At 42.7% G+C, this 72089-nt stretch overlaps 1 protein-coding gene across 1 annotated transcript; it reads right to left on the bottom strand.

The window, feature by feature from the left end:
* Positions 1 to 714: 714 nt before the first annotated feature.
* On the bottom strand, positions 715 to 13373 carry LOC137426256 (uncharacterized). Its single transcript, XM_068114927.2, has 6 exons — positions 13264 to 13373; positions 3450 to 4045; positions 2854 to 3009; positions 2596 to 2731; positions 1885 to 1970; positions 715 to 1709 (listed from the first exon to the last, which is right to left on the bottom strand). The coding sequence occupies exons 1-6, from the start codon at positions 13316 to 13318 to the stop codon at positions 1698 to 1700; spliced, it is 1041 nt and encodes a 346-aa protein (XP_067971028.1). The 5' UTR covers positions 13319 to 13373; the 3' UTR covers positions 715 to 1697.
* Positions 13374 to 72089: the final 58716 nt, after the last annotated feature.

Consider the following 72089-nt stretch of genomic DNA (forward strand, 5'->3'; position numbering starts at 1 on the left):
CCGGCCTTGCTCCCCCAGCCCTCTCTGGGCTCTGTCCCCCAAATATTCCTGCCGGTCGCACAAGATCTGCCAGCAACCCTCTTATGGTTAAACTGCCAAAATCAAGACTCTGTTCACCTTCACTCCTTCATTCCCCTTTTATCCCACCTCTGGAACAAACTCCCCTCACTCTTCAATCCCACTCCTCCCTCCAGGTCTTTAAAACAGCTGTTCACCACCATCTCTTATCTTCCCCCATCCAAAACCTTGATCTCTTCTACCCCCGTTAATTCACCCCAAATCCACTTTTTTTTTTTGGAAATCCCGACTTCTTTCTTTCCTGGAAGTTCTAGCAATGTCCATGTGTTTTGTACCTTTCGCACCTCACCTCCCCTTCCTGTGCCTCCTCCCCCCAAGCCCTTGCCCTCCCACAGATCTTCCATTGTCCCTGTTCTCTGCTGTTGTACTTGTGTGCTTCCTTCTCTCTCCCCATCTTGTCTCTCACTCCCTTTATGTTTTATGTGTCTGTTTGTCCTTTTTTGTGATTGATGTTAGCTCTTTCACGAGCCTCGGTGTTGTATACAAAAAACCCCCCCAAAAAACAACTGAATTTTAATGTTACCCAATGACACATTTGCATTGCTGAATCAGCAAGCAATGACATTTTTATGATTGCAAATCAACCCCACTTTGTCATGCTCTACACTCCCCCTTACCAAATAAAAACGCTGCTGTATCTTCATCAGTATACTTTATTTATAAATCAAAAATAATATACTGTACATCATATATTGCACATCAAGAGGTTGCTTCTTTGATGGCTTCAAGAACTGTTCAAGTCATGAGCACTAATAACTTGTGCTGGCAACATTTGGTTAAAAAAATTACAAAAAATAAAAGCACAAAGTTGCAGCATATTCTTAACCACAGCACCATCACTTTCACAACGTAGTTACATCTTCTACAGATGTCCTTTGAATAAAATGCATCCGTATCAATAACTGTTGAAAGCCACAATTTTGTAACAAGTCATTATGCCATATCAAACATCTTTCTTTACAAGTATTCATTTATCCATTTTCCCAAACAATCTTTCCATCTGAGCTAAAGCATTTCTCCTGCTTTGGTCAAGCTAAGAATTCTAATAATGACAAAAAAAAAAAAATTAATAAAAAAATAATAAAACTACTTATCTTCCAGCAAAAGTGATAAATTTTAATGGCACGTTTAAAACAAGGGATACGCTAGACAGTTACCTTACCTGAAACACGTACTGTACCATTAAGTCCGACACAATAGTAAATAATCTTTGGTGTAATAGCGGTTTCAGCATTCATCCATTTTCCTGCATAACGGTTCAAGATTCTCAAACTGTGCACTACCATATAAAGTCTCAATAGCACTACCTCATGTGTCCTTTCAAATACTCGAAGCATGGTACAATATTTTTTTCCTGCCTTTTCTGTCCAAAAAAAGAAAAGAAAATAACTTTTGTTCTTGCAGTGATGTTAAAATACGCATCCAAAGCTCTAAAATGTGACAAAAAGAAACCGTTTCAATGTACAAATGAGGCAACAAGCACAATGGATGACCATTATAGCCAATCAGGAACTCCGTAAAACAGACTCGGTGACCTCTTGCCAATTTCTATTGGTTGTCACAGAAGAAGCAAAAACATCCTGATCAACAGAGATGCCAAATCAAGCGAATGGATGTGTTCAAAACTGAAACTGCAACAAAATGTGGAATGGGTTGGAACAAATAGAAGGATAGGGGGGAGCGGTGAGAAAGTGCATAAAACTTCACTTTGCCATTAAGGAGCAAATAAGCAAAACACGGATAGGTAAAATAATCTTTCAGAGAAGTTTCATCTGTAATATGTTCCACAATATTGAGCATCCTCACCTTTAAGCGTGATTTGCTCAGGCAAAGCCGGGAGCCCGGTGATTTTTGAAAGGCCCTGTTCAAAGAGCTGCTTCGTGAATACAAGCCTGAAACAGAATCCATTGCACGCTGTTTATGTATGACTGCTACTTGTGGCTCAATCCACCTTTAGTAATAGTGGCAAAGCTATAGTAATGGTGTTCTTTGAATGTCCTTATAATACATATAAAAATACATTGATGGCAGTAATGTCTTTGTCCTGCTTAGGATTTATGTACATCCACCAATTTACCTTCGATCATTGTAAAATACTCACATTGAGCCCGTCGCTTCGCTCATGGTAGTGGTTATGACACCACCAAAAAGGCTAGCGCTAGACGCAATGTCGTAATGACATCCCAGATGTAATGCCATCTTACTAAACCACCATCTTACTAAATCCGACATCCTGATGCCGAGCATCTGGCATTCATCCCGTCACCTACAGACGCCAGATATTCAGATATATGGGTTATGGCATTCAACTGCCATCTGCGAAGCGACGGGACAGGTTGAGTGCTGGATGCCAGAATGACAGACACATCTATAGAGGCCTAGCCGAGCACTAAAGGTTAACACCGTAATGATGTCCCGGACATAAGGATGTCCCAACAAAAAGAGCATGACAGACAGAGGGACGGCCAATCAACGGCCATCTGCCAATCAGATGAAAGACAGTCAACCGATCCTTACCTTTGAGGCCATTTTTCTTTTCCATGGTGTGCACCTCGGTCTCAGAATGGGAGCGATAACGACATGTCGCTGTGCTCCTTGCTTGCAGATGATCAACCTTGGGGACAGGACAGCTGCATTGTGCCATCATTGCAACCTGTAAAACCAAGCAAGAGTTCTTGAGAAATCACCTCAAATTAGAGGCCCAATATTAAATATATCTCTATTCACACCAGAATGACCTCGGTGCACAGTGTGGCATTTTGTCAGTGATCTCACTTGCTGGCTTTGTGAGGCATGCAGCTGGGCTTTAAGATTGTGCATCTCATGTCGCAGCCTCTTGTTACCATCCTGCAGCTCTCCCAGTCTTTCCATCAGGCGGCACAGCTGATCCAAGTGTTCCATGCCTGAGCCGAGATGGTTCCCAGCCTTGATCTAGAGAGATCCAGATGCATGTTACCACTCGGTTTATAATAGGCCAATATAAAACTTTAATATAATTAGAAAGACCAATATAAAACTTTAACTCTGAAATACAAATAAACCAATGTTGATTTTGGTTAATTAATTTTAACCATTATTGATCAAATCCTGACAATTGAGCCATAAGTTAAAGCATTAAGTCATTGCTAACTTTAAGTTAAACTTAAAGAAAGTTAAACATTGCTAACTAACATTAAGAGAAAGATCATTGCTAACCCATTGAAAATTAATTTAAAGAAGTTTCCACCCCATAGTCAAAATATGCCTGACTGGGATGCATATGAGGATGGACGGATGCGTATGAGGAGGACGGATGCATATGAGGATGGACGGATGCGTACGGAGCACACAGAATATTACTGTTCTATTGGAGCAATGAACGGCGAATGCACCTGTTTGCGTTGCATCTGCTTTTGTGCAAAATCATCCCATTTTCTTTCCAGATCACACCAATCCTGCTGGGTTTTTTGCAATGACAGCTTTTTGCTGCTTACTCCACCTATAGCTTGGTGCTGCTTCTCATCGGAGTCTTCTCCTTCCCCTGCTACATCCTGCTTATCATAATCAGCAGGGGAAGTCAATGTTCTTCTGTCCTCTGGTTCTGGTGTTTCTGGTGTCATTTTTGCAGGGCTGTTCGTTTGAGAGGTTGACGAGTCTCCACCAACATCTCCATCAAGCGCATCAGCCACGTCAGAGGCTGGAGGTTCCAGAGCCACGTGGTGCTCCTGCGTGTCGGACATGCCTTCTGATGGCTCGAGTACTGACAGAGCACACTCGAGGTTCGGCAATTCCAATCCAGAGTCCTGAGATCTGCGCTTGATCAAGCTGTGAACAAGGGCCTCATTGGCCTCCATTATATCAGGGAGGCACGATTTAGATGTTTCAACATTGCTGGCAGCTTGCTGGGCATAATTCATTTGTTCACATCCATTTTCTAATGAACAAATCTTGGTTAGAACCACCTCCATGTTAGCACATCCTCGAGAACCTGAAGGAACATGACATGTTGCAACAAATGATCAATCACCAAAGTGAGGTTATAAACTTAAATTTGTATTCGATTCTTCAATACAGAATACAACATTAACATGCAGGTACAGGAAAGGCCCACGACCTTCAGAGGAAGGAAGGGAGACACAGAAACAAACTTCATTCAGCATCCATTGTCAATCATGAAATCTTCAAAATGTTTATTCATCTTATTGTCGATCACAATGTTACGACAGAAGACCCTAGCATTGGTTGAGCACCCACTATGCCGAGACAGGCTTTTAAAAATGTTTAAAATTTATTTATGAACTCCATCACATTTTTAAATAATGGATCAAATAAGCTTTTTCATCCCATGGGGTTATGGAAGAAAGGGAAGAGTGGGAAAAGATAGGAAAAGAGGCATCTTCTTCGTTTACCAGGACAATAATACCTCCGGGGATGTGTATTACCCAGAATTCTTAGCTTTAGTCTTTGATATACATTCATTCAAGACATCTGGTCTTTTTGCCTTCAGGGTTTATCAAGAAGACAAAACTGAGCTTACAATGCAAGGGTGGCTTTGATAATAGCAATCGCTGCCTGCATAAGTAAATGTGTGGATCACCGCAGCAGGAAGTCACCTACCATTGGCTGACTGCACAAGCAAATTGGCAGGTAGCTGATCAGCCATTGGCTGGCGAATGATAAGTGCAAATATATTTGAGAGCTTGATGTGAAAATCCTATGGTCTTGATGTTGGGAAGAGAACTAGGAGAGGATCGTCAAGCTTGTAAACAAGTCTGCTAAGATGGGCCTGCAACAAGTCAGCAGCAATGCCAGGTCCTGGTGCATCCTCATAGTTAGTGCAGCGACCTTGTGACAGTGTGACTACTTGCTGTTTAAGGTCTGTGCTCACCTGTGGAACAGTGTGAGTGCTGCATGATTGGGAGCCAGCGCAAACACGGTGCAGAGAACAGATCGAGGACAGCACACACAAGTGCATGCTGTTACGAGCTTGTGCTAACCTGCAGGACGGCCTGAGCAACACATGAGTGAGAGAACACTTTTATGGGCCCATGCTTGCTCGTGAGTCATACGAGAACAGTGCGAGCACTGCACAGGGACGACACAAAGACAACACGTGCTGTTACGTACTTGTGCCAATTCGTGGAACAGCACAAGCATGTTGTTATTGGCCGGGGAGCACTGCCCATGAGAATGCCGTTACGGGTTTTGGCAGTCGAAGGAAGGCGAGTGCTTATGCAGGTGGGTCAGAGGGGGAGTGGAGGAGTCACACCGGGCAATGCTTTCATGAATTCCGGGAGCACGACACTACCGATTGGCCGGGAACCCTTGTGGCGGGAAGCAGACCCAGTCAACCCACTTGGCTCCGTCCAGGAGGGGCAGACATATGGGACATTTCCTCTTCACCTTCTTCAGCCTCACCATTGTACATAGTAATTTGGGAAAAGAAAGCTCGCTTTGCCTCGGTGTTACACCTATGAGTAAAAGGCAAGACACTACAAAAGCTTGCCCAGAGAACTCATGAAATGCTGTTTGACAACACATAACATGTAGACAACCATGACGCAGGTTTTTCAGGAGTTATTGGATGGAAACAGGAAATGTATGGAATTGATGAGGGAAGGCATCAAAATTGAGCATTTTTTCATGCGTGATTTGTAGATGCTTCTTAGAGGAAATGGAAATGAGTGTTAAAGAACAAAGAGGAATATGAAAGAGGCAACCAGCAGCCAACATATTTGTATCAGCTTTCCGTGAAGCCATCCTTTGACTAATCATATTCACAGTACTCTATTATGTAATACCGCACAAACAAGTAGCATGGAACCCCTCCTCGGATAAAATACAGGATAGGAACTCGAACGGCACTCGGTAGAGCACACACCTCCGCCAGGCTGAGCAGTTTATGTTTTGTATCCCACTGATGGACCAGATCTGCATCCGGATCTGAATCAAAATCGAATCGGCTTGTTCTCGTCACCTAACGAACTCATCCACCACGTTTTGTCATAAATCGTCCACAACTTTTTGAGATCTCGTGCTATATCTTGCTTTCAGTCCCATCACTCAATGGTGAAGAATCACTTTCAAAGTTGTAGTACCCGGATCCAAATCTTCACCAAAATCGAATCAATTCGTCCTCGTTACACACCCAACCTGCCCACCAAATGTCGTCCGAATCGATCCATAGCTTTTTGAGATATCCTGCTCACGGTCAGACAGACAGATGTACAGGGGTGAAAATATAACCTACGTCGGTGGCGGAGGTAAAAGTAGAGATATTTAAAATTTACACTTTAGAAGCCACAACAATATTAATCGCAATCGTTATTCATAAGCAGGCTGGATTTATACTTTACAAAATGGATATTTTGCCAAGGCCGGGGAGATTTATTTCCACACTAGTTTGCCAAGAAGCAGAAATCCACACAAAAGTACTTTTTAAGCTTAACGGTTTTTAAAGCTTAACGGTTTTTTGAGCTTAACGCCAATTCCAGCAAATGAAATACTGATAAATGAAGATGTAAATATGCACGCAGTTCACTGACAAAGTTAACTTTTTAAGGGAGCGGAGTCTTTCATTTACCAAACGGCTCTTATTTGGCTCAGGTGCAATGGCTGAGTGACGTCAGAGTAAGAACAATCATATAGTTACAACTTACAACCATTGTGACGTCATTGGCAAATGTTTCCTTGTTTACATTGGTGGAACGTCTGAAGCTACATCGTTCAATCATAGGCTAACAAACTTTAATTCTGAATCAGGGATGCCATGTGACTCTGGCCACGGTTCACCCTGATTAGTAGTTACCTTGGATTGCATTATTTAATGAGCCAGAGTACATTGATGTAGCTGAGATGAAAAGAACGACAAATGATTCATTAAAAGTACAGAGCGTTATTCATAGACAATACTTCGTACTTGTCTTACGGGTGATTTAAATGACCTATTAGGCCTAAATGACGTCCTATTAGGTTATATAAGCTGACAGAATGGCCTAGAGATGTCCGTACTTATATCTGAGCTGTCTAGCATGGGTTTGAATCCCGACCCAGCTGTAAACTGCCATCCTGGTGTATCGCAGGTATGGTGAGGCATCAATGTGTGTCGTTCCTCGGATGGACGTTAAGCTGGGTGTTCCGTCTGCGAGCATTAGTTGATGGACGTTAAAGATGCAAGTTGTCCTTTGCGAAGAGTAGGCGAGCTATCACCGGTATCCTGAAGAAATTACAAATTTCTGCACTGACTGACTGCTGGGAAGGCAATGGCAAACCCCCAGGACAACCTGTGCCAATAAACTTCTTCCGTAACATCAGTGCTCTGTAACAGAGTATAGCATATAGTCTGTTCCAGTCTGATAGTCATATCTAGTCTGATCTAGTCTCATGATAGTGATAGACATAGTCTGATCATGAGTATAGTCTGATCCCAGATCAGATATTCCAAGCTAAATAAATCGATGGTTTATCATATTCAGGGTAGAAAGAATCGAGCGGTTACGAATAAAATCACCCCACCCATGCATACGTAATAAATATATGGCCTCAGCATTGTTACCCTCGCCAAAGGAGAGGGTATTGCATTTGACTCCGTTATTTACTTGTGAAAATCGAAGATTTTTTCAAGTATATTGGTTTGTCTTGTGCGTTATTCTGTCTGTCTGTCTTTCTGTTTGTATGTCAATCTCCTACAGGTCGCAATTTTAAACCGATCTTTACAAAACTTCACCAAATGATAGAGTTGGTCATAAGAAATAAGCCTATTGAATTTGAGGTTAAAAGGTTAACATAGCCCAATGGTCAACCACTTTGCCAAATTTCTAAAATCCTCAATTTTCATCCGATTGACTTGAAATTTTAAGAGAATTTGCACATATGGTCACTGAATTCAACCACCAATTATTTGTAAGGTCATCATAGGCCAACAACTTATATTAGGGTTTTCACAAGTATCGTGCACGACATATTTCTTGTTTGTTTGTTTGTTTGTCCACACAGAATAAATATGATTTTCTCTGCAACCGTTGGTCCGATTAACACGAAAATTTTCACCATAGGTGCAACTCTTCCTGTTTTAAAAAAATGATAATTATGACGTCATAGCTCACGTGGTATGGGCAACATCTTGGAAAAACCGAAAAACTTTGTATCTCTATATCTCTGAAAGTGTGGCATTTAAAAAAATTCAGACAAGCCTCATTTTACAGAAGTCTCCATGGGGAATAACATGTTATGATGTCATAGGTTCCTCCATTATGACGTCCTAATTCAACAAGTACAAAACTTCATCCGATCAAGATGAAATTTCTTGTGTCATCTATGGATAAATTGGTGGAGAAAAAATGATGACGTCATCGGTCACGTGGTTCGGCTGCCATATTTGTTTAACACGACATCCTTAAAAACCACTAAAAACGCATATTGGCGAGGGTCTGCAATATCTGATTGCTCTTTCTTGTTCAATATGGAATTTGAGTAAACCGAAATGAGATTCCAACTTCCTCCCTTACCTCTCCCCACCCGCACTTCCCCTTTACCCTGCAAGAAACCACAGTACATGTCTGTCACTCAATCTCCACGAGAGAGAATCTTCTTCATATGCAGCTCAACACTGCGGGGTCGCATCATTGGCTGAGGGCGTGGCTGTGACGCTGATACAATGCCCTCTGTCGTTTAGGACTGGTATATGGAATTTGTTCAATGTGCCGGCGATAGCTTGCCTACTCTTCACAAAGGACTCCGTGGGATCTTCAACGTCTACCAATAATGCTGGCAGACAGATGCCCATTTAACATCCATCTGAGGCACGGAACACACATTGATGAATAACCCTACAGGGATGACAGTTTATAGCGGAGTCTGGATTTGAAGCCAAGCTAGACAGCTTAGAGACGAGTGCATACCTCTCGGCCATCTAGTCAGCCACTAAAGAGATCAATTAGCATGTAAAGGCCAAAAACATACAGTATATATATATTCATTTATTTATATATATATATAAAAAAAAAAAATACATGCATCTACAAGGTGGCATTAAAGTCCCTTTATGCCTCCCCCAGCAAAGCATCCGTTCTTAAACGGTTTTAATTATTTATACCTGTACAGATTGTATTGTGCAGTACTCACAATAATTAATCAGTCATTGTATCTGGATGAGCTCCATCATACAGATACAATCACTCATTAATTATTGTAAGTACTGTACTGCATGCATAATAAAACCGGTATTATCAAAAGAGTTTAACAACCAATGCTTAACACTGGGGGAGTGGGGGAGGGCAAAGCGACTTTTAGGCCACCCTGCGCGTATATATGCGTAATAATCACCACCAATCATAAACAATCACCACCAATTACCAATATTACCAATAACGACAAATCACCAACAATCACTAACAATCACCACCAATCACTACCAATCACAAACCATTACCACCAATCACTAACAGTCACTAACAATCACTAACAATCACCAACAATCACCACCAATCACTAACAGTCACTAACAATCACCACAAATCACCAACATTCACTGACAATCACCACCAATCACTAAGAATCACTAAGAATCACCACGAATCACCAACAATCACAAACGATTACCACCAATTATCATCAATCACCAACATTCACCATCACCACCAATCACTATCACTAACAATCACCACCAATCACAACCAATCACCACCAATCACCAACAATCACTAACAATCACCACGAATCACCAACAATCGCCACCAATCATCAACAATCATCACCAATCACCACCAATCACTAACAATCCCTAACAATCACCAACAATCACCAGCAATCACAAACGATTACCACCAATTTCCACCAATCACCAACTTTCACCATCACCACCAATCACTAACAATCACCAACAATCACCAACAATCGCCACCAATCACCAACGATTACCACCAATTACCACCAATCACTAACAATCCCTAACAATCACCACCAATCACTACCAATCACCAACAATCACGAACAATCACCACCAATCACAAACGATTACCACCAATTACCAATCACCAACTTTCACCATCACCACCAATCACCACCAATTACCAACATTTACCATCACCACCAATCCCTAACAATCACCACCAATCACCAACAATCACAAACGATTAACACCAATTACCAATCACCAACTTTCACCATCACCACCAATCACTAACAATCACCAACAATCGCCAACAATCACCAACAATCATCACCAATCACCAACGATTACCACCAATTACCAACATTCACCATCACCACTCATCACTAACAATCCCTAACAAGCACCACCAATCACTACCAATCACCAAAAATCACCAACAATCACCAGCAATCACAAACGATTACCACCAACTTTCACCATCACCACCAATCACTAACAATCACCAACAATCACCAACAATCACCAACAATCACCAACAATCACCAACAATCACCAACATTCACAATCACCACCAATCATAAACAATCACCACCAATTACCAATATTACCAATAACGACAAATCACCAACAATCACTAACAATCACCACCAATCACAAACCATTACCACCAATCACTAACAGTCACTAACAATCACTAACAATCACCAACAATCACCACCAATCACTAACAGTCACCACAAATCACCAACATTCACTGACAATCACCACCAATCACTAAGAATCACTAAGAATCACCACGAATCACCAACAATCACAAACGATTACCACCAATTATCATCAATCACCAACATTCACCATCACCACCAATCACTATCACTAACAATCACCACCAATCACAACCAATCACCACCAATCACCAACAATCACCACGAATCACCAACAATCGCCACCAATCATCAACAATCACCACCAATTACCATCACCACCAATCACTAACAATCCCTAACAATCACCAACAATCACCAGCAATCACAAACGATTACCACCAATTTCCACCAATCACCAACTTTCACCATCACCACCAATCACTAACAATCACCAACAATCACCAACAATCGCCACCAATCACCAACGATTACCACCAATTACCACCAATTACCACCAATTACCACCAATCACTAACAATCCCTAACAATCACCACCAATCACTACCAATCACGAACAATCACCACCAATCACAAACGATTACCACCAATTACCAATCACCAACTTTCACCATCACCACCAATCACCACCAATCACCACCAATTACCACCAATTACCAACATTTACCATCACCACCAATCCCTAACAATCACCACCAATCACTACCAATCACCAACAATCACAAACGATTAACACCAATTACCAATCACCAACTTTCACCATCACCACCAATCACTAACAATCACCAACAATCGCCAACAATCACCAACAATCACCAACAATCGTCACCAATCACCAACGATTACCACCAATTACCAACATTCACCATCACCACTCATCACTAACAATCCTTAACAAGCACCACCTATCACGACCAATCACCAAAAATCACCAACAATCACCAGCAATCACAAACGATTACCACCAACTTTCACCATCACCACCAATCACTAACAATCACCAACAATCACCAACAATCACCAACAATCACCAACAATCACCAACAATCCCCAACATTCACAATCACCACCAATCACCAACGATTACCAACATTCACCATCACCACCAATCCCTAACAATCACCACCAATCACTACCAATCACGAACAATCACAAACGATTAACACCAATTACCAATCACCAACTTTCACCATCACCACTAATCACCACGAATCACCAACAATCACCAACAATCGCCACCAATCACCACCAATTACCACCAATCACCAACGATTACCAACATTCACCATCACCACCAATCCCTAACAATCACCACCAATCACCACCAATCACTACTAATCAACAACAATCACTACCAATCACTAACAATCACAAACGATTAACACCAATTACCAATCACCAACTTTCACCATCACCACTAATCACCACGAATCACCAACAATCACCAACAATCACCAACAATCGCCACCAATCACCAACGATTACCACCAATTACCAACATTCACCATCACCACCAATCACCACCAATCACTAACAATCACCACCAATCACTACTAATCAACAACAATCACTACCAATCACTACCAATCACTAACAATCACCACCAATCACCACCATTCACCACCATGATGCGACACATCTCACCCAATTAACCACCAAACGACTAAAAGCAATCAAATGCATCAATTCTCAATCAATTACAAACTCAAGAACAAACTCTTAAAGTGCTTAATGAAAGTCCAGGTTTGCCTCGAGGAATGCACACCTGCATTTGAGCTGCCGAGCCTGGGTTCGAATCCAGACCCAGCTACAAACGTTTATCCCAGTGTTTTACAGGTAGATTCATCAATGTGTGTGCCGTCCCTCGGATGGATGTTAAGCCAGGTGTCATGTCTGTTGGTTTTAGTTGGTGGATCTTAAAGACCCCACGGTGTCCTTCTCGAAGAGTAGGCAAGCTATCGCCTGCACCATGAACAAATTCCAACCCTCTGCGCTGACAGTGATATTATGCAGCAGCACTGCATCAGCAGCACACCTAGCCATGTTCCCAGCAATGAAGCAAAACAACAGCCACGTGCAACACACGAAATAATGAGTGTTCAATAAAGCGATCAGAACAAAGCTTGAATCCCCACATGTGTAATTTACATGAACTAAGTCAGGATAAATCCCGCACCAGAACTTTAAAATAACAAACCAGCACCAGGTACCCTGGAGGGGCGGGGCGAGGGGCGGAGCATGGAAGTGTAGGCGGGGCCAAGATAGGTCCGAACTCCGAAAACCTCGAGGATCATCACCGCGAAATGAAGATATAATTTAACTTTATTGCAAACTTTATCTCACGCCAATTGATGAATAGAGCAACTTGTAGTGCACCATATATATTCGGACATGACACTTCGACTCATGGGATAACAAAAGGTGCACAAGCCTCATTTAGTGCGTATTTCGTACTGCGCTGCAAAATACGGACAGTCACCTGCTTGATGCAAAGGTCGCACGAGTAAAGCATACCTGCGAAGCTGCACAAGCTATAAAACGCTTAAAATATTTAAACACCAGTTCGCAATTGATCTCTAGCTTTTTATATAAAGTAAAGTACAAGCGCAATATGTATCTCATAAAGCACCAGGCTCGTGGTGCATTTACCTTTCCAAGGTGAGGTTGGGTCGAACAGGCTGCGCCTCCTCGTAAACATCTCCATGGTCCAACTTGCAGAGAGCTCTGATCCACCACCACGGAATGAGCATCCAGCCTCAAGTATCGATGATAGCTCAAGCAATCTCCGCCCTTTTATAGACACGCCCCGTCTGAGACACGCCCCTTCTTAGACACGCCCTACATCGTGCTGGGCGGCTGGTGGACAATGGTGGCTCAGCGAAGCGAGATAATGCATGACGGACTGAACTCGAACCAGGGTCCTTCAGATCTCGAGTTATATCCGTCGTTCTTAAGCAACGAGACTTTGCAAGTAGTTTACTTTTTTTTTTTAATGGCCGAGGTTACCGTTACCTTGGTTTAACATCCGTCTGGAGTCTTCATAATGTGACGTTGTAGCCTGTTTATTACGTCATCAGCATTTGTGAAACGTCAAAAGGGAGCACCAAGAGCCCGAGGCCGTTCATAAACGATGTGGATTTAAATTTTAAACAGGTCATCAGGCTCGTCACGTGACTCCAAGCACGATTCATCGTGGTGATGACGACATCAAGGTGAATCCCTGTAATCAGGTAGTAAGTAGTACGATGTAGCACGTGAGATTAAAGTAATGACAAAGTTGTTATTTTGAATCCTCCCGCGTCACGCACAGTCACATAAAGTCACAATCAATATCCTAAGATTGTAAATAATGAGTCATTTTCACAAAGTCTTTTCACTCTTTAGGAACATTTCCCTTCCCCAAAGACTCCTTTCCAGGTGTCCGAAGGTGTTCCAGCAGGAGTTCAAACTCGCTTATTGGGGTCCGACCTCTAGCCATTGTTAGGTAGCCATAGGTGGACCAAATGGGGTTTCTGGGTTGAATTCCATAGGGAGGTCAATAATAAATCAAGGGAGGTAGTTTAACACTCTGCAGGTATTTCGTGAGGCCTCATATGGAACTAGAATGGCACTCAGTAGAGAGCGTACGTACCTCCACCTGGTTGGCCATGTCACTCAATGGTGAAGAATCACTTTAAAAATTAAATAATTCTCATATCCGAATCCATATTCAGATCTTCACCAAAATTGAATCGATTCTTCCTTGTCACACACACAACCTGTCCAACAAGTTTCGTCCAAGTCCATCCATAACTATTTGAGATATCCTGCTACGTATAGTTTTTGGCCCGATCTCCCAATGGTGAAGAATCGCTTAAAAAATTAAATAATTCTCATCCGAATCCATATTCAGATCTTTACCAATATTGAATCGATTATTCCTTGTCACACACACAACCTGTCCAACAAGTTTCGTCCAAATCCATCCACAACTTTTTTTTAGATATCCTGGTATGTATGGTTTTTGGCCTTATCTCCCAATGGTGAAGAATCACTTAAAAAAATTAAATAACTCTCATATTCGAATCCATATTCAGATCTTCACCAAAATTGAATCGATTATTCCTTGTCACACACACAACCTGTCCAACAAGTTTCGTCCAAATCCATCCACAACTTTTTTTTAGATATCCTGGTATGTATGGTTTTTGGCCCTATCTCCCAATGGTGAAGAATCACTTAAAAAAATTAAATAACTCTCATATTCGAATCCATATTCAGATCTTCACCAAAATTGAATCGATTATTCCTTGTCACACACACAACCTGTCCAACAAGTTTCGTCCAAATCCATCCACAACTTTTTTTTAGATATCCTGGTATGTATGGTTTTTGGCCCTATCTCCCAATGGTGAAGAATCACTTAAAAAAATTAAATAACTCTCATATTCGAATCCATATTCAGATCTTCACCAAAATTGAATCGATTATTCCTTGTCACACACACAACCTGTCCAACAAGTTTCGTCCAAATCCATCCACAACTTTTTGAGATATCCTGCTATACATCGTTTTTGGCCCGATCTCTCAATGGTGAAGAATCATTAAATAAATTCTCCCAGTCGAATCCAAATGCGGATCTTCACCAAAATCGAATCATTTCGTTTTTGTGACATATGCTACATCTCTACCAAATTTCGTCCGAATCCGTCCACAACTCTTTGAGATATTTTGTTCACAAACGGACAGACAGGGGTGAAAACATAACCTCCATCCACCTTTGGTGTCGGAGGTAATAATGTTCCGTTTCGGTCACTACACCTGAGGATGGACATCGCTGGCTGCGATAGAGGGGGTTCAGCGCACGGTTACTCCATTGAATCTGGAGCTAGACTGAGATTTATTTTTATTAGCATCGCAGCGCAAGGGTCGAGCGCAAAAATCCAACAGGGATCCCCTGGGTGGAAAAGCAAAGAAAGATGAGAAAATATCAGGATGGGGAATTTTGGGGATTCCGCACATGATTGGCCCACAGTAATATGAAGAGCGGGTGAGGGGCCGCAGGGAAACTTTGCAGATAAACATGGAGTGTTCCAGATGGCACCGGCAGTGCCTCGGTAGGGCCTCCTGGAATGCCGGGCTCGGTGTGGCTCCAGTGGTGAACTGGAAAACAAGGAAACCCGACATTATGCACCAGATCATGAGACAGCCTCCCAAAGGTGCTAACACCCGGGTTATGGCCTCGAGCGTTCTGGCGGCAATCCTCTGGGAACACCGACTCCAACGTACCCTCCCGCAGGGAATACAGATCCAGGGACACACCTGCGCAGGTGGTGATATCCCCAATGGGCGGATGTGGACACAGCCAATCACCTTAAACATGAGGATCGAGGAGTCGCTTATTGGAGACAGGGATTGGTACATTTCATAGGAAGGAGGTGATTATGAGGGTATCTGATTGAGATGTTTAATTAAGATGATGAAGAGTATCGATAGAATGAACGTGGAAGACATTTTCAGCGGAATGGGACAGAATGGGACAGGGCAGGGCCAGGGACAACCAAATAATCGTCCATCTGATCATTGAATAAAGAAGAGGAGTCTGGACTGTATTAAGGCAAGGAAGGGGTCTTTCACTCAGAGTCGTTAATGCATGGAATGGTCTCCTTGAAAAGGTGGTGGCAGAAGAAACACTACACAGGTTTAAATTAGAATCGGATAGGTATCTAGAAGCCCTGGAGATGAAGGAATTATTGGGATATTTGGCAGAACTTGTATGGGATGCTGTATACATTTGGCTTTGTTTATTCCTCGCCCTATAACCCCCTCCACCTTTCCTAAAAAGAAAATGGTGTCTCCCACGTGATGAAGCCGGGTCTATGGTGTCTATGACTTTCCCTTCACAGACAGGTCGTTGGTCTCTCTGTCTTCTTCTGCCTTCTTTTTGGTCTTGCACCCCCTGCCATCTCCATACTTTCCGCAGGGCTCACATGATCCACCATCAACCCCCTTCAGGTGAAACTACCTAAATCCAGGATCACTGCTCACCTCCACTCATTCGTTCATATTTTCTCCTGCTCCTGGAGAACCAACTTCCACATTCTCTTCAACCTCATTATTCCTTCCAGGTCTTCAAGACAACTGTTCCTCACCATCTCAGATCATCCCTCATCCAAAACCATGATCTTCTCTATCCTCGTGTAACCTCCCTCCCCCCACCAGACCACCTCTTCCCAAGATTTCCGTTTTTCCTTTTTGGGAGTTTGCTCCTGTGTGTTCTTCCCTACTCCTCATCCATTATTTCTCCGTCTCCCTCTCTTTAGTCCTTCAACCCCATGTTGTTGTTTCCCCCTCCATACCCCTCAATTTCTGTTTTTCATTTTGTTTTGGTACGTCCTAAATCCATTATGCGTCCTCTACCATCGCAAAATAAATAAATATAAAATGTCATGAAAATATATAATTAAATTATATATATATATATATATATATATATATATATATATATATATATATATATATATATATATATATATATATATATATATATATATATATATATATATATATATAAAACACAGTTTGTGTGTGTGTGTGTGTGTGTGTGTGTGTGTGTGTAATGTTACCGATAGACTCCTAAACGGAGAGGCTTACGTGCTTGATATTTGGCATAGACATGGCCATTGAGCCTGGGACGAACATGGCCGAACTCAAAATATTTGACGATCCATATTTTTTATTCATATTTACCTCAGCGCATTTCAGCGCACGGAATCAACGGAATCAGAGCAGGTGGGCGCTGATTCGCTCAGAGCGATCACGTGATGACGCTATGAACGCTATGACGCTTTAAAAAAATATCGCTATGACGCTATGACGCTATGGAACGCTATGACGCTATGAAAAAAAAAATCGCTATGACGCTATGAAACACTATGACGCTATGAAAAAAAACAATCAAGGGTAATTATGAAACGCTATGAACGCTATGACGCTATGACGCTATGAAACGCTATGAACGCTATGACGCTATGAACGCTATGACGCTATGACGCTATGAAAAAAAAAATCGCTATGACGCTATGAAACGCTATGAACGCTATGACGCTATGAACGATATGAACGCTATGACGCTATGAACGCTATGACGCTATGACGCTATGAAAAAAAAAAATCGCTATGACGCTATGAAACGCTATGACGCTATGAACGTTATGACGCTATGACGCTATGAAACGCGATGACGCTATGAAACGCTATGAACGCTATGACGCTATGACGCTATGAAAAAAAAAATCGCTTGCTTTACCAAGGGGCTCGCTCTCCACCCGTTCCCCTCCCCTCCCCTTCCCCCTCCCCCTCCCCTCCCCCGCCCGGCAATGCCGGGTACTTCTGCTAGTATATATATAATTAATTATATATATAATTAATTATATATATATATATATATATATATATATATATATATATATATATATATATATATATATATATCTATATCTAAATAAAACACAGTTTGTGTGTGTGTGTGTGTGTGTGTGTGTGTGTGTGTGTGTGTGTGTGTGTGTAATGTTACCGATAGACTCCTAAACGGAGAGGCTTACGTGCTTGATATTTGACATAGACATGGCCATTGAGCGTGGGACGAACATGGCTGAACTCAAAATATTTGACGATCCATATTTTTTATTCATATTTACCTCAGCGCATTTCAGCGCACGGAATCAACGGAATCAGAGCAGGTGGGCGCTGATTCGCTCAGAGCGATCATGTGATGACGCTATGACGCTATGAACGCTATGACGCTGTGAACGATATGACGTTATGAAAAAAAAAATCGCTATGACGCTATGAAACGCTATGACACTATGACGCTATGAAAAAAAAAAACGCTATGACGCTATGACGCTATGACGCTATGAACGCTATGAACGCTATGACGCTATGACGCTATGAAAAAAAAATCGCTATGACGCTATGAAACGCTATGACGCTATGACGCTATGAAAAAAAAAAACCACTCGCTTTGCCAAGGGGCTCGCTCCCCCCCCCCCCGTTCCCCTCCCCCTCCCCTCCCCTCGCCCGCCCGGCAATGCCGGGTACTTCTGCTAGTGTATATATTGTTGCGGATATGAGGACTGTATTTTTTTGATTGTGTGTATTATTATTATTGTTTATTCTGCGCCTCCTGCCTCCGGAGTTGTGTAAAGGTCAAAGGGCGTCCCATAATTAGTCCAAAAGCATACATGTCAGCCAATCATAGAATACCCCTGTTCAGTAGCTTATATCTTATTATGTGTCTTAGAGTAAGGCTGTGTCTCCCATTAACTTAAATACTCCATTGCTCCAAGTGAAAGAGATAGATTCCCTACACCACCATTCCCAAAACCTCCATTCCCCCTTTCGTCGATTGGCAATTACCTCCCCTCCAATTGCCGCCATTGACCACGAGGCAGGGTCGGAGAAGAAAGGCGTGTCTCCACCTCGTCATAGAGGGGAGGAGTGAGCCAGCCCCACTCGACCAACCATGAGCCAGGGGTTTGGCTTGAGAGGGCGGAGAGAGAACGTTTGGGGGAGGTTCGAAAAGGTTGGGGGGCGGGGCCTATATAACCCGCCGGCGGGGCGTTCCCAAGTGCAGACGAGAGGGAGTCCAAGCAGTTGGGTCCAAGAGATGCGCTTTGAGTTGGGTCCAAGAGATGCGCTTTGAGTTGAGTCCAAGAGAGGCGCTTTGAGTTGAGTCCGAGAGAAGTCCAGAGTTGAGCTGCAGCTCGAGCCACCGAAACTGCATTTACAGCAGCTCGAGCCACATCAGCAGCCACAGCAGCTTGGGGCCTTGACAGCAGTTCTTGAGCAGGGCCGCGAAAGAACGACGGCTGCTAAACGCGCCGATCGTGCTGCAGTACCCGTGGACCTTCCTCTCCCTCCAGCCATTCACCTCCTGCCAGTCCTATCATCATTCCCTGCGTGAGTCTGTCCTTGTTTGTTCTGTCCCTGGGTTAATTAAGACTGTAGATAAGCTAGCATTGCACTGTGTCTCTAATATCTTCTGTAAATTATTTTCTTATCTTTCCTTCTTCCTTGGTTATTTTGAGCCTGTAAATAGTAAATAAATTTAGTAGTATTTCAACCCTTTTCTCGTCTTATTCCTTTTCCTCTTTGCATTCGGTCGCTTTAGAGTTTTCCCGATTGAATAGCGGTGGCGCGATCCGGCCAAAGTTTGGGGTCAATCGGGTTTTAGAGTCGGGGAATAACTGTTCGGTCGCGGAGCCTCCGCTCGGCAAATATAACATCTTTAACCGCGTCCGTAACAATATATTACATATAAAGACTTGGCATTTAATATGGAATATTTTTTTTTCTTGACTTGGGTTTAATTTCTGAACTCGGTATATCAATCTGGTGAGTTTCTTTTACGCTTCGGTGATTTCTTTGTCAAAAGAACCATGTCACTGATTGTCGCAGCAAGAAGTCAACAACAGGATTATATCACAGGTGGCGTGACAAAATGTACGGACAGGTACATTTGACGATTGGCTTCACAATCGGGTATATAAGGGTTGTTGCGTTCTGTACTAGTGGAAAACAACTGCTGCACGTCTACAAAAGTTATTGCCGCTTCCCCTGGAGATGGTCCGTCAACTCGACAATGCTGTTTGTCATGGAGTGGTGGCTTTACGAAATTCCGGCATGAAACAGCGTTCTATTGCTCGGCAATATGGCATCACTCAAGGGCAGGTCTCAAAGATCCTGAAACGAAATGCTCAGAGGGGTGTCCCTACTCCAATACCGAGGCCAGGACGTCCCCGCAGAACCACAAGGAGAGATGATTGCCAGCTGCACCGGTTAGTCCGCAATGGCCGTACCAAGTCAGCTAATCGGCTTAGGGCTGAGTGGCAGCAACTGATAAATGTGCCTGTATCCAGAAGGCTAGTCGACCAACGACTGGTTCAAGCAGGCTATCGTGCCAGGCATCCCCTGAGAAAGCCACGTCTGACCAGACAACACCGCCAGCGCCGATTGCAGTGGGCCAGAGAGCACCGTCAATGGCAGCCAGGACACTGGAATCACGTGATCTTCAGTGACGAGTCTAGATTTCTGGTCTATCGTCAAGATGGCTGCGTCCGAGTGCGCAGGCAAGTGCATGAAGCCTACAACGAAGATTGTATAGTGCCAAGAGTCCAAGCTGGAGGTGGTGGGGTGACCGTTTGGGCTGCTTTTCATGCAGGGGGCAAAACTGACCTGGTTGTTCTGAATGGAAACCTGAACCAGTTCAAGCACAGGACCATTCTGGAAGAAACATTGCTTCCATTTGCTCGTGCAGCCTTTCGAGGAAACTTTGTCTTTCAAGATGACAATGCACGGCCTCATCGTGCTCGCGTGATCCAACACTTTCTTGCTGACCGTGGTTTAGAGCATATGGAGTGGCCTGCCATGTCCCCGGATATGAATCCGATAGAGAACTTGTGGGCAGAATTAACGCGTCAAATCGACCACTTGGACCAGCAGCCGACCTCTGTGCGTGAATTGCAGCAGGCTATTGTAACTGCATGGCAAGCGATTCCTGTCCAAACCTTGGCAAATCTCGTGAACAGCATGCCTCGACGTGTACGTGCTCTCCTGAATGCTCGTGGGGGTTACACGAAGTACTGAAATGTAATTTTACTGTCTGTAATCCCAGTCGTAATTTAACTTTTTGTTTTTGTTCAAAATTTTTTTGGCTAATGTGCAAAATAAAGAGATACTTCTGGAAAACGCACAGATGTTTAACACAGTACTGTCTGTGAATTGAGTTCGATATCAGTTTACATCACTTTCAAGGATCAATTTATTTGCTTCGAAATGTCAAATGTGGTTTTTGTTTCTTTTAAAGGTCACATTAACAAAATCTAGAATAATTTCAACATAATTCCAATGAACTTTTGGTTCTAAGTCATCTTGAAAAGTAAGTTCACCCCCACAAAAAAAATATTCCATATTAAATGCCAAGTCTGTATCTCTCTTCTCTCCATATTATAAAAGAAAGTTTTTGTTTGTTTGACTGCGCAAGTTAATTTCCTGAACGGTGAAAGATAGGAGGAAACCTCTAATACAAAAAATGTCGAGACGGGCCCCGGGAAGGTTATAGGCTAGGTGGCGAGGCCGGTCGAGGCCGCTTCGGCCGGGCCAGGCCCATTTCGCAATTAAAAGCTGAGCTGAATTATAGTGAATCTTCTACGGCCACGAGTAAAAGCTTAATTACAGTAGTAAATTCATTCAAAAATAACCACAAATGTCGGGACGGGCCCCGGGAAGGTTATAGGCTTGGTGGCAAGGCCGGCCGAGGCCGCTTCGGCCGGGCCAGGCCCATTTCGCAATTAAAAGCTGAGCTGAATTATAGTCAATCTTCTACGGTCACGAGTAAAAGCTGAATTATGGTAGAAAATTCATTCAAAAAGAACCAAAAATGTTGGGGCAGGCCCCGGCAAGGTTATAGGCGAGGTGGCGAGGCTGGTCGAAGCCCACCTCGGCCGGGCTGGGCCCATTTCACAATTAAAAGCTGAGCTGAATTATAGTAGTCAATCGTCTACGGCCATGAGTAAAAGCTGAATTATCGTAGTAAATTCATGCAAAAAGAACTAAAAATGTCGGGACGGGCCCTGAGAAGGTTATAGGCTTGGTGGCGAGGCCGGTCGAGGCCGCCTCTGCCGGGCTGGGCCCATTTCACAATTAAAAGCTGAGCTGAATTATAGTAGTCAATCTTCTACGGCCGTGAGTAAGAGCTGATTTCTAGTAGTAAATTCATTCAAAAAGAACCAAAAATGTTGGGACGGGCCCCGGGAAGGATATAGGCTAGGTGGTGAGGCCGGTCGAGGCCGCATCGGCCGGGCTGGGGCCATTTCGCAATTAAAAGCTGTGCTGAATTATAGTAGTCAATCTTCTACGGCCGAGGGTAAAAGCTGAATTATAGTAGTAAATTCATTCAAAAAGAACCAAAAATGGCGGGACGGGCCCCAGGAAGGTTATAGGCTAGGTGGTGAGGCCAGTCGAGGCCGCATCGGCCTGGCTGGGGCCATTTCGCAATTAAAAGCTGAGCTGCATTATAGTAATCAATCTTCTACGGCTGCGAGTAAAAGCTGAATTATAGTCGTAAATTCATTCAAAAATAACCCGGGCAACGCCGGGTGCTTTCAGCTAGTATCATAGATATATATATATATATATATATATATATATATATATATATATATATATATATATATAATGTGTTATGTCATATATATGTGTGTATTGCTACCTCTTCCATGAGCCTCGACTTTGTATTTGATATGACACCGAGGTGGGCTACGAAAGGAGCAAACTACTGAACAGCGCTCCGAACAGCAAACCCACATGTTCTACATTCAAATCCAAGTCTTATCCATTGAGGAGGAAAACGGAGTCGTTGAAAACCGATGACGTTCTCACCTCATTTATGCCTTAATTGCAGCACTCAGGAGTGTAGGAGGAATGAACCAATTAAAGAGGGATGAATTTATTAATAAACGATGTGCATACCCTCCAGGTGATGGCTTAACGGAGTTTTCTAAGTACCTGCTGTATTTTAATGATTAAACGGACTCTTTCTGAGACACATTTAGTTTCCAACGAAATGAACATGAAATATTCAATTTCATTGCTTCATTGTTCAATAATCTTCAACATGCGGGACAAATGACAAGACCATTCCTCGTTTACTTTCAAAACACTTCGCACATTGGAAGCACCTGATAACGGCTATCGAACGATCATGGGCGTCGATTGATACCCGAAGGCGGAGGGGCGTCGACCCATCATCCTCCAGCATTGTTTTATCATGGTTACCTGCGCACTGAAGGTGGACGGGGCTCAAGTTTTTTCATGCTAGTTTGTTTGTCTCTGTTTGTCTGTGAGCAGGATATCTCAAAAAGTTAACGATGAATTCAGACTAAACTTGGTGGACAGGTTGTGTGTGTGACAAGGAAGAGTAAATGGAATTTTGGTGAAGATCTGGATATGATAATTTTGTTATTTTAAACTGTTTTTCACCATTGTGTTACGTGGTCCCCTCGGTGACTACCTGGTCTCGGTGACCCCCGGACCGTGAGAGGACCTTCGCCAGCAAGTAGGATGATATATATGAGCTTTCGTAACGCAACCCATATGAATTCCGGTCAAGAAGAAACCCCACACCAAGGATCCGGAATAATCAATAATATATTCCCTGAGCAATCAACAACCATCAACAATGCACAATCAATATTACAAAGATGCAAACTCATCTACACTAACTCTAAGATGGCCATCTTATATATTCCTCACGTGAGCCCCACTCCCGACTCCCTCCGTGGTCAATGTCTCTCACAATGTCTCTCGTCTCCGCACATGGGCGGTTGAACGAACCCCGGGCGGACGTGCTCCAAACGTGCCGTCTCGTACCGGGGACAGCTGCTGCAGCGCCCCTCCTTGCCAAGCAACGGGGCAAAATCCAGCGCGGCTTCCAACGCGCGCGAGGCCCCAAAGTGCGACCTGTACGCGTCCTTGTAGACGGGGCAAAACCAAGCGCGGGTTGCAACGCGTGCGAGGCTCGACGTGCGACCCGTACGCGTCCTTGTAGACGGGGCAAACCAAGCGCGGTTTGCAACGCGTGCGAGGCTCAACGTGCGACCCGTACGCGTCCTTGTAGACGGGGCAAAACCAAGCGCGGTTTGCAACGCGCGCGTGGCCCAACGTGTGACCGCTTGGTTCCGTGCACGAACTCACGGGGACTTGACGTGTCAAAAGGTAGTTACGCGTCCAGGTAACTCCTCTCGCCAAACGGGTTTCGGAACGCCTCTGTTTTCCACGCAGCGCGAGGTCGATTCCACCTTTTGTCGTCGCGGGCCGAGGAAGATCAAGAAGAAGACTCGTCCTGTTCCCTCGTGTCTTTTCTTCTTCCCTCCTCGGTCACTTCCGTTTCCGGCCACTTCCGTTTCCGGCCACTCCCTCCGAAGGGCTCCTGACCCTCCAACCACAACAACTTAATATACTCCACACGGATAAGCAAAGACCTGAATGGTAATTCCCATACATTCACATAAATATGTAACACTCCCCCCCTTCAAGAAAGAAAGTTTGAACCCAGCGAAAACTTTCTTCGCCGGCCAATTTGGAGAAACAAACCAGATAACTCAACCCCTCCAGATTACTCCCTCTGGACTAAGTACCAACAACGACATTGTCCCTGCCAAATCAAACTCCATCTCATGACCCTCTGACTTTGACCGTGAGTTTCTTGGGAATGAAGGTTAAGGGGTTGATCAAAGATCCAAAGTTAAGCAACTCGATAACACTTTCTCCGGGAGGCCAAGCCGAGTATTCCCTACATGGATGCCTTTAGGAACGCGGAGTTCACGGTTAGTCTGTGCAGGAAAGTTCTCTACAGGGGCGCCTTGAGGAACGTGGAGTTCACGGTTAGTCCGTGCATGAAAGTTCACTACATGGACGCCTTTAGGAACGGCGTTCACGGTTAATTCGTGTAGGAATCTTGGCTCGGCGGCTCCGCCGCCTTCAGTGCTTCAACTTCTCAGAACTTCCCTAATAATTAGGGTGGGACCACTGGTCCCTGTAGTCCCATGAATAGCGGTCTCCTTCTCGGCCCCTACTTTGCCAATCCTTCCTTCGGGAGCGGCCGTAACTCAGGGAGCCTCCATAATAATTTTGATTGCGGCCCCCACCAAAACTACCGCCCAGTTGTCCTCTCCTGTAGACCTCTCGACGCCTACGAAATGCCTTCCCTACTGTTATGGTCCGACCCTCCAAATCCTTGCCATTCCAATTCTTCTCTGCCTCTCTGGCGTCTTTTGTGCTGGCAAACGTGACAAAGCCGAACCCTCTTGACTGTTGCGTTTCCCAGTCTCTTACCACCCGCACTTCCACCAGCGGCCCATATCTGTTGAAGACAGAGGTCAGAATTTCTTCCTCTGTTTTGAAGTTCAGTCCCCCTACAAACAACTTGGCACTTTTGTCGCCATCCCGAGCTGGTGTGGTGTTATTCTCCCTGCTGGGCTCTTTACCAACCCTCAGGTTACCATAAACTTGACCCCCGGCCAAATCATTCCCGATAACCACAGATACACCCTCTACAGGAAGCGTGGCTTGTAAACCGACGGTGACCGGTCCTGACACCAAATCGGACTCCAACTGGATGACCTGAAGGGGAGCACTAACACCACCCCCGATCCCCTGTAAACGAACACTATCCCCCGTTGCCGTCTCCTCGGACCATGGCAAAATGCCTTCAAGCATTAAAGATTGATGGGCCCCTGTGTCCCTCAATATCCTAACCGGTCTCCGGTTAGTCGAGGCTCCATCCAGTGACACAAACCCCTCTGAAATAAATGGTTGGTAACCCTTTTGATGGCGATTTCTTACGCTAGCCATCGCATTCGGAGTTGTAATAGTCGGACTCCGCTCTGGGTTGTCCCTTTTCATGAGGTAACAACTGGACATCAAGTGTCCAGGTTTCTTGCAAAACGCGCAAGTAGGTCCGGAGGAAAAACTCGGGGTCTGCCTCGGGCCCCCCGAACTATAAGTTTGTCTTGGGCCCGCATCCCTCTGATTTCGAACCGGTGGGGTATCATAGTTGTCCCCATAATCATCTCGAGGCCGCCGCCATGTATGGTCGTTCTCCGCACCTGCTGTTCCCCACCTCCCCTGCGGAGATCTAGGCGAGGAGTTAGGTTCGTGGACCCCTATTCGGTGGGTTAAGGCATAATCATCTGCCATGGTGGCTGCGTCCCACAACTTTGGTACCTTCTTTTCCTGCAGGTACACTTTGATGTCCTCGTGGACACACTGCTGGAATTCCTCCACCAGGATCAAGTCCCGCAATGCCTCGAAGTCTTTCCCGACTCCTTTTGACTCACACCACCGATCAAACATGTTTTCTTTCACTCTGGCAAACTCCACATGGGTCTCACTCTCCCCCTTCCTGGCATTCCTGAATTTTTGCCTGTAAGCTTCCGGAACCAACTCATAGGCCTTGAGGATGTGCTTCTTCAGTACCTCATAATCTGCACATTGGTCCATTGGTAGCGCCGAATAAATTTCCTGAGCTTTCCCCACCAGCACACTTTGCACGAGTATGGTCCATGCCTCCTCCGGCCAGTTTAATTGTCGAGCCACTTTCTCAAAGTGTGGAAAAAATTTCGCGACTTCTTTTTCACTGAACGGTGGAACCAGCCTCACATGTCTGCCCACATCCCAGGTTTTCTAGTTAGGTGTCGACCCCGTCAGCAAGGGTGGTGCCTCTCCCCGTTCTCTCATTAACTCCAGCTCCTTGAATTTGATTTCTTGCTGAAGCTCCATGTCACGTTCCTTTAATTCCCTTTCCGCTTTTCTCTCCTCTGCTTCGAGGTCCCTTGCAGCTCTCCTCTCCTCTGCTTTTCTCCCTTCTAACCTTTCCTGGAGTTCTCGTTCCACTCTCCTTTCCTCTGCTTCTGCTTTCCTTTCTTCTTCTTTTAACCTTTCCTGGAGTTCTCGTTCCACTCTCCTTTCCTCCGCTTGTTTCTCTTCCCTCCTCTCTTCTGCTTTCCTTTCTTCTTCTTTAATCCGTTCCTGGCTCCGTAACTGCAACTCCAGTTTCCGGAGCTCAACGTCTTCTGGTTCTTCGGGTAGCCACTCCCAGGCTAACTCGTCCCATGTTCCTAATCCCACCATAGATTGTATCACCGTGGCCTGCAACTCTGCCTTCCTCAAATTAGTTCGGACCTCCAAGTTAAAATGTTTGGCCAATTTCAAGAGGTCCGACTTTAGCAACGCTCGGAACTGTGCCTCACTCGGTGTTACCCCAAAGTTCTGTGCCACAAACGCCATGGTGCCTATCGTTAACACCTGTTAACCTTCACCCAAGATTTTACCGCAATTTCTCAAAACAAAAAAATTTACCAATTAATAATTAATTAATAAATTTTAATTACTAAAAATTATTATTTTATTATTTTATACAATTTTAAATCCCGGACGAGCCCCCAATTCTGTTACATGGTCCCCTCGGTGACTACCTGGTCTCGGTGACCCCCGGACCGTGAGAGGACCTTCGCCAGCAAGTAGGATGATATATATGAGCTTTCGTAACGCAACCCATATGAATTCCGGTCAAGAAGAAACCCCACACCAAGGATCCGGAATAATCAATAATATATTCCCTGAGCAATCAACAACCATCAACAATGCACAATCAATATTACAAAGATGCAAACTCATCTACACTAACTCTAAGATGGCCATCTTATATATTCCTCACGTGAGCCCCACTCCCGACTCCCTCCGTGGTCAATGTCTCTCACAATGTCTCTCGTCTCCGCACACGGGCGGTTGAACGAACCCCGGGCGGACGTGCTCCAAACGTGCCGTCTCGTACCGGGGACAGCTGCTGCAGCGCCCCTCCTTGCCAAGCAACGGGGCAAAATCCAGCGCGGCTTCCAACGCGCGCGAGGCCCCAAAGTGCGACCCATACGCGTCCTTGTAGACGGGGCAAAACCAAGCGCGGGTTGCAACGCGTGCGAGGCTCGACGTGCGACCCGTACGCGTCCTTGTAGACGGGGCAAACCAAGCGTGGTTTGCAACGCGTGCGAGGCTCAACGTGCGACCCGTACGCGTCCTTGTAGACGGGGCAAAACCAAGCGCGGTTTGCAACGCGCGCGTGGCCCAACGTGCGACCGCTTGGTTCCGTGCACAAACTCACGGGGACTTGACGTGTCAAAAGGTAGTTACGTGTCCAGGTAACTCCTCTCGCCAAACGGGTTTCGGAACGCCTCTGTTTTCCACGCAGCGCGAGGTCGATTCCACCTTTTGTCGTCGCGGGGCGAGGAAGATCAAGAAGAAGACTCGTCCTGTTCCCTCGTGTCTTTTCTTCTTCCCTCCTCGGTCACTTCCGTTTCCGGCCACTTCCGTTTCCGGCCACTCCCTCCGAAGGGCTCCTGACCCTCCAACCACAACAACTTAATATACTCCACACGGATAAGCAAAGACCTGAATGGTAATTCCCATACATTCACATAAATATGTAACAATTGGAAGATCGGGCCAAAAACGATATGTAGCAAGACATCTCAAAAGGTTATGGACGGATTTGGACGAAACTTGGTGAACTAGAACGGCACTCATTAGAGAGCATCCTCTGCCTGGTTGGCCACATCACTCAATGGTGAAGAATCACTTAAAATATTCTACTAGTCGGATCCAGATCAGGATCTTCACCAAAATCTAATCGTCCTTGTCACACACACACACAACCTCTCCACTAAGTTTCGTCCAAATCCGTCCATAACATTTTGAGATCTCCTGCTATATATTGTTTTTGGCCCGATCTCCCAATGGTGAAAAGCAGTTTAAAATAACAAAATTATCGTATCCGGATCTTCACCAAAATTTAATTTACTCTTCATTGTCACACACACAACCTGTCCAAGTTTCGTCCAAATCCATCCTCAACGTTTTGAGATATCCTGATATGTATCGTTTTTGGCATTATCTCCCAATGGTGAAGAATCACTTTAAAAATTAAATAATTCTCATATTCGAATCCATAATCAGATCTTCACCAAAATCGAATCGATTCGTTCTTGTCAGACACCCAACCGGTCCACAAAGTTTCGTTCAAATCCGTCCATAAGTTTTTGAGATATCCTGCTACGTATCATTTTTGTCCCGATCTCCAAATGGTGAAGAAACACTTTAAAAATTCTAGTAGCCGAATCCGAATCCGGATCTTCACCAAAATCTAATCATTTCGTCCTTGTCACATACGCTACATCTCTGCCAAATTTAGTCCAAATCCGTCCACAACTTTTTGAGATATCTTGTTCACAAACAAACAAACGGACAGACAGACAGGGGTGAAAACACAACCTCCATCCACCTTTGGTGGCAGAGGTAATGGGTTGGGCAGGTGACAAGAACAAGGCCATTAGATTTAGGTACAGGTACGAATCCAGATCCGGCCGATGAGTGGGATACAAACTGTTCACCATGGCGTAGGTATGCGCTCCTCCGAGTGCCGCTCGAGTTACTTTGTTTTATATCTCTAACTAAGTCACCTTATAATGTATGTATGTATATACCTATGCCTATAATAATTCAAACAAGACAAGACAACACAAGACAGACACTGCACAGATATATATTTAGAATATATAGAAGATAATGTAAAAAACAAAAAGGCAATTTCACTTACATTTTCGGATTCAGCGTTCAATTCTATATAAGTGAGTGTATTTTGAGGCATGTGTGACTTCAAATAAAATTGTAATCCAGGAAAAACGTTCGTTTCATTCCTTAGGGATACAACATGTAAAACTGGCCCAAACGTCAAAACAAAACTCGCTCATTTTAAGTCGTACAAGCTAATGCGACCACTCATTCTTCTGGGAAGAATCCCGTGCACATGCTTGTCACACTTATAACTCACCTAAGTCTTTATAAGTTCATCAAATACTGACACCGCGATTGACATTCGCTGAGGTAAATGTTGATCTCTTCTGAGGTAAAAAAAAAGAATGAAAAAAAAAAGCAGTTTTAAAGCATTATACGTAGCAAACGATACATTTTATGAAACGGGGAGACCGAATACACACTTTCGCGGTTTTAAAATGACAGAATATGTCCTTATTAGAAGAAAAAAAAGAACCTCGAAGACGACGCTGCTAAGAAAATACACCGCTCTAACGCATAACCACGAGTTTAAACTACATTTACAACAAATATGAAAACTATTTTCATATCACAATGTTAAATATAGAATATATAGACGATAATGTTAAAAAAATGAGCCCTATCTTCCAATGGTAAACAATCCTTCAAAAAATTCCCGGATCCGGAATAATATCCTGAGCTTCACCAAAAACTAATCAATTCTTCTTTATCCCAAGGGCAATCATCCCACCAACTTTCATCCAAATCCGTTCAGAACTTTTCCAGATATCTTGTTCACAAACACACGGACACACACACACACACACACGGACACGATCGAATGCATTACTCCCTGGCGGGAGTAAATATTCATTCAACATGGCGGCGCCGGGGGATTCTTGAAATAAAGAACATTCTAGGATAGAACAAGAATTATACTCCATTATAATAATAATAATAAAAAACATTATTTTTTATTTTCCAAATGTCTATGTAGCTACACGACGTGTTGTATGGAAACGGAAGGGTTGGGTCTGGAGAGGACACGGGTGGCATTGTAGAAAAGTGGTGAAAAAATGGCGGTGAAATTATTATCAACAACAACGGGATTGAAAAACTTTTTGAGTAAATCAAGAATTCCATTCGTTGGATTTGTGGCACAAAAATCTGTTTTACTGCGTTTTCGTCATTCTTCGTAGACAGCACATGATAGTGGAGTAGCACCAATTCTCGCAGGGGCGCAGCAGTGTTAATGATGCAGTGCCCCTGTAGGTTAGATCAGCAATTTGGAATTTGGGTACAGTGCCGGCGATAACTCGCCTACCCTTCGAAAACAACACGGTGCGATTTTAACATACACCAATGAACGCAGGCAGAAGGGACACCCAGTTAAACGTCCACCTCAATGCCACGCCCACCCTGCGCTACATCCGGCTTTACAGTTCACCGAGGTTGTTTGTGTGACGTCATTAATTTGTGCGAACACACACGACCCCACGGCCATGTTGGAGTACAAGTGGAGGACAAAGGAATGCCCAATCACGATGAGGTGAAGTACAAAAGTTATTGTTATTGTGCTTTTTGTGCCTTATAATGGCCAAACCGGCGACGTCAAAGCTTGTCTTGATGTTTACGGTTGTTGTTGTTTTTTCGTATGCGGCCTGTGGCTGCTGGTTGCATCATTTTTCTGGAAGCGCGTTCGTGTCGTTATGCCCCAATTACCAGTGAGCTGGTACTCAATTTTCCGACCTCGGAAAGGTGACAGGCTGAGTCAACCCCCTGGTGTTAATTCAACGATAGACCGGGATTCGAACGCAGGGTCATATAGACCCCGCCCAACCACCCTGGTAGGGAAGTGGGATTCCTCCACCATCCCTCAATAACCAATACTTTTCAGGGTTCACAATCTGCTGTAGCCAACAGCAAGGCACTACCCTGCACCGGATCCCGCCATCTTGAAACAGAAGTCCACTGGTCTCCTCTGGTGAGCAAGGGGTCCTCTTTTACCCCCTACCATCAACTCTCTGGCACATATCCACTCATACACTTTTCCTTACCTGCATTAGGTATTTTGACCTGTTTCATGTGTATATATTTTACTGTACGGTATTGGTAAACCCATGCGTGGAAGTGACCTAAAGTTGCGGCCATCCATTGTGCACCATCCCTTCTTTTCTGAGACGATCCTCTTCAAATTCCAAGTTGAAATACCTTTGCCAAATATATCCAGGCCGGTTTTTTTACCCCCCCCCCCGCCCCCATTTAAGCCCCTATTTCCAATTATAACGGATCATTTTGCTTTGCCATTCCCTTGTGTTTGAACCGATTGACATGGAATTTGGCACAAATATGCATTCAGGCAGCCCCTATTGGGGGTGCATTCAGGCAGCCCCTATTGGGGGTGCATTCAGGCAGCCCCTATTGGGGGTGCATTCAGGCAGCCCCCTATTGGGGGTGCAATCAGGCAGCCCCTATTGGGGGTGCATTCATGCAGCCCCTATTGGGGGTGCATTCATGCAGCCCCTATTGGCGGTGCATTCAGGCAGCCCCTATTGGGGGTGCATTCAGGCAGCCCCTATTGGGGGTGCATTCAGGCAGCCCCTATTGGGGGTGCATTCAGGCAGCCCCTATTGGGGGTGCATTCAGGCAGCCCCTATTGGGGGTGCATTCATGCAGCCCCTATTGGGGGTGCATTCAGGCAGCCCCACTTGGGGGTGCATTCAGGCAGCCCCTATTGGGGGTGCATTCAGGCAGCCCCTATTGGGGGTGCATTCAGGCAGCCCCTATTGGGTTTGCATTCAGGCAGCCCCTATTGGGGGTGCATTCAGGCAGCCCCTATTGGGGGTGCATTCAGGCAGCCCCATATTGGGGGTGCATTCATGCAGCCCCATATTGGGGGTGCATTCAGGCAGCCCCTATTGGGGGTGCATTCAGGCAGCCCCTATTGGGGGTGCATTCAGGCAGCCCCTATTGGGGGTGCATTCAGGCAGCCCCTATTGGGGGTGCATTCAGGCAGCCCCTATTGGGGGTGCATTCAGGCAGCCCCTATTGGGGGTGCATTCAGGCAGCCCCTATTGGGGGTGCATTCAGGCAGCCCCTATTGGGGGTGCATTCAGGCAGCCCCTATTGGGGGTGCATTCAGGCAGCCCCTATTGGGGGTGCATTCAGGCAGCCCCTATTGGGGGTGCATTCAGGCAGCCCCTATTGGGGGTGCATTCAGGCAGCCCCTATTGGGGGTGCATTCAGGCAGCCCCTATTGGGGGTGCATTCAGGCAGCTCCTATTGGGGGTGCATAGAAAGATTGCAGATAAGTTATTTTGGTGATTTCACATGGCTTAAAGTTCAAAATGTTGCTAAAATTACTGTATTTGGTTGGGCTTGCCTTTCTTTTTTCACCATGTGGGTAACACCTGGCTCAAAATACCTTGTCACAGCCCGACAGAGGGGGGAAAAAAAACACAGGCAGATATTATTTTTGTCCCCCTTTCAATTTCAAAGGGGTCAAAGGTCAAAAGGGTCACGATATTAATGGTTTTGGCCTGCTGAGCCTTTATATTTAAAGCAGGCAAACAAGACTGGGCGCAGAAATACCTTGCCGCAGCCGCCATCAGACGAAGCAGGTAAACATTGGTCTGGCGTCTTCCATCTGATTTCACAGGGGTCAAGGGGTGGACATATTGCGTTCACTTGCAAATGTTTGTGATTGTAGCTTACTTTCTTTTTGCAAAACAGATTTTGCGAGAAGTACATCTGAACTGATTGAAGTAAACATGGATCATGAGTAAAAAAAATACCAGATTCCAATGAAATTGGCGCGATTATACGCGATCCTCCCCGAGATGCTTGTAAAACAGCGTGAGGCTCCTGAAAGCCATTGGTTAATAAGAACAGCATTCCAGGGACACCAGTGGAGCCGGTTCTGCCCTGAGCATCCCCCATTCCTACTGGCTACAGGGCAGCCTTTGGTGCTCAGACAGAGTGGGGCCCGGCTGTAATTATCGAGGCGTGTTGCAGACCGGGTTGCAGAGAAACAGGTTCCGACGAGGTCAGAGTCTCTGCAGGAAGCAAGGCACGAAGTCCTTCATTCCAAGAACAATGGTGTCTCCACGCCCATCCCTTATCCATTCGATTCATATGCATCCTCTCCGGACCTTTATCGAGCATAACTGTCAGATATTTATTTCCTCGACCTCTGAAGATTCCCATCCCAAGAACTGTGCTCCGTATGCAGTGTCCATGTATAGGTAGAGAATATCATATATGCATCCTCCCTGCTATTCCATGATCTTTGAAATCAGCGTGCATCAAAGTTATTCCTCACTCATCTATTTATGGATCAATCAGACCTGGTTCATGTCACCAATCATGCAAAAAGATATTCCATGATCCTTGAAATAAGCGTGCATCAATGTTATTCCTCACTCATCTATTTATGGATCAATCATAGCTGGTTCATGTCACGAATCATGCAAATAGTTATTCCATGATCTTTGAAATCAGCGTGCATCAAAGTTATTCCTCACTCATCTATTTATGGATCAATCATAGCTGGGTCATGTCACGAATCATGCAAAAAGATATTCCATGATCTTTGAAATCAGCGTGCATCAATGCTATTACTCACTCATCTATTTATGGATCAATCATAGCTGGTGCATGTCACGAATCATGCAAAAAGATATTCCATGATCTTTGAAATCAGTGTGGATCAATGTTATTCCTCACTCATCTATTTATGGATTAATCATAGCTGGTGCATGTCACGAATCATGCAAAAAGATATTCCATGATCTTTGAAATCAGTGTGCATCAATGTTATTACTCACTCATCTATTTATGGATCAATCATAGCTGGTTCATGTCACGAATCATGCAAAAAGATATTCCATGAGGCACTAATATAAGCGTTCCTTTTGTAAATCCATCTTTCATCCCATCAATTGTCCATGTGCACAATTTTGTTTGCTCCCCTCCTCTCCTAAAGTTTGCAGAGAAAATGATTTTATTTTTGTTTCACGTCTCCTAATGGAAGGGAAACACATTTCGAACGCCCTTTTAAGTGAAGAAATCCTCAATATGCTGCTAATATAATAAATGTACATGAGTACCACGATATTTCAATTATTTACGATATAAACTAGAACGGCACTCGGCAGAGCGCATACCTCGGCAAGACTGAGAAGTTGACATTTTGTGTCCCACTGATAGGCCAGATCTGGATTCAGACCTGAACCAAAATCGAATTGCCTTGTTCTTGTCAGTCACTTACCCAACTCATCCACCTAGGTTTGTCATAACTCGGCTACAATTTTTTTGACATATCCTATTTATATATCGTTTTTGGCCCTATCACTCAGGTCCGATATGGGAGCATGCGCGGGAGCAGCGCGTCGCTGCATCCACTTTCCAAAGGTACTCCAGGGGCCTCCATCTGACCATCCCCCAGGCTGATTCCTGGCCCATCCCTATCTCCTTGAGATGTCGATCAACCTGCGGCAACCACAAGGCACGCGGTCGGCCCGTTGGCCTCCTTCACTCACGAGGCTCCCAAGCTGAGAGTATCTGGTCCAGAGCTGCTGGCCTGGTCCAGCTGGTGAGCGTCCGGAAAACGAGACAGATGTCCATACAGCCGCAGCTGACTCTCACGGACCATACAGGTAACAAATCTCATCTAAGTCTCTCTCAGCAATCGCTCGTTGGATCAAAGTCCGACCAGCGATAGTCAAGGATTCTCCATAAGAGACCTGGTTCCAAAAGTGTTAAATCTCATTCTCAGGCCCTTGGTAAGGGTCCAAGTCTTGCATCCATAGAGCAAGACTGGAAGCACCAAGGACTTAAAGACTCTGACTTTCGTCCTCCTACATAAATACCGACAACGCCACACCCCATGATCCAGTGAATCCATGACTTCCCAGGCCCGACCCAGACGTCTATCAACCTCTGGCTCGCAACATGCGGAGACATGAATAATACTGCCAAGGTAAGTGAATCTCTTTGTGACCTTAACATCTTCGCCACAAACAGGCACAGACAAGACAGCAGCATCCAAGATGTCATTGAAAGCCTGGATCTTGGTTTTGACCCAGGACATCTGTAATCCCAGTGGCTCTGCCTCCTCATTCAGTGCTTGGAAGGCCTCCGTAAGAATATCCAGCATCTCCGCAAAGATGACTGCATCATCTGGGAAATCAAGGTCAGAGATCTTGACACTCCCAAACAATGCACCGCAGCCTGACCTCTCCAACATCCTCCCCAGAATCCAGTCCATACAAGCGCTGAAGAGTGTGGGAGCCAGTTCACACCCCTGCCGAACTCCAGTAACAACTGGAAATAAGTCAGAGATGGAGCCACCACACCTCACAGCACTCTCAATACCAGAGTATAGTTCAGAGATCAGATTGATCAGCGTTGATGGCACCCCACGAAGACCAAGAATCCTCCAGAGGGCATCCCGATTCACCGAATCGAACACTTTACGGAGATCAACATAGACTATCACTCAATGGTGACGAATCACTTAAAAACAACTAAAAAAATACCTCTCGGATCTATCACACACCCAACATGTCCACCACGTTTTGTCCGAATCCGTCCATAACTATTTGCGATATCCTGCTATACATCGTTCTTGGCCCAATTTCTTAACTGGGAAGAATCACTTAAAAATTATAGTGTCCGGATGTGGATCTTCACCAAAATCTCACCATTTCGTCCTTATCAAATACCAACTTGTCCACCTAAATTTTGTCCGAATCCGTCCATAACCTTTTGAGATATCCTGATATATATATATATGTTTTTTGCCTTATTAGCCACAGATAGACTTGGAAATGGGGGCATATGGATTGGGTCTCGTCCGTCCATCCATCTGTCCGTCTGCGTCCACAACCATATTTCAGACATGTATGGACGGATTTTGTTCATACTTAGCACAAATTCAATGCATGATGGTATACATATGTGTATCATTTTTAACTCAACTGGACAGTGTCCAGCTGAGTTTTTGTCGACACCCAGTGTCCGTCGTCCGTCTGTCTCTGTCTGTCTGTCTGTCGTCTGTAAACAATTCGACGTCTACGCTCTAAAAGTCACAAATATTGATTAGATTTGATGAAACTTTTTATGCAGCATCTTTAAGACATAAACTAGTTTGGGATTGCATTTGGGCGTTGCACGCCCAAAAATGGGCACGGCAGGGTGGCCATATTGAAAAATCAATTTTTGCCATATATTTTTAGCACATATAAACTATATAGTTTGTGGTTCTATGATGCATATTCTAACCATATTGATATAGACCAGTTGAGTTCAGGTTCCCTGGAACCTCTAGTTTTCACGATGCAATCAAAGATGGCCGACTGGCGGCCATTTTAATTGTAAAAAAATCCGATATTGAACACGTCCTTAACCATTTCTCAGACTTGCATTTACCGATATTGTTCAAACTTGGCACACAAATAACGAATGATAGCTTACATATGGAGGTCATTTTCTTTCAAGATCAGACCCTATATGGCCGCTTGGCAGCCATTTTGTTACATAAACATGTCCCCAACCATTTCTCGACATACATGGACCGATTTTCTTCAAACTTGCCACAAATACAATACATGAGAGTGTACATATTATGCAGAAGATTTGGTTTTGTAATCTGACCAAAGGTGGGCGACTGGCGGCCTTTAACTCCATACAACAAAATTACTAAAACCATGGGGACTATGCCATTTTATGCCTTTTTCACCTTGCTTCTTAACGGGGAAGAATGACTTATATAAATCCAGTGTCCGTATCTGGATCTTCACCAAAATCTCACCATTTCGTCCTTATCACATACGAACTTGTCCACCAAATTTCGTCCAAATCCATCCATTACTTTTTGAGATAACTTGTTCACAGACAATCAGACAGACACACTCCCTCTCCTCCTCCCCCCCCCCCCCGCCTCACACACACACGAACATCTGAGTATTTCTCACAATAGGGTGAATAGACATAAAGTTGTTATTTGTGCTGTTAAGTGAGTTAGTTATCCTTAGTAATTTTTTTAAATAGTAGGCTGCTAGTATAGTACTAATAGTATGAGTATAGTAGGCTGGTATAGTACTTGTAGTAGGCTGCTCAGTGTTTTTATGGGATGCATTCATTGTTTGGTTCAGACCCAAAGAGCATAAACATGTCCTTTGGGAACAAAATAAATAACCATCCAGGAGCAAGTGCCATTGCTCAAATTCCAATGAGCATCACACGCTTTTCATCTGGAAGATTATTGTATCTCTCGTGCTGGCTTGATGAACTGCAGCCTATGGAATGTGGTGTGGAGATGGACAACAGACACCACTGGGTTATGACGGGAATTGTACAATCTGGACCATGGACTAAGAGTGTGTGTGTGTGTGTGTGTGTGTGTGTGTGTGTGTGTGTGTGTGTGTGTGTGTGTGTGTGTGTGTGTGTGTGTGTGTGTGTGTGTGTGTGTGTGTGTGTGTGTGTGTGTGTGTGTGTGTGTGTGTGTGTGTGTGTGTGTGTGTGTGTGTGTGTGTGTGTTGATATCTCCATTTGCGGGTTTCAGAACACGGAATGGAGCCCTCTCACTCAAAGTATCTACCTTTGTATTTATGTATATGTAGGAACTTGTGCACGTATGTGTTGTGTATGCGTGTGTGTGTGCATGTAAGCTGTTGTTGCCTGCTACCTTCAGAAAGTATTCACACCCCTTGACCTTTTTCACATTTTGTTGTGTTACAGCCTGAATTAAAAATGGATTTAATTGAGCTTTTTTGTCACTGATCTACACATAATACCTCATAACGTCAAAGTAGTTTTTCTTTTTTAGAATTAATCACTAATTAATTAAAAATGAAAAGGTGAAATGTATTGTGTCTAAGTATTCAACCCCTTTGCTATGACACTCCAAATTGAGCTCAGGCACATCCATTTGCCTTTGATCATCCTTGAGATGTCTCTACAAATTGATTGGAGTCCACATGTGGCCAATTCAACTGAATGGACATGATTTAGAAAGAAAAACACCTTTCTATACAAGATCCCACAGCCAACAGTGCATGTCAGAGCAGAAACTCTACCAGTCTACCATGAAGTCCAAGGAACTCTCCATAGAACGCCGAGATAGAATTGTGAGGTGGCATAGATCTGGGGAAGGGTACAAAACAATTTCTAGAGTGTTGAAAGTTCCCAAGAGCACAGTGAGCTCTATTATTAGGAAATGGAAAGAATATGGAACTACCCCGACTCTTTCTAGAGCTGGCTGTCCGAACAAACTGATCAAACGAGCAAGAAGGACCTTGGTCAGAGTGGTGACCAAGAACCCAATGACCACTCTGACATCTATAGAGATCATTGGCTGAGGTGGGAGAACCTTCCGGAAGGACAATCGTCTCTGCAGCCCTTAACAAATTTAGGCTTTATGGGAGAGTGGCCAGACAGAAGCCACTCTTGAGAAAAAGGCACATGACAGCCCACATGGAGTTTATAAAAATGCATGTGAATCACTGAGAACATGAGGCAAAATATTCTGTGGTCTGTTGAGACGAAAATTTCACTCTTTGACCTGAATGCAAAATGCTACGTCTAGCAGAAACCAAGCACAGCTCATCGCCCATCTAACACCATCCCTATCGTGAAGCATAGTGGTGGCAGCATCATGCTATGGGGATGCTTTTCAGTGGCAGGGACTGTGAGACTTGTAAGGATAGAGAGAATGGAGCCAAATACAGGCAAATCCTTGAGGAGACCCTGCTTCCCAGTGCAAAAGACGTTAGACTGCGGTGAAGATTTACATTTCAACAGGCGAATAACCCCAAGCATACAAAGTAACACTGAATGGCTTCAGAACAAGAACGTGAAAATCCTTGAATGGCCCAGTCAAATCCCAGACTTAAATTACATTGAGAATCTGTAGAAAGACTTGAAGATTGCTGTTCACCGACGCTCCTCATCCAACTTGACAGAGCTTGAGCAAATTTGCAAGGAAGAATGGGAGAAACTCCCCAAATCCAGATGTGCAAAGCTAATACAGACATACCCAAGAAGACCCGAAGCTGTAATCGCTGCCAAAGGTGGTTCTATGAAGTGTTGACTCAGGGGGTTGAATACTTATGGGAATTAGATATTTCTGTATTTCACTTTTAATGATTTTGCAAAGATTTATAAAAAGCAAATTCCAATTTGACATTATGGGGTATTTATGTGTAGTTTAATGGGAAAAAAAAATCTCATTTTAAATCCATTTTAAATTCAGGCTGTAACACAACAAAATGTGAAAAAGTCAAGGGGTTTGAATACTTCCTGAATGCACTGTATATTCACACGTGGTTGGGTGTCAAGAGATGGAACAGAGACTGTCCCAGTCTCAAAGTATCAGTGTGTGTGTGTGTGCGTGCATGCGTGCGTGCGTGCGTGCGTGCGTGCGTGGAGATGTAATTGTGTGTGAAATTGTGTAATATGTATATGTCTATAACCATATATCAATTGTGTATGTAATTTGTATAATATGCCACTTATATTATGTGTATGAGCACATATCAATATGTATGTATAATATCCCATGTACAATATGTGTATTGTGTATGATCACAAACCGCCACCGGTTGTCATGTCCACTTGTGAGTCTTTAAGACTAAATAGAGCTTTCCCTGGTCCTGAAGCATTCATATTCAACACTGCAAGGAACCACGACTCATTGACCAAGCCATCTCCTTATCCATGCTCCATTCCATGGAGTCTTCCCCGGTCCTGAAGCATAAATCTTCACCCAAGCAAGGAACCATGGCTCTTAGACCAAGCCGTCTCCTTACCCATGCTGGGTCTCCCTCTCCGGATCTCGAAGTATCCACCTCCATCTTGGTAAGAGATCATGATTCATGGACCAAACTGTGAAGTTTTGTTGTTCACAAATTTTTGTTCAGAGGGTTCTTTTCAGTATCATCACTGCATGAGCCCCGGACAGCTTCCAACTGCAGTTCATTTGTTTGTGTAATATTCCTAGGGATGGTTTTTAAGATCTCTGTAAGGTTATTTTTTAAAATCATTCTCGTTGTTCCAATAATCATTGGTGCAATTTTGGCGTTCTTCAGCTTCCAGGATCTTTTCACTTCATTTTTGACGGCTTGGTATTTCGTCATTTTCTGGATTTCTGCGATGTTTAGTCCAAAATTACTGGGGACTGACACCTAAATTAGCAGTGCCTTATTATTTTTGTACCCCAGTACTATATCCGGTTGCAATGCTTTGCATTCTATATTCATGCACGATGGGATCATCAAATCTTATGTGAGTGTTACTTCGTTGTTTTCAATGATCGGTGTGCGTGTGTGTCAACTCTTTGACCGGCAGAACTTGTTAAGTCCATTGAGGAACAAACACAGAACTGTAGGTTGCTGCATGTTATTTAATACACTGAGAATGTCTTTAGAGATCCACCACTGGGAGACGTCCCGAATAAACCACTCGGCTGGTTGGAGCCTCAATTCGGAATTTGTTCAGTGTGCCAGTAGGCTACACAATGGCCTCCTCTTGCGAAAGACACCATTGGATATTCAACGTCCACCAATAAATGCTGTGAAATAGGTCCCTGGCTTAACATCCCTTCCAATGGACACCATACTGTTTGATGTGTTATCCATACTCTTTGACCCATGAGGGGACAGGATGACATTTTGTAGTTGGGCCGTCATTGAAATCCAGACCAGACAGCTAAAAGGTGAGCATGCCACATCTGAACTATCCTGTCAGGCCTAGTACATGTAGCTGGTATGTAAGCCTAGTACCTAGCTGGTATTTTTGTATTATGCAATGAATATATGGCCTTTTGCCATTAATTAGGAGAACAAACATTCCCCAAATAGGGATTGAATAGACATCTGTTTCTATCTACTTTTAAAATTATTGCATAATCATAAAGATCAAAAACTCAACAAACTGCTGCAATGGATTGAAGCCTTCAGAACCAAGGTTCTTTTTCGTTAAGCACTTCTTATTTTAAGCATTTAACTTAATCTTCTTTCTGACTGGCAAGGTGATAGTGTATTAGTATTCAAGGGCAGTAGACAAAGGTCACATAGCTGGTGATAGCTTTCTTGGCAATGTTGTAGACTGACAAGGTCAAAGGTCACTGAGCACTTTGGGAAGATCAAGTATTCAAAATATGTGTGAACTCATTGCCATTTAATAAAGTCTGTGTGAAGCTTGCTCGACAATTTCAGGTTGAGTTGTTGGTTCCCGGAGTTTGTAAAAGTCCCTCCTCGATAGCCCGTTCAGGTTTCCACAAACCTTTTGAAATCTGTGTCAAAAGTGTATTTTGGAGTTTATATACATGTGTGGGATTCATAAAGGTCTCAGAACGAGTTGCTCACAATGGTTAAAGAAATGCCAATGTATATTCAAGTTTTCTATATTTTGTATGTTTTATGTATTTTTACATGATCGAGGCTCATGAAAGAGCAAAGCGACAGGATAAAAAGGAAACTGATAGTGGGACAGTGGTGCAACAGTTGGACATAATAAGCAAAGGAATGAACGAACAAACCTGCAAGATGATGGTTGGGTGAAGATAGGTATGATTAGATTGCAGGTAAAGACGGGGGATGACATGAAATGGTGGCGCTGCCTGCTTGAAGTTCCGGAAGGAAGATTTGGATTGAATAGTCTTTGCAGGAAGGGGGTTCCACAAGTGTGATAAAAGAGTAGCAAAAAATAAGAGGTGTGCTGTTGTCTGGATTTGGGGAGTTTAACCCAGAGGATGTTACTGAAAGATGTGTGCATCCTGGAGCTACTGTGGCGGGACCAGAGGGCTGTCCATGAAGTACAAGGGAGCTAGACTGGAAGGGAGGCCAGAAAATCAGAGTTGAAACACAAGGGAGCTAGGAGCTAGACTGGAAGAGAGGCCACAAAATCAGAGTTGAAACACAAGGGAGCTAGGAGCTAGACTGGAAGAGAGGCCACAAAATCAGAGTTTAAACACAAGGGAGCTCGGAGCTAGACTGGAAGAGAGGCCACAAAATCTGAGTTGAAACACAAGGGAGCTCGGAGCTAGACTGGAAGAGAGGCCACAAAATCAGAGTTGAAACACAAGGGAGCTCGGAGCAAGACTGGAAGAGAGGCCACAAAATCAGAGTTGAAACACAAGGGAGCTAGGAGCTAGACTGGAAGAGAGGCCACAACATCAGAGTTGAAACACAAGGGAGCTAGGAGCTAGACTGGAAGAGAGGCCACAACATCAGAGTTGAAACACAAGGGAGCTAGGAGATAGACTGGAAGAGAGGCCACAACATCAGAGTTGAAACACAAGGGAGCTAGGAGCAAGACTGGAAGAGAGGCCACAAAATCAGAGTTGAAACACAAGGGAGCTAGGAGCAAGACTGGAAGAGAGGCCACAAAATCAGAGTTGAAACACAAGGGAGCTCGGAGCTAGACTGGAAGAGAGGCCACAACATCAGAGTTGAAACATAAGGGAGCTAGGAGCAAGACTGGAAGAGAGGCCACAAAATCAGAGTTGAAACACAAGGGAGCTAGGAGCAAGACTGGAAGAGAGGCCACAAAATCAGAGTTGAAACACAAGGGAGCTCGGAGCTAGACTGGAAGAGAGGCCACAACATCAGAGTTGAAACACAAGGGAGCTAGGAGCTAGACTGGAAGAGAGGCCACAAAATCAGAGTTGAAACACAAGGGAGCTCGGAGCTAGACTGGAAGAGAGGCCACAACATCAGAGTTGAAACACAAGGGAGCTAGGAGCTAGACTGGAAGAGAGGCCACAAAATCAAAGGCCACAAACTTGTCCGCGATGTCAGAGCAATAGTCCTCATGCTTCAGCCGCATTGCGAGAGATGCTAATTATGTATATTTCAATATGTAAGTATGTGTGCAGTACTGAATAACAAAGTCTGAACAGACCTTCGGAAATTTCACAATAACTCGAGAAACGTCTCAACACTACAACCAATCCTGGACAGATAAAAACTCCGTTGCAGGATACTTGAATGACTTTAGCAGGACTTTGCAAAAGTCACCTCTTATTTGCAAAAGACACCGGCTTATTGTTGCGCTTGTTGTTCATGGTCGTTGAAGGTCCCTTAATGGTCGTTAAAGGTGCAGGATGACCGTTCATCCAATGGGCGGACACATGGTTACAAATAGACCAGCATGTGAAACCCGAGGGTGACTTTGTAATGTGAGGCTGAGTCGAGATTGGAATTTCTGCTAGACAGCTCAAAGGTGAATATACATCTCTATCGGATATCCTACCAGCACATATATAATTAGTTTGGAAATATTATTTTCTAGCAAGTTACAGTCACGTGAAAAAGTAAGTACACCCCATGTAAAGTTTTGACTTTTTCAACATATTTCATCATACAGCTATTTGATCTTCATTTCAACAATATTGCGAGATAAAGGTGATATAATATATCAAATATCATGAAACATTTACATTTTGTTGTCCATTGTATAATTTAAATAAATATAAATGCAAATTTCGCATGTGGAAAAAGTAAGTACACCCTTGGCTCTAATAGGTGGTATTGCCCCCTTTGGCAGAAACAACCTCAAGTAGGCGTTTCTTATAACTGTCTACCAGTCTCTGACATCGACTGGGAGAAATTTTGCCCACTCCTCCATGCAGAATTATTTCAGCTGTGCGATGTTTGAGGGGTTTCTTACATGCACAGCTCGTTTTAAATCCCCCCACAACATCTCGATGGGATTTAGATCCGGGCTTTGACTTGGCCATTCCAGAACCCTCCATTTCTTTCTTTTCAGCCATTCCTTGGTGGATGTTTAGAGTCATTGTCATGTTGCAAGGTCCACCTTTGGTTGAGCTTCAACTTTCCGACAGATGGCCTCACATTATCCTCAAGCACCCTCTGGTTCAATGAAGAATTCATAGTGGATTATATGATGGTGAGCTGCCCAGGCCCTGATGCAGCAAAGCCACTCCAAACCATAATATTTCCACCACCATGCTTTACAGTTGGTATGAGGTTCTTGTAATCAAATGCTGTCTTTGGTTTTCGCCAAACATGTCTTCTGGTACTGTGGCCAAATAGCTCTACCTTTGACTCATCTGTCCAGAGCACATTGTTCCAGATGTGCTGGTCTTTGCCTAGATGTTCATTGGCAAACTTTAGTCTTGCCCTGATGTTCTTTCTGGACAGCAAAGGTTTCCTCCTGGCACACCTCCCATGTAGATCAAATTTGTGCAGCCTCGTTCTAATGGTAGACTCGTGCACTTTGACATCAACAGTGGCAAGAGCTACCTGTAAGTCCCGTGATGACATTCTGGGGTTCTTCGAGACTTCTTTCAGCATCTTGCGGTCTGCTCTCGGGCTGAACTTGCTGGGGCGGCCTGGCCTGAATAAGTTGGCAGTTGTTTGGAATCTTCTCCACTTGTACATGAATTTCTGTACAGTCGAATGATTGATTTCAAATTGTTTGAAGATCTTTTTAAATGCCTTCCCAGACTCGTAGGCATCTATAACCTTCTTTCTGAAGGCCTCAGAGAGCTATTTTTATCTAGGCATGGTGACACCACACACTTCAACAACAAAGAGCAAACCAAACTAAATGTCTGAGGTTTAATTAAGACAGGTTCCTCCAAGATCCTCTCTAACGATGTTCTAATCATTTGCACCTGAGCTGGTGCACCTGATTCTAATTTTAGGTATTTGAAGTAGTGTTAAATGTAGGGGTGTACTTACTTTTTCCACATGCGAAATTTGCATTTATGTTTATTTAAATTATACAATGGACTACAAAATGTAAATGTTTCATGATATTTGTTATATTATATCACCTTTATCTAGCAATATTGTTGAAATGAAGATCAAATAGCTGTATGTTGAAATATGCTGAAAAAGTCAAAACTTTACATGGGGTGTACTTACTTTTTCACGTGACTGTATATGTACTGAACACGCCGCTCCTACATAGGAAGTCAGGGCAGAAATTTGGAATTTGTTCCTGGTGTCGAAAAATAAATATAAACCTTGGTGTTTCCTGGACTATACGGGACTATCAGAATGGAATGACGTAATCCACCCCAGAATGCTCCGTGCGCATGTGCAGAATCTCATAGCAATGTGGGTTATCGGGGCAACTAAACGTATATTGTGTGTCTGAGATAAGGATTGTTACCTAAAGTGACTCACAAAGCTTCTAAAATAAGCCGAAAATACTTGGAAACATACAAGATGTAAGGGGTGTGCCTCTGCACAAGGAAAGAGTTGGAAAACTTTCTGAACTCGCCCAAAAATCTGATAGCTTGCAGCTCCTCGTACTGCAAACTACTGAGGCTGTGTGGATCGGTGCAAGGCCTGAAGGTTCGTAGATGGGCACGTTCTACCCAAACCTTCAACCATCGCTGCCAGTGAGTGGACTTTGAACCGTATGAGATTACATCGTGTGAACATGGGTCATACTGTACCTGGGGCTTGTTAGTACACAGGGTAAGTTTAAAATGATGATATTTACTGTTAATCATGATTGGAAGGAAAAGGGCAGAGAGGGGGTGGAATGGGAGCTATATGGGGTGGGAGGGCTCTTATAAATATATATATAGTTTTTTGTTTACGGAACCACAAAATAAATTATACTACATTTTTGCATCTATTGGTAAAATGAGAAGCAACTGTCCATGTTTGTATGTGTGTTACATCCACTGCCGTCACTCGCTTGTACTAATAGGAAATTATAGGAACTTGACACCTCAATTCCAAGAGATATCTCTCGTATTTCCCATATTTCCGTGAGTCCGATTTTCATTCAGGAGCAGAATAATTATGGTTAACCATTTTGAAATTTCCACTCTTTCATTTAAATGCTGAAAATTATGTTTAAATGACGATTTGAATTCCAGATTTTGCCCTAGTGACTGATTCACTGAAAATGCATACACAGTGTATCCGCAAAACTCCTCGTTAGCATTTATAAGGCATTTTGAAAGTTGCGTATTACAACTAATGTACTGTATCTCATTCCTAAGAACATTTTAAACGCCCCACATAAATAATATGCAGGACAAAGGCACTAGAACTCGTCCGTGTACTTTAATAGTAATTGCTAGGCCATTTGTAGATCATCATCATCATCATCATCATCATCATCATCATCATCATCATGTACCATTCTCAATGCAGTAAGTTGGTGTGACTGAAGCAGTTACTAGGCTATAATCCTGGTCGGCTCGCCGCTCCTACACAGGAAGTCAGGGCAGAAATTTGGAATTTGTTCCTGGTGCCTTCCAAAGGACATGGTGGGATCTTTAACATCCACCAACTAATGCTGGCAGACAGGCCGCCCATTTGATGTCCATTGGAGGGATAGCAAACACGTTGATGAAACACCCTGCCTCTGAAACACCAGAATGACAGTTTATAGCCCAGGCAGCTTCGAGGTGAGTGTGCATACCTCAAGGCCATCCTGCCAGCCCAATCAACATATAGTACCATATACATGGGATTTGGATCTGGGATTTCAGCTTCAAACACCATGGGTTCAGAAGGGATCACTGAACAGGCTCACCCTTTGCGAAGATGTATTAGTTGTCACATATTTTCAAATTCCTGCATAGATTTTAAACAAGATTCTTGCATATTTCGTCATCTCGTAATCCTGAGAGTTACAAGGTAGGTATTCACTAAATCTTGCAAATGGATGTAGAGTCAGGATTCGTGATGACATGTTGTTTCAGACTGTTTCACTCGAGATCGGTGGTATCAGTCCACAGTATGTTGCGGTGTTGTTATTGCCAAGAGTTGAGGTTTTCAAGCCTCTGTGTAGTGATACATTTCAAGGAAAAGAAGCAGTATCCTCAATATATGATGTCCAAACCTCATGCAATAACGCATTTAATCCATGCTGAAATACACATATAGGTTTGTCCTAATTCATACATCTCAACGTACATGAAGAGTACGAATACAATGCTTCCAGACCTCATAGTGCTTTGACTATAGCCAGTGCTCAGAAAATAAATTAAATAGAATGGCAAGAAGTTGATTCAACTGTTTCATTTGAAAAGTTTTAAAGGAACAATTTATTCATCAAATAGAAAAAATATTCCTTGGAGATTTAGTCGTTATGACCACCATTTTATCTTTGACCTTTACCCAAGACTATGTAAACCATTCCTTCACCCACATTTGACCCTTGAACTTGGATCCTATCTCTTCCTGAGTAATCTTCATTCTGCCATTTCCTTATTTTGCCTTTATTATCCAATAACTGAGATCCCGACAATATCCTTCACCAAGAAAAGTATTCCTTTGACCACAGATTTGCCTCTGCATTTCCTTCATTTAACGGTCTCTTACATGAGTAGTAGGGATGGAACTAGTAGGACTAGGTTTGACAGAGTAAACCAAACTTTTTGTGTGTCAGGAACTAGTAGGACTCGGACTGACAGAGTAAACCAAACTTTTTGTGTGTCAGGAACTAGTAGGACTAGGTTTGACAGAGTAAACCAAACTTTTTGTGTGTCAGGAACTAGTAGGACTAGGTTTGACAGAGTAAACCAAACTTTTTGTGTGTCAGGAACTAGTAGGACTCGGACTGACAGAGTAAACCAAACTTTTTGTGTGTCAGGGACTAGTAAGACTCGGACTGAAAGAGTAAACCATCCGTTTCGTGTGTCAGGAACTAGTAAGACTCGGACTGAAAAGAGTAAACCAAACTTTTCATGTCAGGAACTAGTAAGACTCGGACTGAAAGAGAAAACCAAACTTTTCATGTCAGGAACTAGTAAGACTCGGACTGAAAGAGTAAACCAAACTTTTCATGTCGGGGACTAGTAAGACTCGGACTGAAAGAGTAAACCAAACTTTTCATTTCAGGGACTAGTAAGACTCAGACTGAAAGAGTAAACCATCCGTTTCGTGTGTCAGGAACTAGTAAGACTCGGACTGAAAGAGTAAACCAAACTTTTCATGTCAGGAACTAGTAAGACTCGGACTGAAAGAGTAAACCAAACTTTTCATGTGTCAGGGACTAGTAAGACCAGGATTCACAGAGTAAACCAAACTTTTTGTGTGTCAGGGACTAGTAAGACCAGGATTCACAGAGTAAACCAAACTTTTTGTGTGTCAGGGACTAGTAAGACCAGGATTCACAGAGTAAACCAAACTTTTCGTGTGTCAGGGACTAGTAAGACCAGGATTCACAGAGTAAACCAAACTTTTCATGTGTCAGGGACGAGTAAGACCAGGATTCACAGAGTAAACCAAACTTTTCATGTGTCAGGGACTAGTAAGACCAGGATTCACAGAGTAAACCAAACTTTTTGTGTGTCAGGGACGAGTAAGACCAGGATTCACAGAGTAAACCAAACTTTTTGTGTGTCAGGGACGAGTAAGACCAGGATTCACAGAGTAAACCAAACTTTTCATGTGTCAGGAACTAGTAAGACTCGGACTGAAAGAGTAAACCAAACTTTTCATGTGTCAGGGACTAGTAAGACTCGGACTGAAAGAGTAAACCAAACTTTTCATGTGTCAGGGACAAGTAAGACTCGGATTGACAGAGTAAACCAAACTTTTCATGTGTCAGGGACTAGTAAGACCAGGATTCACAGAGTAAACCAAACTTTTTGTGTGTCAGGGACTAGTAAGACCAGGATTCACAGAGTAAACCAAACTTTTCGTGTGTCATGGACTAGTAAGACTCGGATTGACAGAGTAAACCAAACCTTTTGTGTGTCAGGGTCTAGTAAGACTCGGATTGACAGAGTAAACCAAACTTTTTGTGTGTCAGGAACTAGTAAGACTCGGATTGACAGAGTAAACCAAACTTTTTGTGTATCAGGAACTAGTAAGACCAGGATTCACAGAGTAAACCAAACTTTTTGTGTATCAGGAACGAGTAAGACTCGGATTGACAGAGTAAACCAAACTTTTCATGTGTCAGGAACTAGTAAGACTCGGACTGAAAGAGTAAACCATCCGTTTCGTGTGTCAGGAACTAGTAAGACTCGGACTGAAAGAGTAAACCAAACTTTTCATGTCAGGAACTAGTAAGACTCGGACTGAAAGAGTAAACCAAACTTTTCATGTGTCAGGGACTAGTAAGACTCGGACTGAAAGAGTAAACCAAACTTTTCATGTGTCAGGGACTAGTAAGACTCGGACTGAAAGAGTAAACCATCCGTTTCGTGTGTCAGGAACTAGTAAGACTCGGACTGAAAGAGTAAACCAAACTTTTCATGTGTCAGGAACTAGTAAGACTCGGACATGAAAGAGTAAACCAAACTTTTCTTATGTCAGGGACTAGTAAGACTCGGATTGACAGAGTAAACCAAACTTTTCATGTGTCAGGAACGAGTAAGACTCGGACTGAAAGAGTAAACCAAACTTTTCATGTCAGGAACTAGTAAGACTCGGACTGAAAGAGTAAACCAAACTTTTCATGTGTCAGGGACTAGTAAGACTCGGATTGACAGAGTAAACCAAACTTTTCATGTGTCAGGAACTAGTAAGACTCGGACTGAAAGAGTAAACCAAACTTTTCATGTGTCAGGAACTAGTAAGACTCGGACTGAAAGAGTAAACCAAACTTTTCATGTGTCAGGGACTAGTAAGACTCGGATTGACAGAGTAAAGCAAACTTTTCATGTGTCAGGGACTAGTAAGACCAGGATTCACAGACTAAACCAAACTTTTCGTGTGTCACAGACTAGTAAGACTCGGATTGACAGAGTAAACCAAACTTTTTGTGTGTCAGGGACTAGAAAGACCAGGATTCACAGAGTAAACCAAACTTTTTGTGTATCAGGAACTCGTAAGACTCGGATTCACAGAGTAAACCAAACTTTTTGTGTATCAGGAACTCATAAGACTCGGATTCACAGAGTAAACCAAACTTTTTGTGTCAGGGACTAGTAAGACTCGGATTGACAGAGTAAACCAAACCTTTTGTGTCAGGAACTAGTAGTACTAGGATTGACAGAGTAAACCAAACCTTTTGTGTGTCAGGGACTAGTAAGAGTCGGATTGACAGAGTAAACCAAACGTTTTGTGTGTCAGGGACTAGTAAGACTCGGATTGACAGAGTAAACTAAACTTTTTGTGTATCAGGAACTAGTAAGACTAAGCTTGACAGAGTAAACTAAACTTTTCGTGGATCAGGAACTAGTAAGACTCGGATTGACAGAGTAAACCAAACTTTTCGTGGATCAGGAACTAGTAAGACTCGGATTGACAGAGTAAACCAAACTTTTTGTGTATCAGGGACTAGTAAGACCAGGATGGACAGAGTAAACCAAACTTTTCGTGTGTCAGGGACTAGTAAGATTCGGATTCACAGAGTAAACTAAACTTTTTGTGTATCAGGAACTAGTAAGACTAAGCTTGACAGAGTAAACCAAACCTTTTGTGTGTCAGGGACTAGTAAGAGTCGGATTGACAGAGTAAACCAAACTTTTCATGGATCAGGAACTAGTAAGACTCGGATTGACAGAGTAAACTAAACTTTTTGTGTATCAGGAACTAGTAAGACTAAGCTTGACAGAGTAAACTAAACTTTTCGTGGATCAGGAACTAGTAAGACTCGGATTGACAGAGTAAACCAAACTTTTCGTGGATCAGGAACTAGTAAGACTCGGATTGACAGAGTAAACCAAACTTTTTGTGTATCAGGGACTAGTAAGACCAGGATGGACAGAGTAAACCAAACTTTTCGTGTGTCAGGGACTAGTAAGATTCGGATTCACAGAGTAAACTAAACTTTTTGTGTATCAGGAACTAGTAAGACTAAGCTTGACAGAGTAAACCAAACTTTTCGTGGATCAAGGACTAGTAAGACTCGGACTGACAGAGTAAACCTAAATGTTTGTGTGTCAGGGACTAGTAAGACCAGGATTCACAGAGTAAACCAAACTTTTTGTGTGTCAGGGTCTAGTAAGACTCGGATTGACAGAGTAAACCAAACTCTTTGTGTGTCACGGACTAGTAAGACTCGGATTGACAGAGTAAACCAAACGTTTTGTGTGTCAGGGACGAGTAAGACCAGGATTCACAGAGTAAACCAAACTTTTTGTGTATCAGGAACTAGTCAGACTCGTATTCACAGAGTAAACCAAACTTTTTGTGTCAGGAACTAGTAAGACCAGGATTCACAGAGTAAACCAAACTTTTTGTGTATCAGGAACTCGTAAGACTCGTATTCACAGAGTAAACCAAACTTTTTGTGTATCAGGAACTCGTAAGACTCGGATTCACAGAGTAAACCAAACTTTTTGTGTCAGGGACTAGTAATACTCGGATTGACAGAGTAAACCAAACTTTTTGTGTCAGGGACTAGTAAGACTCGGATTGACAGAGTAAACCAAACTTTTCGTGTGTCAGGGACTAGTAAGACCAGGATTCACAGAGTAAACCAAACTTTTTGTGTGTCAGGGACTAGTAAGACTCGGATTGACAGAGTAAACCAAACTTGTTGTGTGTCAGGGACTAGTTAGACTCGGATTGACAGAGTAAACCAAACTTTTTGTGTATCAGGAACTAGTAAGACTCGGATTCACAGAGTAAACCAAACTTTTTGTGTCAGGGACTAATAAGACTCGGATTGACAGAGTAAACCAAACTTTTCGTGTGTCAGGAACTAGTAAGACTCGGATTCACAGAGTAAACCAAACTTTTTGTGTCAGGGACTAGTAAGACTCGGATTCACAGAGTAAACCAAACTTTTTGTGTGTCAGGAACTAGTAAGACTCGGATTGACAGAGTAAACCAAACTTTTCGTGTGTCAGGGACTAGTAAGACCAGGATTCACAGAGTAAACCAAACTTTTTGTGTGTCAGGGACTAGTAAGACTCGGATTCACAGAGTAAACCAAACTTTTTGTGTGTCAGGGACTAGTAAGACTCGGACTGAAAGAGTAAACCATCCGTTTCGTGTGTCAGGAACTAGTAAGACTCGGACTGAAAGAGTAAACCAAACTTTTCATGTGTCAGGGACTAGTAAGACTCGGACTGAAAGAGTAAACCAAACTTTTCATGTGTCAGGAACTAGTAAGACTCGGATTGACAGAGTAAACCAAACTTTTCTTATGTCAGGGACTAGTAAGACTCGGATTGACAGAGTAAACCAAACTTTTCATGTGTCAGGAACTAGTAAGACTCGGACATGAAAGAGTAAACCAAACTTTTCATGTGTCAGGAACTAGTAAGACTCGGACTGAAAGAGTAAACCAAACTTTTCATGTGTCAGGGACTAGTAAGACTCGGATTGACAGAGTAAACCAAACTTTTCATGTGTCAGGAACTAGTAAGACTCGGACTGAAAGAGTAAACCAAACTTTTCATGTGTCAGGAACTAGTAAGACTCGGACTGAAAGAGTAAACCAAACTTTTCATGTGTCAGGGACTAGTAAGACCAGGATTCACAGACTAAACCAAACTTTTCGTGTGTCACAGACTAGTAAGACTCGGATTGACAGAGTAAACCAAACTTTTTGTGTGTCAGGGACTAGAAAGCCCAGGATTCACAGAGTAAACCAAACTTTTTGTGTATCAGGAACTCGTAAGACTCGGATTCACAGAGTAAACCAAATTTTTTGTGTATCAGGAACTCGTAAGACTCGGATTCACAGAGTAAACCAAACTTTTTGTGTCAGGGACTAGTAAGACTCGGATTGACAGAGTAAACCAAATCTTTTGTGTCAGGAACTAGTAGTACTAGGATTGACAGAGTAAACCAAACCTTTTGTGTGTCAGGGACTAGTAAGAGTCGGATTGACAGAGTAAACCAAACGTTTTGTGTGTCAGGGACTAGTAAGAGTCGGATTGACAGAGTAAACCAAACTTTTTGTGTGTCAGGGACTAGTAAGACTCGGACTGAAAGAGTAAACCATCCGTTTCGTGTGTCAGGAACTAGTAAGACTCGGACTGAAAGAGTAAACCAAACTTTTCATGTGTCAGGGACTAGTAAGACTCGGACTGAAAGAGTAAACCAAACTTTTCATGTGTCAGGGACAAGTAAGACTCGGATTGACAGAGTAAACCAAACTTTTCATGTGTCAGGGACTAGTAAGACCAGGATTCACAGAGTAAACCAAACTTTTTGTGTGTCAGGGACTAGTAAGACCAGGATTCACAGAGTAAACCAAACTTTTCGTGTGTCATGGACTAGTAAGACTCGGATTGACAGAGTAAACCAAACCTTTTGTGTGTCAGGGTCTAGTAAGACTCGGATTGACAGAGTAAACCAAACTTTTTGTGTGTCAGGAACTAGTAAGACTCGGATTGACAGAGTAAACCAAACTTTTTGTGTATCAGGAACTAGTAAGACCAGGATTCACAGAGTAAACCAAACTTTTTGTGTATCAGGAACGAGTAAGACTCGGATTGACAGAGTAAACCAAACTTTTCATGTGTCAGGAACTAGTAAGACTCGGACTGAAAGAGTAAACCATCCGTTTCGTGTGTCAGGAACTAGTAAGACTCGGACTGAAAGAGTAAACCAAACTTTTCGTGTCAGGAACTAGTAAGACTCGGACTGAAAGAGTAAACCAAACTTTTCATGTGTCAGGGACTAGTAAGACTCGGACTGAAAGAGTAAACCAAACTTTTCATGTGTCAGGGACTAGTAAGACTCGGACTGAAAGAGTAAACCATCCGTTTCGTGTGTCAGGAACTAGTAAGACTCGGACTGAAAGAGTAAACCAAACTTTTCATGTGTCAGGAACTAGTAAGACTCGGACATGAAAGAGTAAACCAAACTTTTCTTATGTCAGGGACTAGTAAGACTCGGATTGACAGAGTAAACCAAACTTTTCATGTGTCAGGAACGAGTAAGACTCGGACTGAAAGAGTAAACCAAACTTTTCATGTCAGGAACTAGTAAGACTCGGACTGAAAGAGTAAACCAAACTTTTCATGTGTCAGGGACTAGTAAGACTCGGATTGACAGAGTAAACCAAACTTTTCATGTGTCAGGAACTAGTAAGACTCGGACTGAAAGAGTAAACCAAACTTTTCATGTGTCAGGAACTAGTAAGACTCGGACTGAAAGAGTAAACCAAACTTTTCATGTGTCAGGGACTAGTAAGACTCGGATTGACAGAGTAAAGCAAACTTTTCATGTGTCAGGGACTAGTAAGACCAGGATTCACAGACTAAACCAAACTTTTCGTGTGTCACAGACTAGTAAGACTCGGATTGACAGAGTAAACCAAACTTTTTGTGTGTCAGGGACTAGAAAGACCAGGATTCACAGAGTAAACCAAACTTTTTGTGTATCAGGAACTCGTAAGACTCGGATTCACAGAGTAAACCAAACTTTTTGTGTATCAGGAACTCATAAGACTCGGATTCACAGAGTAAACCAAACTTTTTGTGTCAGGGACTAGTAAGACTTGGATTGACAGAGTAAACCAAACCTTTTGTGTCAGGAACTAGTAGTACTAGGATTGACAGAGTAAACCAAACCTTTTGTGTGTCAGGGACTAGTAAGAGTCGGATTGACAGAGTAAACTAAACTTTTTGTGTATCAGGAACTAGTAAGACTAAGCTTGACAGAGTAAACTAAACTTTTCGTGGATCAGGAACTAGTAAGACTCGGATTGACAGAGTAAACCAAACTTTTCGTGGATCAGGAACTAGTAAGACTCGGATTGACAGAGTAAACCAAACTTTTTGTGTATCAGGGACTAGTAAGACCAGGATGGACAGAGTAAACCAAACTTTTCGTGTGTCAGGGACTAGTAAGATTCGGATTCACAGAGTAAACTAAACTTTTTGTGTATCAGGAACTAGTAAGACTAAGCTTGACAGAGTAAACCAAACCTTTTGTGTGTCAGGGACTAGTAAGAGTCGGATTGACAGAGTAAACCAAACTTTTCATGGATCAGGAACTAGTAAGACTCGGATTGACAGAGTAAACTAAACTTTTTGTGTATCAGGAACTAGTAAGACTAAGCTTGACAGAGTAAACTAAACTTTTCGTGGATCAGGAACTAGTAAGACTCGGATTGACAGAGTAAACCAAACTTTTCGTGGATCAGGAACTAGTAAGACTCGGATTGACAGAGTAAACCAAACTTTTTGTGTATCAGGGACTAGTAAGACCAGGATGGACAGAGTAAACCAAACTTTTCGTGTGTCAGGGACTAGTAAGATTCGGATTCACAGAGTAAACTAAACTTTTTGTGTATCAGGAACTAGTAAGACTAAGCTTGACAGAGTAAACCAAACTTTTCGTGGATCAAGGACTAGTAAGACTCGGACTGACAGAGTAAACCTAAATGTTTGTGTGTCAGGGACTAGTAAGACCAGGATTCACAGAGTAAACCAAACTTTTTGTGTGTCAGGGTCTAGTAAGACTCGGATTGACAGAGTAAACCAAACTCTTTGTGTGTCACGGACTAGTAAGACTCGGATTGACAGAGTAAACCAAACGTTTTGTGTGTCAGGGACGAGTAAGACCAGGATTCACAGAGTAAACCAAACTTTTTGTGTATCAGGATCTAGTCAGACTCGTATTCACAGAGTAAACCAAACTTTTTGTGTCAGGAACTAGTAAGACCAGGATTCACAGAGTAAACCAAACTTTTTGTGTATCAGGAACTCGTAAGACTCGTATTCACAGAGTAAACCAAACTTTTTGTGTATCATGAACTCGTAAGACTCGGATTCACAGAGTAAACCAAACTTTTTGTGTCAGGGACTAGTAAGACTCGGATTGACAGAGTAAACCAAACTTTTTGTGTCAGGGACTAGTAAGACTCGGATTGACAGAGTAAACCAAACTTTTCGTGTGTCAGGGACTAGTAAGACCAGGATTCACAGAGTAAACCAAACTTTTTGTGTGTCAGGGACTAGTAAGACTCGGATTGACAGAGTAAACCAAACTTGTTGTGTGTCAGGGACTAGTTAGACTCGGATTGACAGAGTAAACCAAACTTTTTGTGTATCAGGAACTAGTAAGACTCGGATTCACAGAGTAAACCAAACTTTTTGTGTCAGGGACTAATAAGACTCGGATTGACAGAGTAAACCAAACTTTTCGTGTGTCAGGAACTAGTAAGACTCGGATTCACAGAGTAAACCAAACTTTTTGTGTGTCAGGAACTAGTAAGACTCGGATTCACAGAGTAAACCAAACTTTTTGTGTGTCAGGAACTAGTAAGACTCGGATTCACAGAGTAAACCAAACTTTTTGTGTCAGGGACTAGTAAGACCAGGATTCACAGAGTAAACCAAACTTTTTGTGTGTCAGGAACTAGTAAGACTCGGATTGACAGAGTAAACCAAACTTTTCGTGTGTCAGGGACTAGTAAGACCAGGATTCACAGAGTAAACCAAACTTTTTGTGTGTCAGGGACTAGTAAGACTCGGATTCACAGAGTAAACCAAACTTTTTGTGTGTCAGGGACTAGTATGACTCGGACTGAAAGAGTAAACCATCCGTTTCGTGTGTCAGGAACTAGTAAGACTCGGACTGAAAGAGTAAACCAAACTTTTCATGTGTCAGGGACTAGTAAGACTCGGACTGAAAGAGTAAACCAAACTTTTCATGTGTCAGGAACTAGTAAGACTCGGACATGAAAGAGTAAACCAAACTTTTCTTATGTCAGGGACTAGTAAGACTCGGATTGACAGAGTAAACCAAACTTTTCATGTGTCAGGAACTAGTAAGACTCGGACATGAAAGAGTAAACCAAACTTTTCATGTGTCAGGAACTAGTAAGACTCGGACTGAAAGAGTAAACCAAACTTTTCATGTGTCAGGGACTAGTAAGACTCGGATTGACAGAGTAAACCAAACTTTTCATGTGTCAGGAACTAGTAAGACTCGGACTGAAAGAGTAAACCAAACTTTTCATGTGTCAGGAACTAGTAAGACTCGGACTGAAAGAGTAAACCAAACTTTTCATGTGTCAGGGACTAGTAAGACCAGGATTCACAGACTAAACCAAACTTTTCGTGTGTCACAGACTAGTAAGACTCGGATTGACAGAGTAAACCAAACTTTTTGTGTGTCAGGGACTAGAAAGCCCAGGATTCACAGAGTAAACCAAACTTTTTGTGTATCAGGAACTCGTAAGACTCGGATTCACAGAGTAAACCAAACTTTTTGTGTATCAGGAACTCGTAAGACTCGGATTCACAGAGTAAACCAAACTTTTTGTGTCAGGGACTAGTAAGACTCGGATTGACAGAGTAAACCAAATCTTTTGTGTCAGGAACTAGTAGTACTAGGATTGACAGAGTAAACCAAACCTTTTGTGTGTCAGGGACTAGTAAGAGTCGGATTGACAGAGTAAACCAAACGTTTTGTGTGTCGGACTAGTAAGAGTCGGATTGACAGAGTAAACCAAACGTTTTGTGTGTCAGGGACTAGTAAGACTCGGATTGACAGAGTAAACTAAACTTTTTGTGTATCAGGAACTAGTAAGACTAAGCTTGACAGAGTAAACTAAACTTTTCGTGGATCAGGAACTAGTAAGACTCGGATTGACAGAGTAAACCAAACTTTTCGTGGATCAGGAACTAGTAAGACTCGGATTGACAGAGTAAACCAAACTTTTTGTGTATCAGGGACTAGTAAGACCAGGATGGACAGAGTAAACCAAACTTTTCGTGTGTCAGGGACTAGTAAGATTCGGATTCACAGAGTAAACTAAACTTTTTGTGTATCAGGAACTAGTAAGACTAAGCTTGACAGAGTAAACCAAACCTTTTGTGTGTCAGGGACTAGTAAGAGTCGGATTGACAGAGTAAACCAAACTTTTCATGGATCAGGAACTAGTAAGACTCGGATTGACAGAGTAAACTAAACTTTTTGTGTATCAGGAACTAGTAAGACTAAGCTTGACAGAGTAAACTAAACTTTTCGTGGATCAGGAACTAGTAAGACTCGGATTGACAGAGTAAACCAAACTTTTTGTGTATCAGGGACTAGTAAGACCAGGATGGACAGAGTAAACCAAACTTTTCGTGTGTCAGGGACTAGTAAGATTCGGATTCACAGAGTAAACCAAACTCTTTGTGTATCAGGGACTAGTAAGACTCGGACTGACAGAGTAAACCTAAATGTTTGTGTGTCAGGGACTAGTAAGACCAGGATTCACAGAGTAAACCAAACTCTTTGTGTGTCACGGACAAGTAAGACTCGGATTGACAGAGTAAACCAAACTTTTTGTGTGTCAGGGTCTAGTAAGACTCGGATTGACAGAGTAAACCAAACTCTTTGTGTGTCACGGACTAGTAAGACTCGGATTGACAGAGTAAACCAAACGTTTTGTGTGTCAGGGACGAGTAAGACCAGGATTCACAGAGTAAACCAAACTCTTTGTGTGTCACGGACGAGTAAGACTCGGATTGACAGAGTAAACCAAACTCTTTGTGTGTCACGGACTAGTAAGACTCGGATTGACAGAGTAAACCAAACGTTTTGTGTGTCAGGGACGAGTAAGACCAGGATTCACAGAGTAAACCAAACTTTTTGTGTATCAGGAACTAGTAAGACTCGGATTCACAGAGTAAACCAAACTTTTTTGTGTCAGGGACTAGTAAGACTCGGACTGACAGAGTAAACCAAACTTTTTGTGTATCAGGAACTAGTAAGACTCGGATTCACAGAGTAAACCAAACTTTTTGTGTGTCAGGGACTAGTAAGACTCGGATTCACAGAGTAAACCAAACTTTTTGTGTGTCAGGAACGAGTAAGACCAGGATTCACAGAGTAAACCAAACTTTTTGTGTATCAGGAACTCGTAAGACTCGTATTCACAGAGTAAACCAAACTTTTTGTGTATCAGGAACTCGTAAGACTCGGATTCACAGAGTAAACCAAACTTTTTGTGTCAGGGACTAGTAAGACTCGGATTGACAGAGTAAACCAAACTTTTTGTGTCAGGGACTAGTAAGACTCGGATTGACAGAGTAAACCAAACTTTTCGTGTGTCAGGGACTAGTAAGACCAGGATTCACAGAGTAAACCAAACTTTTTGTGTGTCAGGGACTAGTAAGACTCGGATTGACAGAGTAAACCAAACTTGTTGTGTGTCAGGGACTAGTTAGACTCGGATTGACAGAGTAAACCAAACTTTTTGTGTATCAGGAACTAGTAAGACTCGGATTCACAGAGTAAACCAAACTTTTTGTGTCAGGGACTAATAAGACTCGGATTGACAGAGTAAACCAAACTTTTCGTGTGTCAGGAACTAGTAAGACTCGGATTCACAGAGTAAACCAAACTTTTTGTGTGTCAGGAACTAGTAAGACTCAGATTCACAGAGTAAACCAAACTTTTTGTGTGTCAGGAACTAGTAAGACTCGGATTCACAGAGTAAACCAAACTTTTTGTGTGTCAGGAACTAGTAAGACTCGGATTCACAGAGTAAACCAAACTTTTTGTGTCAGGGACTAGTAAGACTCGGATTGACAGAGTAAACCAAACTTTTTGTGTGTCAGGAACTAGTAAGACTCGGATTCACAGAGTAAACCAAACTTTTCGTGTGTCAGGAACTAGTAAGACTCGGATTCACAGAGTAAACCAAACTTTTTGTGTGTCAGGAACTAGTAAGACTCGGATTCACAGAGTAAACCAAACTTTTTGTGTGTCAGGAACTAGTAAGACTCGGATTGACAGAGTAAACCAAACTTTTCGTGTGTCAGGGACTAGTAAGACCAGGATTCACAGAGGAAACCAAACTTTTTGTGTGTCAGGGACTAGTAAGACTCGGACTGAAAGAGTAAACCATCCGTTTCGTGTGTCAGGAACTAGTAAGACTCGGACTGAGAGAGTAAACCAAACTTTTCATGTGTCAGGGACTAGTAAGACTCGGACTGAAAGAGTAAACCAAACTTTTCATGTGTCAGGAACTAGTAAGACTCGGACTGAAAGAGTAAACCAAACTTTTCATGTGTCAGGGACTAGTAAGACTCGGATTGACAGAGTAAACCAAACTTTTCATGTGTCAGGAACTAGTAAGACTCGGACTGAAAGAGTAAACCAAACTTTTCATGTGTCAGGAACTAGTAAGACTCGGACTGAAAGAGTAAACCAAACTTTTCATGTGTCAGGGACTAGTAAGACTCGGATTGACAGAGTAAACCAAACTTTTCATGTGTCAGGGACTAGTAAGACCAGGATTCACAGACTAAACCAAACTTTTCGTGTGTCACAGACTAGTAAGACTCGGATTGACAGAGTAAACCAAACTTTTTGTGTGTCAGGGACTAGAAAGACCAGGATTCACAGAGTAAACCAAACTTTTTGTGTATCAGGAACTCGTAAGACTCGGATTCACAGAGTAAACCAAACTTTTTGTGTATCAGGAACTCGTAAGACTCGGATTCACAGAGTAAACCAAACTTTTTGTGTCAGGGATTAGTAAGACTCGGATTGACAGAGTAAACCAAACCTTTTGTGTCAGGAACTAGTAGTACTAGGATTGACAGAGTAAACCAAACCTTTTGTGTGTCAGGGACTAGTAAGAGTCGGATTGACAGAGTAAACCAAACGTTTTGTGTGTCAGGGACTAGTAAGACTCGGATTGACAGAGTAAACTAAACTTTTTGTGTATCAGGAACTAGTAAGACTAAGCTTGACAGAGTAAACTAAACTTTTCGTGGATCAGGAACTAGTAAGACTCGGATTGACAGAGTAAACCAAACTTTTCGTGGATCAGGAACTAGTAAGACTCGGATTGACAGAGTAAACCAAACTTTTTGTGTATCAGGGACTAGTAAGACCAGGATGGACAGAGTAAACCAAACTTTTCGTGTGTCAGGGACTAGTAAGATTCGGATTCACAGAGTAAACTAACCTTTTTGTGTATCAGGAACTAGTAAGACTAAGCTTGACAGAGTAAACCAAACCTTTTGTGTGTCAGGGACTAGTAAGAGTCGGATTGACAGAGTAAACCAAACTTTTCGTGGATCAGGAACTAGTAAGACTCGGATTGACAGAGTAAACCAAACTTTTTGTGTATCAGGGACTAGTAAGACCAGGATGGACAGAGTAAACCAAACTTTTCGTGTGTCAGGGACTAGTAAGATTCGGATTCACAGAGTAAACTAAACTTTTTGTGTATCAGGAACTAGTAAGACTAAGCTTGACAGAGTAAACCAAACTTTTCGTGGATCAAGGACTAGTAAGACTCGGACTGACAGAGTAAACCTAAATGTTTGTGTGTCAGGGACTAGTAAGACCAGGATTCACAGAGTAAACCAAACTCTTTGTGTATCAGGGACTAGTAAGACTAAGCTTGACAGAGTAAACTAAACTTTTTGTGTGTCAGGAACTCGTAAGACTCGGATTGACAGAGTAAATCAAACTTTTTGTGTCAGGAACTAGTAGTACTAGGATTGACAGAGTAAACCAAACTTTTCGTGGATCAAGGACTAGTAAGACTCGGACTGACAGAGTAAACCTAAATGTTTGTGTGTCAGGGACTAGTAAGACCAGGATTCACAGAGTAAACCAAACTCTTTGTGTGTCACGGACGAGTAAGACTCGGATTGACAGAGTAAACCAAACTTTTTGTGTGTCAGGGTCTAGTAAGACTCGGATTGACAGAGTAAACCAAACTCTTTGTGTGTCACGGACTAGTAAGACTCGGATTGACAGAGTAAACCAAACGTTTTGTGTGTCAGGGACGAGTAAGACCAGGATTCACAGAGTAAACCAAACTCTTTGTGTGTCACGGACGAGTAAGACTCGGATTGACAGAGTAAACCAAACTCTTTGTGTGTCACGGACTAGTAAGACTCGGATTGACAGAGTAAACCAAATGTTTTGTGTGTCAGGGACGAGTAAGACCAGGATTCACAGAGTAAACCAAACTTTTTGTGTATCAGGAACTATTAAGACTCGGATTCACAGAGTAAACCAAACTTTTTGTGTCAGGGACTAGTAAGACTCGGACTGACAGAGTAAACCAAATTTTTTGTGTATCAGGAACTAGTAAGACTCGGATTCACAGAGTAAACCAAACTTTTTGTGTGTCAGGGACTAGTAAGACTCGGATTCACAGAGTAAACCAAACTTTTTGTGTGTCAGGAACTAGTAAGACCAGGATTCACAGAGTAAACCAAACTTTTTGTGTATCAGGAACTCGTAAGACTCGTATTCACAGAGTAAACCAAACTTTTTGTGTATCAGGAACTTGTAAGACTCGGATTCACAGAGTAAACCAAACTTTTTGTGTCAGGGACTAGTAAGACTCGGATTGACAGAGTAAACCAAACTTTTTGTGTCAGGGACTAGTAAGACTCGGATTGACAGAGTAAACCAAACTTTTCGTGTGTCAGGGACTAGTAAGACCAGGATTCACAGAGTAAACCAAACTTTTTGTGTGTCAGGGACTAGTAAGACTCGGATTGACAGAGTAAACCAAACTTGTTGTGTGTCAGGGACTAGTTAGACTCGGATTGACAGAGTAAACCAAACTTTTTGTGTATCAGGAACTAGTAAGACTCGGATTCACAGAGTAAACCAAACTTTTTGTGTCAGGGACTAATAAGACTCGGATTGACAGAGTAAACCAAACTTTTCGTGTGTCAGGAACTAGTAAGACTCGGATTCACAGAGTAAACCAAACTTTTTGTGTGTCAGGAACTAGTAAGACTCGGATTCACAGAGTAAACCAAACTTTTTGTGTGTCAGGAACTAGTAAGACTCGGATTCACAGAGTAAACCAAACTTTTTGTGTGTCAGGAACTAGTAAGACTCGGATTCACAGAGTAAACCAAACTTTTTGTGTCAGGGACTAGTAAGACCAGGATTCACAGAGTAAACCAAACTTTTTGTGTGTCAGGAACTAGTAAGACTCGGATTGACAGAGTAAACCAAACTTTTCGTGTGTCAGGGACTAGTAAGACCAGGATTCACAGAGTAAACCAAACTTTTTGTGTGTCAGGGACTAGTAAGACTCGGATTCACAGAGTAAACCAAACTTTTTGTGTGTCAGGGACTAGTAAGACTCGGACTGAAAGAGTAAACCATCCGTTTCGTGTGTCAGGAACTAGTAAGACTCGGACTGAAAGAGTAAACCAAACTTTTCATGTGTCAGGGACTAGTAAGACTCGGACTGAAAGAGTAAACCAAACTTTTCATGTGTCAGGAACTAGTAAGACTCGGACATGAAAGAGTAAACCAAACTTTTCTTATGTCAGGGACTAGTAAGACTCGGATTGACAGAGTAAACCAAACTTTTCATGTGTCAGGAACTAGTAAGACTCGGACATGAAAGAGTAAACCAAACTTTTCATGTGTCAGGAACTAGTAAGACTCGGACTGAAAGAGTAAACCAAACTTTTCATGTGCCAGGGACTAGTAAGACTCGGATTGACAGAGTAAACCAAACTTTTCATGTGTCAGGAACTAGTAAGACTCGGACTGAAAGAGTAAACCAAACTTTTCATGTGTCAGGAACTGGTAAGACTCGGACTGAAAGAGTAAACCAAACTTTTCATGTGTCAGGGACTAGTAAGACTCGGATTGACAGAGTAAACCAAACTTTTCATGTGTCAGGGACTAGTAAGACCAGGATTCACAGACTAAACCAAACTTTTCGTGTGTCACAGACTAGTAAGACTCGGATTGACAGAGTAAACCAAACTTTTTGTGTGTCAGGGACTAGAAAGACCAGGATTCACAGAGTAAACCAAACTTTTTGTGTATCAGGAACTCGTAAGACTCGGATTCACAGAGTAAACCAAACTTTTTGTGTATCAGGAACTCGTAAGACTCGGATTCACAGAGTAAACCAAACTTTTTGTGTCAGGGACTAGTAAGACTCGGATTGACAGAGTAAACCAAACCTTTTGTGTCAGGAACTAGTAGTACTAGGATTGACAGAGTAAACCAAACCTTTTGTGTGTCAGGGACTAGTAAGAGTCGGATTGACAGAGTAAACCAAACGTTTTGTGTGTCAGGGACTAGTAAGACTCGGATTGACAGAGTAAACTAAACTTTTTGTGTATCAGGAACTAGTAAGACTAAGCTTGACAGAGTAAACTAAACTTTTCGTGGATCAGGAACTAGTAAGACTCGGATTGACAGAGTAAACCAAACTTTTCGTGGATCAGGAACTAGTAAGACTCGGATTGACAGAGTAAACCAAACTTTTTGTGTATCAGGGACTAGTAAGACCAGGATGGACAGAGTAAACCAAACTTTTCGTGTGTCAGGGACTAGTAAGATTCGGATTCACAGAGTAAACTAAACTTTTTGTGTATCAGGAACTAGTAAGACTAAGCTTGACAGAGTAAACCAAACCTTTTGTGTGTCAGGGACTAGTAAGAGTCGGATTGACAGAGTAAACCAAACTTTTCATGGATCAGGAACTAGTAAGACTCGGATTGACAGAGTAAACTAAACTTTTTGTGTATCAGGAACTAGTAAGACTTAGCTTGACAGAGTAAACTAAACTTTTCGTGGATCAGGAACTAGTAAGACTCGGATTGACAGAGTAAACCAAACTTTTCGTGGATCAGGAACTAGTAAGACTCGGATTGACAGAGTAAACCAAACTTTTTGTGTATCAGGGACTAGTAAGACCAGGATGGACAGAGTAAACCAAACTTTTCGTGTGTCAGGGACTAGTAAGATTCGGATTCACAGAGTAAACTAAACTTTTTGTGTATCAGGAACTAGTAAGACTAAGCTTGACAGAGTAAACCAAACTTTTCGTGGATCAAGGACTAGTAAGACTCGGACTGACAGAGTAAACCTAAATGTTTGTGTGTCAGGGACTAGTAAGACCAGGATTCACAGAGTAAACCAAACTCTTTGTGTATCAGGGACTAGTAAGACTAAGCTTGACAGAGTAAACTAAACTTTTTGTGGTTCAGGAACTCGTAAGACTCGGATTGACAGATTAAACCAAACTTTTTGTTTCAGGAACTAGTAGTACTAGGATTGACAGAGTAAACCAAACTTTTCGTGGATCAAGGACTAGTAAGACTCGGACTGACAGAGTAAACCTAAATGTTTGTGTGTCAGGGACTAGTAAGACCAGGATTCACAGAGTAAACCAAACTCTTTGTGTGTCACGGACGAGTAAGACTCGGATTGACAGAGTAAACCAAACTTTTTGTGTGTCAGGGTCTAGTAAGACTCGGATTGACAGAGTAAACCAAACTCTTTGTGTGTCACGGACTAGTAAGACTCGGATTGACAGAGTAAACCAAACGTTTTGTGTGTCAGGGACGAGTAAGACCAGGATTCACAGAGTAAACCAAACTCTTTGTGTGTCACGGACGAGTAAGACTCGGATTGACAGAGTAAACCAAACTCTTTGTGTGTCACGGACTAGTAAGACTCGGATTGACAGAGTAAACCAAACGTTTTGTGTGTCAGGGACGAGTAAGACCAGGATTCACAGAGTAAACCAAACTTTTTGTGTATCAGGAACTAGTCAGACTCGGATTCACAGAGTAAACCAAACTTTTTGTGTATCAGGAACTAGTAAGACTCGGATTCACAGAGTAAACCAAACTTTTTGTGTGTCAGGGACTAGTAAGACTCGGATTCACAGAGTAAACCAAACTTTTTGTGTATCAGGAACTCGTAAGACTCGTATTCACAGAGTAAACCAAACTTTTTGTGTATCAGGAACTCGTAAGACTCGGATTCACAGAGTAAACCAAACTTTTTGTGTCAGGGACTAGTAAGAATCGGATTGACAGAGTAAACCAAACTTTTTGTGTCAGGGACTAGTAAGACTCGGATTGACACAGTAAACCAAACTTTTCGTGTGTCAGGGACTAGTAAGACCAGGATTCACAGAGTAAACCAAACTTTTTGTGTGTCAGGGACTAGTAAGACTCGGATTGACAGAGTAAACCAAACTTGTTGTGTGTCAGGGACTAGTTAGACTCGGATTGACAGAGTAAACCAAACTTTTTGTGTATCAGGAACTAGTAAGACTCGGATTCACAGAGTAAACCAAACTTTTTGTGTCAGGGACTAATAAGACTCGGATTGACAGAGTAAACCAAACTTTTCGTGTGTCAGGAACTAGTAAGACTCGGATTCACAGAGTAAACCAAACTTTTTGTGTGTCAGGAACTAGTAAGACTCGGATTCACAGAGTAAACCAAACTTTTTGTGTGTCAGGAACTAGTAAGACTCGGATTCACAGAGTAAACCAAACTTTTTGTGTGTCAGGAACTAGTAAGACTCGGATTCACAGAGTAAACCAAACTTTTTGTGTCAGGGACTAGTAAGACCAGGATTCACAGAGTAAACCAAACTTTTTGTGTGTCAGGAACTAGTAAGACTCGGATTGACAGAGTAAACCAAACTTTTCGTGTGTCAGGGACTAGTAAGACCAGGATTCACAGAGTAAACCAAACTTTTTGTGTGTCAGGGACTAGTAAGACTCGGATTCACAGAGTAAACCAAACTTTTTGTGTGTCAGGGACTAGTAAGACTCGGACTGAAAGAGTAAACCATCCGTTTCGTGTGTCAGGAACTAGTAAGACTCGGACTGAAAGAGTAAACCAAACTTTTCATGTGTCAGGGACTAGTAAGACTCGGACTGAAAGAGTAAACCAAACTTTTCATGTGTCAGGAACTAGTAAGACTCGGACATGAAAGAGTAAACCAAACTTTTCTTAGGTCAGGGACTAGTAAGACTCGGATTGACAGAGTAAACCAAACTTTTCATGTCAGGAACTAGTAAGACTCGGACTGAAAGAGTAAACCAAACTTTTCATGTGTCAGGGACTAGTAAGACTCGGATTGACAGAGTAAACCAAACTTTTCATGTGTCAGGAACTAGTAAGACTCGGACTGAAAGAGTAAACCAAACTTTTCATGTGTCAGGAACTAGTAAGACTCGGACTGAAAGAGTAAACCAAACTTTTCATGTGTCAGGGACTAGTAAGGCTCGGATTGACCTAGTAAACCAAACTTTTCATGTGTCAGGGACTAGTAAGACCAGGATTCACAGACTAAACCAAACTTTTCGTGTGTCACAGACTAGTAAGACTCGGATTGACAGAGTAAACCAAACTTTTTGTGTGTCAGGGACTAGAAAGACCAGGATTCACAGAGTAAACCAAACTTTTTGTGTATCAGGAACTCGTAAGACTCGGATTCACAGAGTAAACCAAACTTTTTGTGTATCAGGAACTCGTAAGACTCGGATTCACAGAGTAAACCAAACTTTTTGTGTCAGGGACTAGTAAGACTCGGATTGACAGAGTAAACCAAATCTTTTGTGTCAGGAACTAGTAGTACTAGGATTGACAGAGTAAACCAAACCTTTTGTGTGTCAGGGACTAGTAAGAGTCGGATTGACAGAGTAAACCAAACGTTTTGTGTGTCAGGGACTAGTAAGAGTCGGATTGACAGAGTAAACCAAACGTTTTGTGTGTCAGGGACTAGTAAGACTCGGATTGACAGAGTAAACTAAACTTTTTGTGTATCAGGAACTAGTAAGACTAAGCTTGACAGAGTAAACTAAACTTTTCGTGGATCAGGAACTAGTAAGACTCGGATTGACAGAGTAAACCAAACTTTTCGTGGATCAGGAACTAGTAAGACTCGGATTGACAGAGTAAACCAAACTTTTTGTGTATCAGGGACTAGTAAGACCAGGATGGACAGAGTAAACCAAACTTTTCGTGTGTCAGGGACTAGTAAGATTCGGATTCACAGAGTAAACTAAACTTTTTGTGTATCAGGAACTAGTAAGACTAAGCTTGACAGAGTAAACCAAACCTTTTGTGTGTCAGGGACTAGTAAGAGTCGGATTGACAGAGTAAACCAAACTTTTCATGGATCAGGAACTAGTAAGACTCGGATTGACAGAGTAAACTAAACTTTTTGTGTATCAGGAACTAGTAAGACTAAGCTTGACAGAGTAAACTAAACTTTTCGTGGATCAGGAACTAGTAAGACTCGGATTGACAGAGTAAACCAAACTTTTCGTGGATCAGGAACTAGTAAGACTCGGATTGACAGAGTAAACCAAACTTTTTGTGTATCAGGGACTAGTAAGACCAGGATGGACAGAGTAAACCAAACTTTTCGTGTGTCAGGGACTAGTAAGATTCGGATTCACAGAGTAAACTAACCTTTTTGTGTATCAGGAACTAGTAAGACTAAGCTTGACAGAGTAAACCAAACTTTTCGTGGATCAAGGACTAGTAAGACTCGGACTGACAGAGTAAACCTAAATGTTTGTGTGTCAGGGACTAGTAAGACCAGGATTCACAGAGTAAACCAAACTCTTTGTGTATCAGGGACTAGTAAGACTAAGCTTGACAGAGTAAACTAAACTTTTTGTGTGTCAGGAACTCGTAAGACTCGGATTGACAGAGTAAACCAAACTTTTTGTGTCAGGAACTAGTAGTACTAGGATTGACAGAGTAAACCAAACTTTTCGTGGATCAAGGACTAGTAAGACTCGGACTGACAGAGTAAACCTAAATGTTTGTGCGTCAGGGACTAGTAAGACCAGGATTCACAGAGTAAACCAAACTCTTTGTGTGTCACGGACGAGTAAGACTCGGATTGACAGAGTAAACCAAACTTTTTGTGTGTCAGGGTCTAGTAAGACTCGGATTGACAGAGTAAACCAAACGTTTTGTGTGTCAGGGACGAGTAAGACCAGGATTCACAGAGTAAACCAAACTTTTTGTGTATCAGGAACTAGTAAGACTCGGATTCACAGAGTAAACCAAACTTTTTTGTGTCAGGGACTAGTAAGACTCGGACTGACAGAGTAAACCAAACTTTTTGTGTATCAGGAACTAGTAAGACTCGGATTCACAGAGTAAACCAAACTTTTTGTGTGTCAGGGACTAGTAAGACTCGGATTCACAGAGTAAACCAAACTTTTTGTGTGTCAGGAACTAGTAAGACCAGGATTCACAGAGTAAACCAAACTTTTTGTGTATCAGGAACTCGTAAGACTCGTATTCACAGAGTAAACCAAACTTTTTGTGTATCAGGAACTCGTAAGACTCGGATTCACAGAGTAAACCAAACTTTTTGTGTCAGGGACTAGTAAGACTCGGATTGACAGAGTAAACCAAACTTTTTGTGTCAGGGACTAGTAAGACTCGGATTGACAGAGTAAACCAAACTTTTCGTGTGTCAGGGACTAGTAAGACCAGGATTCACAGAGTAAACCAAACTTTTTGTGTGTCAGGGACTAGTAAGACTCGGATTGACAGAGTAAACCAAACTTGTTGTGTGTCAGGGACTAGTTAGACTCGGATTGACAGAGTAAACCAAACTTTTTGTGTATCAGGAACTAGTAAGACTCGGATTCACAGAGTAAACCAAACTTTTTGTGTCAGGGACTAATAAGACTCGGATTGACAGAGTAAACCAAACTTTTCGTGTGTCAGGAACTAGTAAGACTCGGATTCACAGAGTAAACCAAACTTTTTGTGTGTCAGGAACTAGTAAGACTCGGATTCACAGAGTAAACCAAACTTTTTGTGTGTCAGGAACTAGTAAGACTCGGATTCACAGAGTAAACCAAACTTTTTGTGTGTCAGGAACTAGTAAGACTCGGATTCACAGAGTAAACCAAACTTTTTGTGTCAGGGACTAGTAAGACCAGGATTCACAGAGTAAACCAAACTTTTTGTGTGTCAGGAACTAGTAAGACTCGGATTGACAGAGTAAACCAAACTTTTCGTGTGTCAGGGACTAGTAAGACCAGGATTCACAGAGTAAACCAAACTTTTTGTGTGTCAGGGACTAGTAAGACTCGGATTCACAGAGTAAACCAAACTTTTTGTGTGTCAGGGACTAGTAAGACTCGGACTGAAAGAGTAAACCATCCGTTTCGTGTGTCAGGAACTAGTAAGACTCGGACTGAAAGAGTAAACCAAACTTTTCATGTGTCAGGGACTAGTAAGACTCGGACTGAAAGAGTAAACCAAACTTTTCATGTGTCGGGAACTAGTAAGACTCGGACTGAAAGAGTAAACCAAACTTTTCATGTGTCAGGGACTAGTAAGACTCGGATTGACAGAGTAAACCAAACTTTTCATGTGTCAGGAACTAGTAAGACTCGGACTGAAAGAGTAAACCAAACTTTTCATGTGTCAGGAACTAGTAAGACTCGGACTGAAAGAGGAAACCAAACTTTTCATGTGTCAGGGACTAGTAAGACTCGGATTGACAGAGTAAACCAAACTTTTCATGTGTCAGGGACTAGTAAGACCAGGATTCACAGACTAAACCAAACTTTTCGTGTGTCACAGACTAGTAAGACTCGGATTGACAGAGTAAACCAAACTTTTTGTGTGTCAGGGACTAGAAAGACCAGGATTCACAGAGTAAACCAAACTTTTTGTGTATCAGGAACTCGTAAGACTCGGATTCACAGAGTAAACCAAACTTTTTGTGTATCAGGAACTCGTAAGACTCGGATTCACAGAGTAAACCAAACTTTTTGTGTCAGGGACTAGTAAGACTCGGATTGACAGAGTAAACCAAACCTTTTGTGTCAGGAACTAGTAGTACTAGGATTGACAGAGTAAACCAAACCTTTTGTGTGTCAGGGACTAGTAAGAGTCGGATTGACAGAGTAAACCAAACGTTTTCTGTGTCAGGGACTAGTAAGACTCGGATTGACAGAGTAAACTAAACTTTTTGTGTATCAGGAACTAGGAAGACTAAGCTTGACAGAGTAAACTAAACTTTTCGTGGATCAGGAACTAATAAGACTCGGATTGACAGAGTAAACCAAACTTTTCGTGGATCAGGAACTAGTAAGACTCGGATTGACAGAGTAAACCAAACTTTTTGTGTATCAGGGACTAGTAAGACCAGGATGGACAGAGTAAACCAAACTTTTCGTGTGTCAGGGACTAGTAAGATTCGGATTCACAGAGTAAACTAAACTTTTTGTGTATCAGGAACTAGTAAGACTAAGCTTGACAGAGTAAACCAAACCTTTTGTGTGTCAGGGACTAGTAAGAGTCGGATTGACAGAGTAAACCAAACTTTTCATGGATCAGGAACTAGTAAGACTCGGATTGACAGAGTAAACTAAACTTTTTGTGTATCAGGAACTAGTAAGACTAAGCTTGACAGAGTAAACTAAACTTTTCGTGGATCAGGAACTAGTAAGACTCGGATTGACAGAGTAAACCAAACTTTTCGTGGATCAGGAACTAGTAAGACTCGGATTGACAGAGTAAACCAAACTTTTTGTGTATCAGGGACTAGTAAGACCAGGATGGACAGAGTAAACCAAACTTTTCGTGTGTCAGGGACTAGTAAGATTCGGATTCACAGAGTAAACTAAACTTTTTGTGTATCAGGAACTAGTAAGACTAAGCTTGACAGAGTAAACCAAACTTTTCGTGGATCAAGGACTAGTAAGACTCGGACTGA

The sequence above is a fragment of the Myxine glutinosa genome, chromosome 4 (genome assembly GCF_964187855.1).
Source record: "Myxine glutinosa chromosome 4, kmMyxGlut1.1, whole genome shotgun sequence".
In the NCBI taxonomy this organism is placed as follows: Eukaryota; Metazoa; Chordata; class Myxini; order Myxiniformes; family Myxinidae; genus Myxine; species Myxine glutinosa.

Coding starts and splice junctions, on each gene's coding strand:
- LOC137426256 (XM_068114927.2), bottom strand. CDS start 13,318: ATGGAGATGTTTACGAGGAGGCGCAGCCTGTTCGACCCAACCTCACCT. Junction 4,046..13,263: donor CCCAACCTCACCTTGGAAAG/GTAAATGCACCA, acceptor ATGTTCCTTCAG/GTTCTCGAGGATGTGCTAAC. Junction 1,971..2,595: donor AAAGAAAAATGGCCTCAAAG/GTAAGGATCGGT, acceptor ATTCTGTTTCAG/GCTTGTATTCACGAAGCAGC.